This window comes from Erpetoichthys calabaricus, chromosome 16 (assembly GCF_900747795.2).
Source record: "Erpetoichthys calabaricus chromosome 16, fErpCal1.3, whole genome shotgun sequence".
NCBI lineage: Eukaryota > Metazoa > Chordata > Cladistia > Polypteriformes > Polypteridae > Erpetoichthys > Erpetoichthys calabaricus.
In genome coordinates this window covers 81,239,340-81,311,428 of record NC_041409.2, presented here as the reverse complement: position 1 = coordinate 81,311,428, position 72,089 = coordinate 81,239,340, and the positions used below count along the sequence as shown (strand labels likewise).

Here is a 72,089-nt window from a genome sequence, read left to right as displayed (position 1 = left end):
TGCTCTTTTTCAGAACTCCTTTTCGGACATTTCTAACAGTTTGGGAGTTTATTGTTCCATTTTTTGTTTATCTGACACAGTCATATGAGTGCAATCCTCGTATTTACAGACTATGGTGGTGGGTCCTTTGAAAATGACCCTTTGGTTGGATAAACATCAAATCTTTATCTTTAGTGGTTTTTAGCTTTGACTCAAGTAGGCCAAGTGCTAGATTTCATTTTGACTTTAACATCAGTCTTTTCTTTTTCCCCTGCACTTCGTTCACTTGGTTATGTTCTTCATTCTTCTGGGTTTGACCTTTCCATGGTCTGCACTATGAACTCTGTCTTGCATTTTTATCTCCTGGTCTTTTTATTTACTCATATTAACCCTTGAGACACTGTCTCTTAATAGTACTGTCTTCTATCTCCCTCCGACTCAAAGACACGGTAAGATTTTAAGAGTGAGGTCTGCAAGAGCAACACTGCAGGGTTTGTAACCTAAAGTCCATCCTAGATCTTTCATCAAGTCTAAAACACAAATCAAAATTCAAAGTCGACACCAGATACACCCGAATAACACAATCAAAGTAATTCACAATTGCGTGGAGTTTTATCCAACCCTCAGATAATGCATAAACATCCATCCATCCATCCATCCATCCATCCATCCATCCATCCATCCATCCATCCATCCATCCATCCATCCATCCATCCATCCATTATCCAACCCGCTACAGTTAGGTCCATAAATATTTGGAAATGAAACAACTCAGATGCAGTTGAAGTGCAGACTTTCAGCTTTAATTCAGTGGGGTGAACAAAACGATTGCATAAAAATGTGAGGCAACTAAAGCATTTTTTGAACACAATCCCTTCATTTCAGGGGCTCAAAAGTAATTGGACAAATGAAATAACTGGAAATAAAATGTTCATTTCTAATACTTGGTTGAAAACCCTTTGCTGGCAATGACAGCCTGAAGTCTTGAACTCATGGAGATCACCAGATGCTGGGTTTCCTCCTTTTAAATGCTCTGCCAGGCCTTTACTGCAGCGGCTTTCAGTTGCTGTTTGTTTGTGGGCCTTTCTGTCTGAAGTTTAATCTTCAACAAGTGAAATGCCTGCTCAATTGGGTTAAGATCAGGTGACTGACTTGGCCATTCAAGAATTTTCCACTTCTTTGCTTTAATAAACTCCTGCGTTGCTTTGGCTGTATGTTTTAGGTCATTGTCCATCTGTATCATGAAACGCCGCCCAATCAATTTGACGTCATTTAGCAGGATTTGAGCAGACAGTATGTCTCTGAACACCTCAGAATTCATTCGGCTGCTTCTGTCCTGTGTCACATCATCAATAAACACTAGTGTCCCAGTGCCACTGGCAGCCATGCACGCCCAAGCCATCACACTGCCTCTACCGTGTTTTACAGATGATGTGGTATGCTTTGGATAATGAGCTGTTACCACGCCTTCTCCATACTTTTTTCTTGCCATCATTCTGGTAGAGGTTGATCTTGGTTTCATCTGTCCAAAGAATGTTTTTCCAGAACTGTGCTGGCTTTTTCAGATGTTCTTTAGCAAAGTCCAATCTAGCCTTTCTATTCTTCAGGCTTGTGAGTGGCTTGCACCTTGCAGTGCACCCTCTGTATTTACTTTCATGCAGTCTTCTCTTTATGGTAGACTTGGATATCGATACGCCTACCCCCTGGAGAGTGGTGTTCACTTGGTTGGCTGATGTGAAGGGGTTTCTCTTCACCATGGAAATGATTCTGTGATCATCCACCACTGTTGTCTTCTGTGGACGTCCAGGTCTTTTTGCGTTGCTGAGTTCACCAGTGCTTGTTTTCTTTCTCAGGATGTACCAAACTGTGGATTTTGCCACTCGTAATATTGTAGCAATTTCTCGGATGGTTTTTTTCTGTTTTCGCAGCTTAAGGATGGCTTCTTTCACCTGCATGGAGAGCTCCTTTGACCGCATGTTGTCTGTTCACAGCAAAATCTTCCACATGCAAGCACCACACCTCAAATCAACTCCAGGCCTTTTATCTGCTTGATTGATAAGGACATAACGACGGACTTGCCCACACCTGCCCATGAAATAGCCTTTGAGTCAATTGTCCAATTACTTTTGAGCCCCTGAAATGAAGGGATTGTGTTAAAAAAATGCTTTAGTTGCCTCACATTTTTATGCAATCGTTTTGTTCACCCCACTGAATTAAAGCTGAAAGTCTGCACTTCAACTGCATCTGAGTTGTTTCATTTAAAATTAATTGTGGCAATGTACAAACCAAAATTAGAAAAAAGTTGTCTCTGTCCAAATATTTAAGGACCTAACTGTATATCCTAACTACAGGGTCACGGGGGTCTGCTGGAGCCAATCCCAGCCAACACAGGGCACAAGGCAGAAACCAATCCCGGGCAGGGCGCCAACCCACCGCAGGGCACACACACACACCAAGAACACACTAGGGACAATTGAGGATTGCCAATGCAAGTAACCTGCATGTCTTTGGACTGTGGGAGGAAACCGGAGCGCCCGGAGGAAACCCACGCAGACATGGGGAGAACATGCAAACTCCACGCAGGGAGGACCCAGGAAGCGAACCCAGTGCCTCCCATGCGTAAACATACAGTTTAAAATTAAAAAGTGTGATTAAAGTGCATATTGCAGACTTTCATTGAAGGGGATTTACACACATTTTGGGCACACCATGTAGTAATTACAACACTTTTTCTATATGGTCCCCCCATTTCTGGGCACCATAATGTTTGGGACACAGCAATGGCTGGTCTATTAAAGTCATCATATTTAGGACTTTGTCGCATATCCCCTAAGTCTGTGATTCACAGACATCAGCAGGTGCTGAGGATCTTCTCTGGTGATGCTCTGCCAAGCCACTAATGCAGCCATCTTCAGCCATCTTCGGCTCCTTCTTGTTTCGGTGGCTTCTTCCAGTAGGTTTTCTCATCAGCATTAGGAAGGCCTGCTCAACTGGATTTAAATCGGGTGACTGGCATGGCCATTCAAGAACTTTCCATTTTTTAAGCTTTGATAAACTTCTGTGTTGCCTTAGCAGTATGTTTGGCATCATTATCTTGATGTAGGATGAAGGCTGGTAAGCTGCTACCAGCGTTAAATGGGGCAAGAAGCAAATAAGGCATGGACCAGACACATTTACTTCAAAGAGCCCGCAACTATGCCAATAAGGACAGACAGCCACAAGGGGGCTACATGCCTCAATGAGGACCCATAGTTTTTGTAATGTGGGTCAAAAGTTACCAGTGGAAGGGGTTCATGATATTGGAAATGTACCCCAAGAGTTTAAAGTAGTGCCATGGAAGTGATTAATCTGTGGGCAATATAGGACAAAAGAGAGAGGCTATGGAGATTAGCAGCCCAGGAGAGTTCTTCCTCAGGCTGCCAGATGGCATCACAAACGTTGCGCTCTGTTATGTGAAACAGTTGGGGTCTTTGGGCTTTTGAGGAAATTGGGCTGTGTCAGGATCACAGGGAGATCTGGAACCGCCAGAGAGAGTGTTACTGTATAAGGGGACCTTCTGAGAGCGGTGCAGTCACTTTAGAAGTAGCCCCAGAGTGTGGTGTAATGGCACCTAAAGCTGGCAAAGAGGGTGTCAAGCTTGACGACATGAGGTTGTTAGGTTACATGACTAGAACATCACAGGGTATGTCAGATTAGATGAGTGCATAATGACTTTTCAGGAGAGCTGCAGATTTCCAAAGCATCCCAAGCTCACCCATTTTTCTGACAGCCATTATTGTGCCGCCTGATGGAGCCATTGCTACACGTATGCTCTCCAGGTGCGGTGAGTTAGTCCATAATCTCTGTCCTTTGGATTTTTTTTTCCTATTCTGTCAAGAGAGATCTACAAACATAGAGTAATGCAACAACAGTAAAACCATACGTAGACAACATTTACATCCATTAACCCACACATATCAAAATTAAAAAAGGGTGATAAAATAATAATGAAGGGGTCAAGAGCTTGGTGTTTTTTTAAAATAGGGGGCATCTACAGTCTTAAGAATTAATGACACTTTACAGTGTTACACTTTTTACCTCATCATCTTCTACTGTCCCACCATTCTTCAATGTTATATGTCATATTCTGAATTCCACAGCTGTGAAATGCCACCATTTCTTTGACTGAATGTCTTAGTGGCATCGATGTTACTTAGATGAGTAACACTTGGTAACCTAAGGCTTTGTTTTCAAACAAAGAATCATTTGAATATGAACTGCCTACGCAACAGCAGTTAGGTGGCATGAGGGTGCAGTGGAGATTGTTGTCCAAATCCCAGCCTTATCACTATCTGTATGGTGTTTATATCTTCTCACTGTTAGGTTTTGCTTCCACCTCCCTTGAGACATCCTGCTAGATCTCTCCTCTGACTGTCAATTGCCAGGTCCTCCTTGACAACATTGGGAATGAGCGAGTCCTACCCGTTGGGTGGACCCTCCCCATGTGTCCTAGAATGGAGAAATGTCAAGGATTCACCAGGGATAATAGGAGTGTCACAAGGACTGGTGCTGGGCCCTCTCCTCTTCTCTCTATACACCTCATCCTCACCAGGTTCTATCATCCCGTCCCATGATTTCTCATACCAGTGCTATGCTAATAATATGCAGTTGTGCCTGTTGTTTCCTCCAGAAAACCATAAGCACTGAGCTAGAATCTCTGCATGTCTCACTGATATTGAAACCTGGATGAAAGAATACCATCTCCAGTTCAAACTGGCAAAGATGGACCTTCTTGTGATCCCAGCTCTGTTTAGCTCAGCTCATTATCGCTAACACCTGCCAAGGCCATACACAATCTTGGGGTGGTAATCAATGACCTGCTGTCCTTCAAGGACCAGGTTTCTAAGCTCTCTTAAGTTTTTGAGACTCACTCCATAGAATATCCACACTATCACACCACATTTGACAGAGTAGGCAGCACACCTCTTGGATCAGGCTTTGGTCTTGTGACGTCTCGACCACTGCAACTCTTGCAGGAGTTAACAACATGTGTCACCAAGCCACTGCAGTTGATTCAAAATGCAGCAGCACATCTGGTGTTCAACCAACCAAGGTGGGCACATGTCACTCCTCTCTTCAGATAACTACATTGGCTCCCTGTAGCAGCGCGTATTATATTCAAATCCTTGATGTTTGCTTACAGAATAGTCAATGGGTCAGCACCTATATATGTATATGGAGACACTGGTGAGGTTCTACACTCCTTCTTGACCACTCAGGTCTGCTGATGCCAGTTTTGTGTGGCATCAAATCTCAGTCCAGACACTCTTCATGTGTAGCTCTAAGCTGGTACAACAAGCTACTCACTTCATTTGAAAATTCCAATTTCCTCAATGTGCTTTAGAAGTGTTTCAAAACTATTTTGTTTGGTGAATTTCCATCTAACCAATATAATAATAATAATAATACTGGTAATAATAATGTATGTAGTGTGTTTCTTGCTATTTAAAGTACTTACATAGACATAGGGGAGCCACTTCACCCACCAGCAATGTGTAACTCCCACATGGGTGATGTGAAGGCAGCCATTACTGCGCCAGTACGTAGTTAGAGACAGGGGACGATTAAGGGGCCATGGACAAGGCCATTATGGACAATTTAGCCAGGACATCAGGATAAATGATACTCTTTTCAAAAGATTCCCTGGGATCTTTAATGACCACAGAGAGTCAGGATGTTGGTTTTTACATCTCATCTGAAGAACAGTGCCATATTTACAGCACGGCGTCCCCATTACTGCACTGGGGCATTGGGATCCACGCACAGATCACAGGGTAAGCCCCCGATGGTCACACCAACATCTTTCAGCAACAACCCAAGATTTTCCCAGATGGTCCTCCATCCAAGTACCAGCCAGGCCCAAACATGCTTAAGCTTCAGGTGGATGACCTGTTCTGAAGGCCAGTTGGTATGGCTGATGATGCTCTGGATCAGCAGTTAGGTTTGATTATCAAGGAATTGTATTTTCTTTGAGCTCGTCACTTGTGGTGCTCAATTTTGTAACTTTGTTCTGTCACACTTGTCTCAAACAGTCCCCTAGACTGATGTTGTTTATGACTTGATTAAGATGACCTGTTTCGTAAGCCGCTAAGCAAATAAATGTGAATGTAAAATGGATTAGCGTTCTGTGAAGGATTGTTTCTTGCCAAGTGCCCATAACTACTGCGATAGGTTATACCCCCATAGCCCTGTCTGGCATTAAGCTGGTTTGCCAATGGATAAGCAAATGTAAGGGTACCCATTGCACTAACATGAGCCCCTTTCCAAGTGAGCAGTGGTCTTGTAGGCCAGGTGTGAGTCCAGTGTAACAAATGCAGCCGGTGTGCCTACAGTTCACTCTCCACTTGACTCATTCTGCCATAAACAGACACATCACCTGTCACTTTTAGTATACAAATGATGAACTAGTCATGGAGCCACTTCTGCACAGAGATTGATGCACTGCTGCACTGACTGTTTGTGTGAAATCTCTAAACGAAAATGGAGCACAAAGGAAACAGTGTGGCCAAGTGGTTTGGTTACAAGGCTGAACTGGAAGCCACAAGGTCATCAGATCAGATCATATCAATGCTTCAAGTGCTTACTTAAAACACATAAAGAACAACCATTGCAATAATATTTATACAGTACTGTGCAAAAGTTTTAGGCAGGTGTGAAAAAATGCTGTAAACAAAGAATGCTTTCAAAAATGGAAGTGTTAATCATTTATTTTCATCAATCAACAAAATGCAGTGAATGAACAAAAGAGAAATCTAAATCAAACCAATATTTGGTGTGACCATCCTTTGCCTTCAAAACAGTATCAATTCTTCTAGGTACACTTGCACACGGCTGGTAGGTTGTTCCAAACATCTTGGAGAACTAACCACAGATCTTCTGTGGATGTAGGCTTCCTCACATCCTTCTGTCTCTTCATGTAATCCCAGACACACTCGATGATGTTGAGATCAGGGCTCTGTGGGGGCCATACCTTCACTTCCAGGACTTCTTGTTCTTCTTTACGCTGAAGATAGTTCTTAATGACTTTGGCTGTATGTTTGGGGTTGTTGTCCTGCTGCAGAATAAATTTGGGGCCAATCATATGCCTCCCTGATGGTATTGCATGATGGATAAGTATCTGCCTGTATTTCTCAGCATTGAGAACACCATTAATCCTGACCAAATCTCCAACTCCATTTGCAGAAATGCAGCCCCAAACGTTCAAGGAACCTCCACCATGCTTCACTGTTGCCTGCAGGCACTCATTATTGTACCGCTCTCCAGCCCTTTGACAAACAAACTGCCTTCTGCTACAGCCAAATATTTCAAATTTTGACTCATCAGTCCAGAGCACCTGCTGCCATTTTTCTGCACCCCAGTTCCTATGTTTTCGTGCATACTTGAGTCGTTTGGCCTTGTTTCCACGTCGGAGGTATGGCTTTTTGGCTGCAGCTCTTCCACAAAGACCACTTCTGGCCAGACTTCTCCGGACAGTAGATGGGTGTACCTGGGTCCCACTGGTTTCTGCCTGTTCTGAGCTGATGGCACTGCTGGACATCTTCCGATTTCGAAGGGTAATGAGCTTGATGTGTCTTTCATCTGCTGCACTAAGTTTCCTTGGCCGACCACTGCATCTACGATCCTCAACGTTGCCAGTTTCTTTGTGCTTCTTCAAAAGAGCTTGAACAGCACATCTTGAAACCCCAGTCTGCTTTGAAATCTTTGTCTGGGAGAGACCTTGCTGATGCAGTAGAACTACCTTGTGTCTTGTTGCTGTGCTCAATCTTGCCATGACATGAAACTGTCTTCCACAACCTCACCTTGGTAGCAGAGTTTGGCTGTTCCTCACCCAGTTTTAAGCCTCCTACACAGCTGTTTCTGTTTCAGTTAGTGACTGTGTTTCACCCTACGTGTGACATTGATGATCATTAGCACCTGTTTGGTAGAATTGGTTGATCAGACACCTGACTAGAACCCTACGAAATCCCTGACCTTGTAAAAGTGTACCTAGAAGAATTGATGCTGGTTTGAAGGCAAAAGGTAGGAACACCAAATATTGATTTGATTTAGATTTTTCTTTTGTTCGCTCACTTTGCATTTTGTAAATTGATAACAATAAACAATCATTATTTATATTTCTGAAAGCATTCTTTGTTGACAGCATTTTTTTCAGACCTGCCTGAAATTTTTGCACAGTACTGTATATTTGTATTGTTTTGTGTTTTTGAGCACCTCCTCAAATAAAATTTCAGTTTTGCCCAATATCTGAAACAATCTAGCCTTTTTACGTTACGGATTTAGTACGACAATTCCAAACTTACAGATTGGTGGCAAACACATCTACCATTTCTTTTTTTTTTTACAACTATTAATGTACGGCCCCACATGAGCACTAATGTTTACTCAAGTAACAATGCCAATTCTTAGAAATGAAAAACCAACGAATAGAATTGCAACTGAGACTTCCAATAACTAAGGCAGGGAGCACTGGAGTGTAAACCACACCACCCCTTTAATAAATAATGTAGAAAGCCGCATTAAATGTAAGCTGATCTGTAACCTTACCCTGGTCAAGCAGCTCTCCGGTTGCCATGGAACTATAGGCCATGTTAAATACCCCACCTTGTGCTCCATTGTTGTAGGAAACTAAAGAGATGGCAATGCGCTGGAAGTCAGAATCGGGGCATTATAGTAGAAAGTAAATAAACTAAAGATATAATAAGGACCGGTTAGAATTCATTGACAAGGGGGTAAACAAGCCCTGCTAGTTAATAATGCAGCATCTCCACTTCTACAAACTTGCTCAGTTTCAGAAGGACACAGATCAGATGCTATGGGCTTTTTCCATGCAAATACACAACAAAAATGGTATCAATCATGCTTAGTTGTGGAGCCATTAATAAAAAAAAATAAATAATTAGGACTGAACATTCTGTCACCTATCCATCCAGCCATTGCAGTTTCTCCAGGACATGAAGATGTAATGTTTGTAGGCACTAATGGACACCTATGAGGACCTGAGCGTGAAAAAAACGTCCAGTCTGGACAGACAAACAAGGAGCAGGAGATAAACAGCAAAGGGATTTAGGGGAGGACAGAGGCGGCCTTAGGGGTGTGCGAGACCTAGGGCTGACCAACCCCACGCGGGGCTGGTTACGTCAAATGCCGTTACCGGTATGTGTAGACTGTATAAATGTAATAAAAATAATTGTAAGAGCCACTTCCTAGTTATATAAGATTCATAAATATTTTACTAGATGACAATGCATAATCTATGGGAGGTTCCTATAACCCCCATAAGTAGAATAGTATTGGTATATTCTTACCATTTCTAACAGCTTTGACTAAACATTATTCTTCAGTTAGTGACCAGCCTTGCCATGTGTAAGGCGTAGAGGGCACAAGGTTTTAAACCATTCCTGTGCCTACGTGCGTACGTGCCTTCTGAGTGTGTGAAGTAACATGCAAGAAAATAGCACTTATTTAAGTGCAGAACCGTACGCTTATAGTGTACAGAAGAAGAAACTAAGAATCTTTAGGTATACAAGAAGAAGTAAAGAACTTTTAAGTACAGGTAGTCTCCAGGTTATGGACATCCGACCTACGACTTATGAATGAGGACGCAGCTGCGACGCACACACCTCAGTAACTGCCGCTCCGTCATCTTCGGCCTGGGGGGTGCTGCAAGCGGTGGCTAGAGGGGGGCGACTTTGCTGCTCGAGCAGTGTAGTGTCCCTCGGGCGGCTTCCGGAGGCAAGCAGTGACCCGTGGTCCATAGTCACCGGAGCCACAGCTATCGCTCGTGTGGAGGACGATGGTTTGCTGCTCGCCCACTACGCTGCCATACCTACTGCTCCTGACTGGATGCAGGTTGGATGGAGCGGAGGGAGACGTTTCACTGCCCGCCCAGCACACACAGCTGGTAATGCTGCAAGCGGTGACCCGGTTGTGGCTGAACGGGGCGGCGGGGGTAGCATTGTAGTGTGCTTCAGATGACTGCCTGTTGAATTGCGGTTGGGCGAGTCACTACCCGCCTTTGGCTTCACTGTGTTCATTCTCGGTGGACGGACACTGCAGAGAGCATACTGTAGTGGTGGGCTGGTGATGAACCGCCCCTCGCAGCCCCCATTTATTCTCAATAGCAAGCCTGCTTGTACTGTTACATACATAGCAGGAAGTTGTCTCTTGTCAGTACATCAGACGTGTTGATGACAGGTGCCTTCCTGCTGTGATAGCGTGTACAGTGCTGTGCAGAAGAGCTCATCTTAACCTTTTGTCTTCACCCTTCAAGAATGTCTGAAACACAAATCTGATGCAAGTGCTGGTGATACAGTAAAGAAGAGAAAAACCATCACCATGGAAAATAAAGTAGAAATATTAAAAAGGTCAGAGAGAGGTGAAACTCCATCATTCATTGGCAGAGCACTTGGTTACAGTCGGTCAACAATAGCATTTATTAAAATAATCTACCTGTTCCGTCTTACATACAAATTCAACTTAAGTACAAACCTACAGTCCCCATCTCGTACATAACCCGGGGACTGCCTGTACAGAAATAACTAAAGTTTCTCAAGAAAAGTTAAGTTTAGAGAAGATACATTTTTCCTTTTTTTTTTGCCTTTTATTCTACGTGTGTAACTACTTTTTTCTTTATTCTTGTGTGGATTTATTTGCTTTCAACTTTCACTAAATATTTTTAAAACAAACTTTTGGACTGAGAGATTTCTTTCGGCACACGTTTTACCCATGATTGATCTCGCCTTATACTTCGGTGGCTACAATAAAGTTAACATACACCGGATTTTCTCATTACAGTATTCAGCTAAATTTTTGCAAGATAAACCACGGACTTTATCAAACTATAACTGGAGAATATAACTTGGTAAATCCGTTCAAACGGGACACGCAGACCTCAAAAGCAGGGCCCCCTTAGACGCGGGGCCTGGGGCGGTCACCCCACTTGCAAACCCCCTAACGCCACTCTTGGGGAAGGAATAGAGTCAAAAGAGCAAGCAACAGTATGAGCCAAAATGTCAAAACTAAAATATTAGTCAAAAATGCAGAAGACCTGAAGTCCTGAATTAACTAATTACAACTGACTCACACACCATTGTGGATTAATTTCAGATATGCAAAAGCTCGGATCCTGAGTATTGCCGGCCATCACCTTTTTTACAAGGGGAGACCCCAAACTGAACTGCTGCCTCAAGTAGAGGAGTTTGTGTTGTCCGTGAGTGAGTGGAAAAGGGACGGCGAGACTGATGGCCCCACATGACAACTAATGTTCACTCAGATTAACAATGGCAACTATTAGAAATGAAAAACCAACAACAGATCAGGGCGGCGAGTGCAGTTATACGGTGTGGAAACCAGGGGCGCTCCGGTTGCCCCAACTCCAACACACACAGACAGAGAGTTCAGCACAACCCACATTTCTTTTCACGTCCCCCTCACTCCCCACAACAGCACAGTACATAAGCACCAAATACACAGTCCTTCCATGATACATTTATGGAACTAGGATAAGATGAGTCCTGCGGTGGGTTGGCACCCTGCCCGGGATTGTTTCCTGCCTTGTGCCCTGTGTTGGCTGGGATTGGCTCCAGCAGACCCCCGTGACCCTGTGTTCGGATTCAGCGGGTTGGAAATTGGATGGATGGATGGATGGATAAGATGAAAAGTTTAATGCTAATTATTTGCCTATATCACTATGCCGTTCTTTATTATATTCTGTAAGTGCCTTGAGCATGGGAAAGGCGCTATATAAATAAAATGTATTATTATTATTATTATTATTAATAATGCACATTTCATAACCTACTACCAGGGATTAAAAAACATTAAACATTTAAACAGCTGGAAGCAACACGATAAAAAAAAGGACGTCCGCCTTCTATGGAAGAACATGTGTGAAAGCAGGCTTTCAAACAAGGGACAAACTCTAAATGAGTGACCATACAGCAGCAAAACAAAATTAAAAGTACAGAAAAAATAATCCATACGGGGAAACAAACAGGCCAGGGAATCGATAATGGAAAGAGAACTTCTTCTTCTAAAGCTTTTTCCACTTTCATGTGGGGCTGCTATACAACAACAACAACAACATTTATTTATATAGCACATTGTGAATGATTGAGGCACTGTCGTCCCCTTGAACCCTCAGATCAGACGTCAGACACCAGATAAAAATCCAATTATTATTTATTTTGTAATAATAATGTGCACCAAGCACCCTTCTCTCCACAATACTCATAAATAAATCAATAATCAATACAATAAACCAATCCTCCTCTCCCAGACGCGTTGCCACCCTTCCACCCAGCTCAGCTCACTCGTCTGTTGTTTCCCAGAGTCCTTTATACCCCCTGACACGGAGGTGTTCCTGTCCAACAATCCACAAGTCCTTATGACTTCCGGGTCAGGGTAAAAGTCCTTTTCCTCTACCCAGAAGCACGTCGTTTCTTCCTGTCATGTGATCATGACGCACTTCCGGGTTATAGGGCACGTAAGAGTCCTTGAGTCTCCCTGCAGCGTCCTCTGGTGGGCCCCACGGTGTCCAGCAGGGTTGGGAATAAAAACACCATTGTCCATAATTCCCTGCTGGTCTTCGGGGCACTTCCATGCTACAGACAGGACTCCATCTAGAGGCCTGGGGGTATTGGCTGGGACGAATGGCCGGCCATATCTCACAACATTTTCATACAAAAAGTAGCTCAAAGTGCTTTACATAATGAAGAAAAGAAAAATAAAAGACAAAATAAGAAATTAAAATAAGACAACATTAATTAACATAGAAAAGAGTAAGGTCCGATGGCCAGGGGGTACAGAAAAAACAAAAAATAAACTCCAGACGGCTGGAGAAAAAAATAAAATCTGCAGGGGTTCCAGGCCATGAGACCGCCCAGTCCCCTCTGGGCATTCTACCTAACAAAAATGAAATAGTCCTCTTTGTTTTTAGGGTCCTCACGGAAGGACTTGATGATGATGGTCATGCAGACTTTTGGCTTTTAATCCATCAATGCTGGAACATCACGGTGCTTTGAGTAGATGGACACTGGAAAAGGAAGCAGAAGAGAGAGTAGTGGTTAGTACAGATTTTAGAGCCACCATGAATAGTTATTATAATGAATTGGATATACAGAGTATCAGGATTAAATTACAGTGAAGTTATGAGAAGGCCATATTAAAATAATGTGTTTTATACTATACTATACTGGACCAGCTTCCTCCACTTTTGTCTGTTGTATACTTCCTTACCTGCGCTATAGATAATGTCACACACAGGCGCGTGGGGAACACTTTACAGGCTCAAATTGTGTTATTTATCAGCCAGACCAGGGGTTGGTGCTCGCAACTGATCCTCTCTCCTCTTGTTTCCCAGCAGTTCAGTTGAAGGCCCTGCCTCTCAGTGACATCCCTACCGCAACACCGTAACATCACTTCCGGTACCCAGAATTCACCTTCCTGCAATGTCAGTTCCTGTTGTGGCCACCCTAACTCCACCTCTTCCTCCTATCCACCATATTTATAAAACAGACTGACCCTGTTAGATCATTTCAGTTGTGAACGTCTTCTTCTTCTTTCGGCTGCTCCAGTTAGGTGTTGCCACAGTAGATCATCTTTTTCCGTATCCTCCTGTCCTCGTCATCTTGCTCTGTCACACCCATCACCTGAATGTCCTCTCTCACCACATCCATAAACCTTCTCTTAGGTCTTCCTCTTTTCCTCTTCCCTGGCGGCTCTGTCCTTAGCATCCTTCTCCCAATATACCCAGCATCTCTCCTCTGCACATGTCCAAACCAATGCAATCTCGCCTCTCTGACTTTGTCTCCCAACCGTCCAACCTGAGCTGACCCTCTAATGTCCTCGTTTCTAATCCTGTCCAACCTCATCACACCTAGTGCAAGTCTTAGCATCTTTAACTCTGCCCCCGAAAGCTCTGTCTCCTGCTTTCTGGCCAGTGCCACCGTCTCCAACCCATATAACATAGCTGGTCTCACTACTGTCCTGTAGACCTTCCCTGTCACTCTTGCTGGTACTCGTCTGTCAAAAATCACTCCTGACACTCTTCTCCACCCATTCCACCCTGTCTGCACTCTCTTCTTCACCTCTCTTCCACAATCCTCATTACTCTGTACTGTTGATCCCAAGTATTTAAACTCATCCACCTTCACCAACTCTACTCCCTGCATCCTCACCATTCCACTGACGTCCCTCTCATTTACACACATGTATTCTGTCTTGTTCCTACTGACCTTCATTTCTCCATATCTCTACTTCTCCAGGGTCTCCTCAACCTGCTCCCTACTATCGCTACAGATCACAATGCCATCAGCAAACATCATTGCCTGTCGCCCTGACATCACATGTGATGAAGACCATTGAACGGCTGCTGCTTCGCCATCTGAGGCCACAGGTCCGTCACGCCCTCGACCCTCTGCAGTTCTCATACAAGGAGAAGGTGGGAGTGGAGGATGCCATAATCTACATGCTACACCAATCACTCTCCCACTTGGAAAGAGGCAGTGGTGCTATAAGAATTATGTTTCTGGACTTCTCTAGCACCTTCAACACCATCCAACCTCTGCTCCTTAGGGACAAGCTGACAGAGATGGGAGTAGATTCATACCTGGTGGCATGGATCGTGGACTATCTTAAAGACAGACCTCAGTATGTGCGTCTCGGGAACTGCAGGTCTGACATTGTGATCAGCAACACAGGAGTGCTACAGGAGACTGTACTTTCTCCGGTCCTGTTCAGCCTATATACATCAGACTTCCAATACAACTCGGAGTCCTGCCACGTGCAAAGGTTCACTGATGACACTGCTATCATGGGCTGCATCAGGAGTGGGCAGGAGGAGGAGTATAGGAACCTAACCAAGGACTTTGTTAAATGGTGCGACTCAAACCACCTATACCTGAACACCAGCAAAACCAAAGAGCTGGTGGTGGATTTTAGGAGGCCCAGACCCCTCATGGACCCCGTGATCATCAGAAGTGACTGTGTGCAGAGGGTACAGACCTATAAATACCTGGGAGTGCAACTGGATGATAAATTAGACTGGACTGCCAATACTGATGCTCTGTGCAAGAGAGGACAGAGCCGGCTATACTTCCTTAGAAGGCTGGCGTCCTTCAACATCTGCAATAAGATGCTGGAAATGTACTATCAGACGGTTGTGGCGAGCTCCCTCTTCTACACGGTGGTGTGCAGCATAAAGAAGAGGGACACCTTACACCTGGATAAACTGGTGAGGAAGGCAGGCTCTATTGTAGACACGGAGCTGGAAAGTATGACATCCATGGCAGAGCGACGGGCGCTGAGCAGGCTCCTGTCAATCATGGAGAATCCACGGCATCCACTAAACAGTGTCATCTCCAGACAGAGGAGCAAATTCAGCGACAGACTGCTGTCACCGTCCTGCTCCACTGACAGACTGAGAAGATCATTCCTCCTGCACTCTATGCGACTCTTTAATTCCACCCGGGGGGGGTAAACGTTAACATTATTCAAAGTTATTGTCTGTTATACTTGCATTGTTATCACTCTTTAATTTAATATTTTCTTTATCAGTATGCTGCTGCTGGAGTATGTGAATTTCTCCTTGGGATTAATAAAGTTGCGGTGGGTTGGCACCCTGCCCAGGATTGGTTCCTGCCTTGTGCCCTGTGTTGGCTGGGATTGGCTCCAGCAGACCCCCGTGACCCTGTGTTCGGATTCAGTGGGTTGGAAAATGGATGGATGGATGGATTAATAAAGTATCTATCTATCTATCTATCTATCTATCTATCTATCTATCTATCTATCTATCTATCTATCTATCTATCTATCTATCTATCTATCTATCTATCTATCTATCTATCTATCTATCCATCCCTCGGGACTCCTGTCTAATCTCAACTGTCAACCTGTCCATCACCATTGCAAATAAGAAAGGGCTCAGAGCCAATCCCTGATGTAATCCCACCTCCACCTTGAATGCATCCGTCACTCCTACCACAGACCTCACCACTGTCACACTTCCCTCGTACATATCCTGTACAACTCTTACGTACTTCTCTGCCACTCCGGACTTCCTCATACAATACCACAGCTCCTCTCGAGGCACCCTGTCATATGCTTTCTCCAGGTCCACAAAGACACAATGCAACTCATTCTGGCCTTCTCTGTACTTCTCCATCAATAAAAACATGCTTGTTTTATTTTGCTGTTTTTTCAGTATATGGGGTGGCCTTCCCGAAAAACCTTTTCTTGTCTAATTCCTTATTTGTAGATAGATGAACAGACAGACATATAGATGTGAATGGCACTATAGATAGATAGATAGATAGATAGATAGATAGATAGATAGATAGATAGATAGATAGATAGATAGATAGATAGATAGATGAAGAAAGTCACCATATAATAGATAGATAGATAGATAGATAGATAGATAGATAGATAGATAGATAGATAGATAGATAGATAGATAGATAGATAGATAGATAGATAGATAGATAGATAGATAGATAGAAACAAGTGGTTTTTTATTTAAATTTTGACCTCATCGTATTCCTGGGTTAAATTAAGATGTTGCTTGACAAATCTACTAATATACTACTACTATAATAATAATAATAATAATAATAATAATAATAATAATAATAATAATAATAATACATTTTATTTATATGGAACTTTTTCTATTCTCAAATATTTTTATATTTTCATTTTACAGTATTCAACAATTTTCTTAGAATACTGGCTCATAGTACTTACACAGACTTACTAATATAAAAACATGCAACATTCATATTAACATATGTACACACACACACCTGCATCCATTTGTGAACTAATAAGTGTAAACATTTATGAACTTTGTACCAATAAACTCTGAAATATTCAAGGTGAGCCTCATCTGTCTTCAATATGAAAATCACTTCACCAACAAATAGAAGACAAAGATCCAGAAAACAAAACAAAACAAAAAAACATGTTATTGCCATCTAGTGGAAAAATCTATGAACTAAAGGATGTGACATTTTATTGGGAAAGTGTGGGAAAAATACAAATATTGTTCAATTTCCATAAATTGCTTGAATTATGAAAATTTGTGAAAATCTGATCACATGCACATGCTCAGTGTTTGTCGATACAACAAGAACAACTCCCTTATGAAAAACAGTTGCAAGGAAATTACATGGTAACTTTAAAGAATTTGTATGTACAGCATTTCATTCATCCATTTTCTGAAGATGATTCAGATAGATAGATAGATAGATAGATAGATAGATAGATAGATAGATAGATAGATAGATAGATAGATAGATAGATAGATAGATAGACTGACTATTGTTGTATACATAGATGGTGCTGATTACAATGGGCTTGGGTGAAGACTAGCACAATGTGAGTGAGCATTTTATGGTCTAATAGCTATAGGCAAAAATGTGCCCCAGAACAACACACCCTGAAAGGAATGGGCAACATTAATCATGAAACCCCCTAATTTTACCATTGCCCACTTTCTGCCAGCTCCTCCAAGGAGAATAAGGTTAGTCCCCTAAGAAGCTGCCCTTCCTCATCATTTTGGTGTCCCTATAGCTCATGCCAGGCCTTCATGCCACAGCATATAATGTTACATTGGCCACTATGGGCAGGCAGAAGATGCTCAGCAGCTTGTCACACACATTATATGACCTGAGTAGCCTTACAAAGATGGGTTTGCCCCAGGCCTTTTCTAAAGCAGGACTTTGTTGCCCACTCTCCTGTTCCGATGGACTCTCTGGTATTTATAGAACTTCACCAACCCCATCATGTCTCCAAATATGGTGTCTTACCCCATTGGCTCCACCACAATCTTCATTGCTTAGTTCCAGGCAGAAGATGCTCGGCAGCTTGTCACACACATTATGTGACCTGAGTAGCCTTACAAAGATGGGTTTGCCCCAGGCCTTTTCTAAAGCAGGACTTTGTTGCCCACTCTCCTGTTCCGATGGACTCTCTGGTATTTATAGAACTTCACCAACCCCATCATGTCTCCAAATATGGTGTCTTACCCCATTGGCTCCACCACAATTTTCATTGTTCAGTTCCAGGCGGTTCTTCCTGCACTAGATGATGATAAAGTTCTCCACCCCTTCCTACAGAGCTCTACATTTTCATTATTTATGCTGTCCACAATCCAAGAGTCATCCGAGACCTTCTGTGGATAGCCTAAATTGAAGTTGCACCCTAAAGAAGTGATTAAGAGGGTGAAGAGAGCTCACAATGCTGACCACCATCTGTTCGGGACACACAAAATTCTAATTTAGGATTTAGGACATCACATACAAGTCTGTAAGTCTTCCTTTGAAAAAATAAGCAATAAAATTTTAAAAAATGGGAGTTTCGGTGGAATATATGTTAATGCTGTTGCCTCAAAATTAACAACCTAGCGGCTGTCTGTGTTGAGTTTGGATGTTCTCCCCACATCATCTTACCACAATGTGACCGTTTAGTTCTTTAGCTTTTATTTGGCCTAAATCACGCACAGGTGCAGGTGCAGGAGTACCCTATGATGGCATGGCCAGAGTCTTTTCAAGCCTGCCCAAAATGTCTCATCTCAGAGAGCCAGGTCCCAGACTCTACAGGCAGGTATTGGCCTAGACAGGCCCAAACACAAATTCAAAATTCTTGATTAAATGGCCCACATATCTTTAAAACATACATAAATGTTTTACAAGGTAGCAAAACCATAAAAGGCCTCTGGCTTGTCAGACAAGTTCAAATTCCAAGTCTTCATAAATAAAGTCATTTTTATTTCATTTACAAAAAAGGAGGCAAGAATAGGGTTTGTGTAATAAGGCAAGGCAAACCAGAACAAACACATCTTAAATGTAAGCCAGTAATCAGAGAGCCAAAAACAGAAGCAGGAAAACAATACTCACAGTAAATATTGAAGGATCCACTTCTCAGCTAACAATATATAGGTGGAAGGTGGTCCATCAGCTGGGACGTTAAGGCAGCTCCATCTTTTTTGGATTCCAAAAACAAGATACAAAGGACACGGGAGAACATCTGCTCTGATCTCATGTCATCTCATTTTCTGAAACTGCTTTTCCTGGTGAGGTTTGCAATAGACAAGCAGGTTAGTCCGGATGTCCTTCTCCCCAGCTCCAGATTCCTAGCTCTTCTGTTGGGAATTCCTCGGCAATTCCAAGATAGCGGAGATATAATCCCTCCAATGGGTCCAGGGTCTCTGCTGAGGTGCAGCTTGGGGAAGGTCCACCCATCGAGGAGGGCATCCTTAAGAGGAGCTCAAGCGACCTCAGCTGACTCTTCTCAATCCAGAGGAGCAGCAACTCTGCCTAGAGACTCTCCCAAATTGCTGAGCTTCTCAATCTATTATGGAGTGTTAGCCCAGCCACCTTACAAAGATGAAATCTCATTTCTGCCACTTGTGCTTACAATCTCATTTTTTAGGTCATTACCCACATGACCATAAGTGAGAACCAGGATGAAGATCCATCAATAAAGCAAGATTTTTGCCTTTTGATTCAGCTTCTACCATGGGTCGGTCCGGAGCATGCAGAACTACTGCAGCCGCTCCATCTTCCTCACCTGGAGAGAGCATCCCCACTCTTTTCTATGACAGAACCACAACCTCGGACATGGAGGTGCTGATCCTCATTCTAGCCACTTCACACTCGGCAGCGAAATGGAAAAACATGTAATACATCAATCGTAAACAGCAAACTAAACAACAGTAACCAAAAATATACAAACACAGCAAACCTTGGAAAAATAATTCTTTAAGATAGACAAAGAAGACACAGAAAATGAAAATTAACATAAGCCAGGGAACACACCCTGGAGGAAAACATGACAAAATGAGCCCTCCTTCCGTCGGGCGTCCTAATATATGACAGAAAGAGAGGAAATCAAAACAACATCTTCCAAGTTCAGATTCCAGGTGAGATGTCCTGAGGGTGGCACAGTGGGTAGCGCTGCTGCCTCGCAGTTAGTAGACCTGGGTCCGCTTCCCGGGTCCTCCCTGCGTGGAGTTTGCATGTTCTCCCCGTGTCTGCATGGGTTTCCTTCGGGTGCTCTGGTTTCCTCCCACTGTCCAAAGACATGCAGGTTAGGTGCATTGGCAATCCCAAATTGTCCCTACTGTGTGTGCTTGGTGTGTGGGTGTGTGCACCCTGCGGTGGGCTGGCGCCCTGCCTAGGGTTTGTTCCTGCCTTGCACCCTGTGTTGGCTGGGATTGGCTCCAGCAGACCCCCATGACCCTGTAGTTAGGAAATAGCGGGTTGGATAATGGATGGATGGATGGATGTCCTCAGGTCAGATCAGGATGGGGAGCATGCACTGGTACAGCGTGTTGCTGCACCCACCAGATGACAAAACAGCTCTGGATCCTGGTTGACAACAAACTCTTCAAAAATGACCCTCTATCTGCCACAGCCAGGTGTTACGTGGGTATCCTCTTCACCTGGTCCAGCCACTCAGGTCTTCAACAATGGGGATCCTGCAAGCTGGATCACTCTAAGGGAATCGCACCACATGGTTGTAGTGCCATAACTAATGCTCCCTCACAATGCAGGTAATGTGCCTTATTCAGGACTCCATGAACAACTGCATGTTCAACACAAAGTCAAACCAGTGGTACCAAAGACACAGGACCAAAGGAGTCCAGTCTTTGTCTCAGGTCACTGGATTGAGTCCATGTCTCGCAACCATATAATAAGACAGAAAGCACCAGGACTCGAAAGATTGGGACCTTCATCCTTTTGCAGAGATATCGGGAGCACCACACACCCCTTTCTAACGACCTCATGACCCACCCCCATGCTCTCCCAATCCATCTACTGATTTCATAGGAAGCATCACCAGAGATGTGAATGTCGGTGACTTTCAATGAGGTCGACACTCTCTCTGCAGACAGACACACTACTGATCGCTGAGCCCAAGAGGTCATTAAAGGCCTGGCTGTTGGTTTTTATCAGGACACTCGCAAGCCCAGACACTCAGACTCCTCACTCGGTCTCTCGAGAGCCCCCATCAGAGCCTCCATTGACTCCATGAAGATCACACCACCTAGACTAGTAATTATGTCCATTTTGGTGGGATGCATCATTACTCTAGATCTTATTTCCAAAAATGTACTTACCTAAAATCTGGAATAGCTTACCGATAGAAATTCGCCAGGCTAATACGATGAAGCACTTTATAAAACTGCTAAAAACTCATTACTTTAACATGGCTTTCTCATAGCTTCATTTTAATGAAACCCTGATATTCTGTATATGCATTTAATTACCATTTTTATCATGGCTCCACAATCCGTACTAACCCCGATTTTCTCTGCTGTTCTCTTTCCGGTTTTCTGTGGTGGCGGTCTGCACCACCACCACCTGATCAAAGCACCGTGATGTCCCTACAATGATGGATTGTAGCCCAGAGGTCCACATGACCATCATCATCTAATTCTTCCACATGAAGCGTGAAAACCATGAGGACTGATTGAGATCATTGATGTTAGGTAGAATGCCCTTGGGGGGCTGGGTGGTCTCGTGGCCTTGGAACCCCTGCAGATTTTGTTTTTTTCTCCAGTCCTCTCAGCTCCTTGGCCATTGGACCTTACTTTAATCTTTGTTCATTTGTATTGCCTAATTTTATTTTTATATTTTTCTTTCTTAAACTTGTAAAGCACGTGCTATAGAAATAAATGTTGTTGTTGCTGTTAATAATCAAAAACAAAAAGGTATTTCTTAGTAAATCAACAATTAAATAAAACTGCGACCCAGTGTTGCAAATCACTAATTCATCCCTACATCCATGTTTTTAATCAGGTTTATACATTACAGGGTTATGAGGAACAGTAGGAGCAAGGCAGGAATAAACCCTCGACGCAATGCCAGTCTGTCACACACTTGATTACAGGCAGTCCATTTAGAGCTGGCAGCCACGTAGTCCACTTTCTACAATGCGCTTGTGTGGCTTCACCAAGTACAAGGCCGGGGGTCAGCGATTGAGGGAGACCAGACATATGCTGCGAGAGCTCACCAGGACACCCATTATCGTGAAACTGGGAGATGCATATTACAAACCCACTCACTCACTCACTCTCGTTAGGAGACGCAACAAGTAGGGGAAGGAAAATGTGGGTTGTGTGAGACGTCTCTCAAGAACTCAAGCTCTCAATAACGGAGTTATAGGGAATTCAGGCTTTCAACACTAAAGAAAAGTGATGGCCGCCTTTGACGTCAGAGGCCAACGACACTGCAGAAGGTATGAGGGGTCTTCGAGTAATGGAAAGGTGAGCTTCCCACAGACTTGCTATCGTGTGACCACTGCTCAGTTCCTTCCGTACCAAGCCTAGGCCTCTGAGAAACAGGAAGCCGAGCGCGTCGTCTGTTATTGTGGCTGGCAGGAAATGCAGAATCCTGAAAAGAGCCACTTAGCATCTGTCAACAAGCTAAAAAAGATTGCAAGCAGCACAGCCCAGCTTGTGCCATGGCGCTAGGATTTGTTAAGACATTATGTTTTAGCCAGGTTTGCTTTGTTCTTTTGTTTTAAAATATGAGGATACTGCAAAGGGGCGGCACGGTGGCGCAGTGGTAGCGCTGCTGCCTCGCAGTTAGGAGATCTGGGTTCGCTTCCCAGGTCCTCCCTGCGTGGAGTTTGCATGTTCTCCCCGTGTCTGCGTGGGTTTCCTCCGGGCGCTCCGGTTTCCTCCCACAGTCCAAAGACATGCAGGTTAGGTGGATTGGCAATTCTAAATTGGCCCTAGTGTGTGCTTGGTGTATGGGTGTGTTTGTGTGTGTCCTGCGGTGGGTTGGCACCCTGCCAGGGGTTGGTTCCTGCCTTGTGCCCTGTGTTGGCTGGGATTGGCTCCAGCAGACCCCTGTGACCCTGTGTTTGGATTCAGCGGGTTGGAAAATGGATGGATGGATGGATACTGCAGAGAGGTATAATGGCAGGGGTCTGCACAGATGGTCCTGAAAGACTATAGCGGCTGTAGGTTTTTTCCCCCCCCCATCTGATTTCTTAATGGGGGGTCATTTATTGCCGCTGAAGCACTTATAAGCAACATTCCAATGCTTCATTGTTGCAGACTTGCTTATTAAGATTCCCGAGCCTTATTTTATTCGTAAACTGCTCCTTATTAGATGCAAATGACAAAAGGAACCGTCAAATGTCCACCTATTCGTTGTGAACTATCCAGCATCAAACGGTCTGTTCCTTTTTCGGACACAGCTGGCTGGACCTGCTGACTTCAAATGAACATCTGCACAGGCCTGACCATCTTATGTCCATCTCTAGCCCGGTCATTGACTACAGCAGTTCTCCAGTTATCTAAGCTAGAAGTTCTTACAGTTGGGGAAATGAGTATTTGAGCCCCTGTTGGATTTGTAAGTTTGCTCACTTACAAACAAATGAACAGTCTCTTAATTTTTTAAGGTAGTTTCATTTTAATGGGGAGAGACAGAAAATCAACCAAAAATCCAGAAAAAACACATTACATGAAAGTTATAAATTGGTTTGTGTGTCATTGAGAGAACAAAGTGCTCTCCTACAACCCAGCCAGAATTCTGGCACCTACAGATTGTATTCTGTGTGCCGTATGGGTGCACAGCCAATCAATTACAAATACCCCTGATGTCAACTCTTTACGTCTCCACAGAGTCAATTTCTTCCATTCTAACCTCTCCACCACCGCGGGCAAGACCAAAGAGCTGTCACAGGACGTCAGGGACAAGACCTGCACAAGGCTGGAGTGGGTTACAAGACCTTCAGCAAGAAGCTTGCAGGTGGCGCAATGGTAGTGCTGCTGCTTTGCAGTCAGGAGATTGTGGGTTCACTTCCCGGGTCCTCCCTGTGTGGAGAGCGCTTTGAGTAGTGAGAAAAGCTCTATATAAATGTAAAGAATTATTATTAAGGTGACAACTGTTGATGTGATTACTCAGAAATGGAAGAAATATAAAATGACCATCAATATGTCACCAAGGGGGAACACACACTTCCAGTTAAACTCACTTCACCAAGGGGGTAAAAACTAGGTTCTGCTGCCATAATGGTTAAGAAACACTGCTATAATAAATAGTTAAATAAATAACAGGTAATGAATAGAGGAGAGCGAGCGAGTTTGGGAGCATGCACTGACCCACCACACACCAAGCCACCTGGATTGGGACCCAAGTACAGTGGGTGACACCTCAGCACCACACTGGAACAGGAATGAATAGATAAGTAATAAATAAACACAAATAAAAAAAAAATCACAAATAATAAAAAGTAACAAATGTACTGCATATAAATAAAACTGCTAGGAAGAGATCGGAGATCTTCATAGTACCACGATCAACTGGGGACCAATAGTCTGATGTTTTCGATATCCATCTCCAGATCACTTGCATCAAATTCAGTCTGCAAAGTCAGATTAATTCAGCGATAATACAGAAAATGTCCATGGAGTATTTTGCTTTGCACATTTGCTTTTGTCTCATCAGATGCTGATGCCATTTTTGAGGCGGTTTGCTCTTCACTACTCATGCACGCACAGGGAATCGAGGTCAAATCAAAAAAGCTACATAACTTTCCTTCAAGCAAAAAGAGTTGAATTAAAAAGTAAGGGCGAGTTGTGTCTCATGTTTCAGCAGATTACCATCCTCTACGCCTGAATTTTGACAAAAGTCAAAATCAGCCCTGAAAGAGTTAATGTAAATCATCAAACCTAAAACAGATTTGGAGAACAAAGTCAAAAATCACAGCCAAGTCATAATAAAAAAAATGGGACTAGATATGAAGCATCGGTGAAAAGTTTTAGAAGGTTTATCCATAAATGCTGATAAATCAAAGGTAATGGTAGTCCTCTTTTATGCATAATTCTTCTGGACATCACTTCATGGCAACCACACAGCAATCAGAACACAAGCTCATAGAAAATGGTGATACCACAAATTCAAAACGGTGTTGTGGGAAAACACAAAAATTATTTAACATCTTTACTACAGCTGAATCGCCACGCAGCAACCGGGACTACTCTTTTTATCTTTAGGCAAGTAAAAAGTTTTCTTCCTTTTTAGTAATTCTGGTGTGTTTATGAGGGCACTGCTATTGTTTGTTATTTACTGAACTTTGTTAAAAAGCTAAATTCCCCCGTGTGACAAATAAATGTCTCTACTGTCAGCAGCCACCGGATTTGAACCAAGGGCTGTGACGCAGAAGCCCTGACCATCCTGGTTTTTAGTGTCCGTTTCCACATTATGCTGTAATATGGACCTGTGATCATTTTTACAGAAGTTGTAACTGTTACAGACGTGTTCACTCAAAGTCGCACTAAAACACAACTCTGTGCAAAACGGAGGACACTTACCTGTTTCTTGCTTCCTGTAGATGCAGGTGAGGATACCCATGATGCAAGAGGTGCAGAGCTTAATATTATTTCTGTCAACCACCTATCTTTAGAATCGCAACTGCCAATATTGTCTTCATAGTTGGCAAAGCTGCCGTCATACAATCAGAAATGCCACAACAGGAGTCACACTTCTATACAATACAGGAAAGGAGTACAGTGATAATTTTTTTAGTACAGAACTTTATTTAAACAGAACATGGCTGACAGACACATGCAGAATTAATAGAGAAAAATGCTTCCAAACAGGAACTAAACAAACATTCTTATTCGTGTCTCAGTCGCAAACATTTCACTAGTCAGGAATTTTTTTTTGCAAGACAAAAACGTATAAATTTCACTAAAAATTCAATTTTGTGTGAATTTTTACTTATCATAAAGCATCACATATTGAAGACCTCATGAGGGCATGGCCACCATGTGTGTTGTTAAGGCCTAAGAGCCGTTACTGTGAGCGCTCACACTTGACGTCACTGATGCTAACTAGCTTGTAACGTTTGCATTCAGTATCAGAAGCTTGACCTGTGAGATGGAAACTATTATTATAAGGCCTGTTTGATTATGTTTAGGAAAAACAGGAAAAAGACGATACTTCTCTAGTTAAAGTTTCTGTCATTAGTGACTCAGATCCAGAAAAAAAAAAAATTATAGGGAAGACATGTTAGGAGTGCCGACTTTTGCCCATTTTTCCTACCGGTTACTGCTTATGTGTCGTCTTTTTCAGGGCAACATTTTATTTCTGAACTCCACCCTTCCCTTTATGTTCTAAAATTTTTCTTTTGTTTCATGTACATATTGTACTCATTCCTGCAAGGTAAAGCAAAATACCAAACAATACGAGTGACTCAAGAAATATTAAATTCCCAATACAATTTATTTTTGGAGAATGTCCAATCATGACACTTCCCATATTTCAAGTATACAGTGAACTGTCAAGATCCTCTAGAAGTCTTTATGAACAACACTGAATTCTCTGCATACTCCAGGAACGAAGCCACATTTGAGCGATGCTTAGGATTTAACGTTTTCTGTGCAGTGTTTCACACTTGAATAAGCTACCTAAATGATTCAGACCCAATACCAATTATTAAATACATTAAATGTTTGAGAATCACCAGTATATGCCCATGATGGGTCTAATTGTACACCCCTAGTCCAACTCCCTGTACAGAAAAGAGTGAATGGAGCGCACCTCTGATCAAAAGCCCCAATACACAGACGCACTAAAGTGAATGTATTAGTTACGTTATTCCAGGTGTATTCCACCTAACAACCTTTTAAAGATGGGATGCTCAATGATACTTCAAGAATGGCCACAAAAACCTTCAACCACTTTGTAAATAGCCTTTTTCAAATGCGTCAAATAAAGTCTAGTATGTGAAAAATAATCAACTGTCTTATTATTGGGACGGTTGGTCTCCTAGCAGAGCAAAAAGCAATCAATGCTTAGGCACCATCAGAAGTCATAGCAGAACAAAAAGGTGAAGATTAAAACAAACAAAAGAATTCTAGTGTTATTATTCTCCAAAATGAGAATCACAGGTACTTATGACATACCATTGACCATCAGCTTCCTTCTTTGAAGATGCTGACCAGCAAGTCATCATTTGATACAAAGTAGGAAGCAGCCCTCTAGACAGAATGCTAGTCACTCACTGGGTCAATTCAGAGTATCTACTTAACCCTAACCTGCATGACAACTTTAGTGCCTGAAGAGTAAGACTTACAGACAAAAATGAAAACCAGCAGACCTCACAGGAAAGCAATAACAGTGCTAACCACTGTGCCACCATGCCAACGCATTAAAAATTTACTTTTTTTTTTTTGATTGGCTAATCCTGTTATCCCAAGGATAAACCACCTTTACTTTATTGAGCATCCTTTTGTACTGGACACAATCCCGAGACACTTTGAAAGTGAACATACACAGTATACAGGACGAGTGACTTGATCAGGGACTAACAGGGGCTGAAGGCAAGCAACAAGTAGGCAACCTAGTGGCTCGAAAACTCCACTTCCTTAGCCATTTCACACTGCATATGAATATCTAATTTAGCTGAACTGTTGTACATTTTTTTTTTTCATCAATGTTCTGCAAATGGCTAATATGTGAAAGCCGTTTTTAGGTGGCGTACTGATTAGCACTGCTGCTCAACAGATCGAGGGTCCTAGGTTTAAACTCCGGCCCCTGTCATCTCCTTGTTTGTGTATGGAATTTCCTCCCGCATTCCTAAACACTTACAGGTTTAGCTAAATTGGCTCCGTTTGAGTGTGGATGTGCAACATGGCTGGCTCGGTGATGTGCTGGCATCTGTCCTGACACCTTCTGTGGAATTGATTTTTTTTTTTTTTAACCATTTGTTTCTGTACATTTTACATGTTATACCTATGCTATGGAAAAAAAAAACAAGTTTTACTGCTACAATTGCTTTCATATTTGCATATGTGAAGCACTGGCAGATAATTTGCTCACATAAAGAATTAGTCATGAGAACTGAACAAGGAAATGAACACATGACAGTTCAGCACCTTAGCCATTAGCACACAACACTTGATAAACTTCAGGATATCCTCCTTCTTAGTGAACCCAGCACAATATGGAAACACCTTACATCAGCTCTGCCAAAAAAATAAGATGTGCAACGAGTATAATCAAATGTACAAAAAAAAAAGAAAAGAAAAGAAACGGCACAATGTGAATCGTGTCATTCATTAAAGAAGGCTGGCAAGGCAAATGTGATTATTACTTGTTGACAGCAGAACTGATTGTTCATTCTCTGAAAAGCTGAGCTGGAATTGATAATCTTATCCAATATTATATAGCTCTTGAAGTACATGGTTGGGTAACCAACTTTACGGTTTCCACTGAAGCTTTCAAAGCTGAAATTCTTAAAAGTGACGCCCCCATGCTTACAGACTACAGATCTGCTGAATCCGAGTTCAATTTCACTAAATTATAAAAGCAGTTATACACTTAATTGTATTGTTACTCAAACAATTTGACAGGCTGGTGTGTGTATTCAGCATAAAAATGTTTGATTTTAAGAACTCCAGGTTGCTATGTTCAATCACTATCAGTTATTCAATGTGCGACTCCAGGTCACTTATTCATCTTGTACTTCAGCATCTGTTGTCTCAGAACACGTGGCACCAAATGTAGGCTGAAGGCAAGCTTTACTCCAAGGAATACATTTGGCTTTGCTATTACGTAAAGTTTCAGAACCATTCGTGTATTTTAAATTCTGGTGGTAAGGTCTGCTTTCTGGTCTTTTATTTACAATTTCTTCACCAAGTGGGAGAGAAGGCCGAATTAGAAGGCCAACTTCATTCATTTGATACTCTTTCTGAGCCCATTCCCGACGCTGCTTTGCTTTTACCTCCAGCTGCCTCAGTTCTTTGGGAAGATCCAGAATAGAATCCTGTGCACAGAAAAATAAAAAAAGCATTAAAAAACTAAATAATATGAAGAAGAAAGGCCTTTTTGTTTTTAGTTTTCATCTAACTTTAAACTTGATCAAACCAGTCAGGAGGGAGACTCTCTCTGCTGCGTCGGATGCACTATCCCAAGGGAGATCCATGCATCCACCCATTCACTCTCACTCATCATGGGACTAATTTAGATTTGTCAGTTAACCTAATGTGGGAGGAAAAAATAAATCACAGTGGCTAGAAAAAGAAAAAAAATAAATAAAGATAAACACACACACACACACAAAGACAAATAGGTAATGGCAAGTCCTGGATTCTCAGTCGTACAGATCTGTGAGGCAGCAGCTGTAATAATTGTGCCTTTCATGCTGCAATATTATTTTGCTAAACTCAAAAGAAAATAATACAGTGATTTCCAGAGGTGGGTAGTAAGGAGTTATATTTATTCTGTTACATTTACTTGAGTAACTTTTTAAAAATTGTACTTCTAAGAGTAGTTTTACTGCACCATACTTTTTACTTTACTTGAGTACATTTGTGAAGAAGAAACGCTACTCTTACTCCGCTACATTGGGCAACACTCGAATTGTTACTTATTGTCCCCATTATATACGCAATATTTTTGCCAGAGAGAAGCCACCAGTGGATCTACTGCATGACTGTTTCACCAATCAGACGTAGCAACAATAATTACACGGCTCCATTTCACAAATCAGACGTAGCCATGCGGTCACATTACCACACACAAACTGTGGCGGCATAGCGGCACAAATTCCTCACAGATAGCGGACAGGGAAAGAAAGAATACATGAAAAATGAGAGCCAATACCTGCTGAAGCTTAACCATCACTTCACTGAGTGAAGAACAGGCACGTTTTAACCAAATATGCACAGACACAGACAGTCAAGGTAAAGTGAGACTTCTTGTACGTGCACAAACTGCCTTGTTCTAATGTTATTTTCTATCAGCTGTGCTATTTGGAGGTCCAGTGAATATGCAGTATTATACTGTCAGTGTACAGTGATCCCTCACTATATCGCGCTTCGCCTTTCGCGGCTTCACTCTATCGCGGATTTTATATGTAAGCATATTTAAATATATATCGCGGATTTTTTGCTGGTTCGCAGATTTCTGAGGACAATGGGTCTTTTAATTTCTGGTACATGCTTCCTCAGTTGGTTTGCCCAGTTGATTTCATACAAGGGACGCTATTGGCAGATGGCTGAGAAGCTACCCGGCTTACTTTTCTCTCTCTCTTGCGCTGACTTTCTCTGATCCTGACGTAGGGGGTGTGAGCAGGGGGGCTGTTCGCACACCTAGACAATACGGACGCTCGTCTAAAAATGCTGAAAGATTATCTTCACGTTGCTACCTTCTGTGTGCAGCTGCTTCCTGAAGCGACATGCTGCACAGTGCTTCTCATACTTAAAAGCTCAAAGGGCACGTATTGATTTTTCACTGTTTTGTTTTTCTCTCTCTCTCTCTCTCTCTGCTCCTGACGGAGGGGGTGTGAGCTGCCGCCTTCAACAGCTTTGTGCTGCGGTGCTTCGCATACTTAAAAGCCAAACAGCCCTATTGATTTGTTTGCTTTCCTCTCTATTTCCTTTGAAGAGGAAGATATGTTTGCATTCTTTTAATTGTGAGACGGAACTGTCATCTCTGTCTTGTCATGGACCACAGTTTAAACTTTTGAAAAAGAGACAAATGTTTGTTTGCAATGTTTGAATAACGTTCCTGTCTCTCTACAACCTCCTGTGTTTCTGCGCAAATCTGTGACCCAAGCATGACAATATAAAAATAACCATATAAACATATGGTTTCTACTTCGCGGATTTTCTTATTTCGCGGGTGGCTCTGGAACGCAACCCCCGCGATGGAGGAGGGATTACCGTACAGTATATCTTGCCACTGTAAGTAGTTTGCACTGTTCAAACATACATGTTACCTACTGTAGGTATTGGCTTCAAAAGCTTTGTTGTGAAAAACTAAGATTTGGAACTTTGTGTTATTTGTGCGTCTTTATTTTGTAAAGATTTTATTTTTACTCATTTTTTATTTTATTATTTGGAAATAGCAGAATTTGCACATTATTTTATATTTTTGTCTGTCTTATTACAACATTTCTAAAAAATAAATAATTTATTATGATCAAACAGTAGTCTTTTCACCAAATAATTTTTTACTCTTACTCGAGTCATTTTTTTGGATGACTACTTTTTACTTCTACTTGAGTCATATTATTTTGAAGTAACGCTACTCTTACTTGAGTACAATTTTTGGCTACTCTACCCACCTCTCGTGATTTCCAATATACTATAATGGAAGATAAAGGGGAAACGATTTACTACTAAAATGGAACTAAACCTGCCAGTGGAGATCAAGACAAATGGTGAAAATCCTTAGCAGATAACTCAGAAAATGGTAGCCTTGGCTGCCTAATTGTACACCTCCAATCCTGCTCCCTGTACACAAAAGACTGAAAGCAGCGCGTCTCTGATCAAAAGCCCCAATACACAGACAACTAATACATCCACTTTAGTGCAAGTTATTCCATGTGTATTCTACCTAACAACCTTTTAAAGTTGAGATGCTCAATGATAGTTTAACAATGGCCACAGAAACCTTCAAACCACCTTGTAAGTAGCCTATAAACCAGGGGTTAATTCGAGCATAAATGTCAGATGTAGAAATCACATTTTTGAACTGACAAAAGACTCTGCTCAAATCAAGACTGCACAGAGTACTCAACCAACCTTTTCATCCATCCATTATCCAACCCACTATATCCTAATTACAGGGTCACGGGGGTCTGCTGGAGCCAAACCCAGCCAACACAGGGTGCAAGGCAGGAAACAAACCCTGGGCAGGGTGCCAACATCACCGCAACCTTTTCATTTATAAATTAAATTAACCAATTCTCACCAAAAATTTGTTTTGAAAAGTTTAGATTAAAGACAAAAATGTGAAACTTACCACCAAAAGATGTAGGAAGCATATACTATACTAATGCAGACTATGAATCAGTTTTAAGATTTCACTATCCACTTTATTTACAAAGTGTCATTTCAATAAGGAAAAATAAATACAGTAGGTTAAAGATGGGCCCCATGTTTTAATTAGTAATACTTGCTGATCACGGCGCTGGAGAGTGATGATGTACTGCATTTTGATTAGACATGCAAGTGATAATTTAAATGTACTCCATACATGTAACTTGAATGATTTTCCTTACCGGAGACAATGCTTGAAAGTGAACAGGTTCCTCAAGGTTTATGCTCAGATAAGTGTCCACTAAACTTGTAAAGTCTGACATAAGAGCATCCAGCAGGGCTAGTCTTAACTCTTGCAGATGAACAACAGACAATGCCATTGCACTGAGTAAATGAGCAGGACACGGTCGATCATAAAATATTTCAGGGCTCTGCAAATATATGGGAAATTCATACAATTAGTAAAAAAAAAATAAAGATGTTCAAACAGATTGTTTTAATCCAAATCAACATCCTGTGAAACATGCATAGGAAACATGTAAACATTAAAATATTAGCAAAGTCACAGAAAACATTGTCAAAGAACTTATCTAAAACATAGCTACAAATGATTATGAAAGCCTCTGTTTTTTAGCCATCTGATTGTGGTTTTTGCACCATTTCTGCTTGATCACTGGTAATCACCAGTCATTTTCAGGGATCCAAGAAACACCATCATGCCTTATCACTAGGGTATAGCCACATGGCTGATGTGGCCAGTTTGAAGTCAGTACATAAAATGACCTGAAATCATTCTGTTGAACGTTTCTGCAGAAATGTGTTTTTTGTCAAAACACTTCAAAAACTTTGGAACATTTTCCTTCCTGTTTGTGTGTATAGTAATCCCTCGCTACTTCGCGGTTCACTTTTCGCAGATTTTATATGTAAGCATATCTAAATATATAACGTGGATTTTTCACTGCTTCGCGGGTTTCTGCAGACAATGGGTCTTTTTACTTCTGGTATTTGCTTCCTCAGTTGGTTTGCCCAGTTGATTTCATACAAGAGATGCTATTGGCGGATGGCTGAGAAGCTACCCAATCAGAGCACGCAGTTAAGTTCCTACGTGCTGCTGATTGGCTCAGCGACGGAGTGCTGCATTAACCAGGAAGTCTCATCTCACTCATTCAGCATTAACGTGCTCTTGCTACTGCATTCAGGGGATTATCACCTTCATCGTCATCATTTTTACTGCGCAGCATATTCATCACCATCATCACGTCATATATAGCTATGTGTACTTCGTTATGCAGTAAGTGTAAACTTATCTACCGATTTCATATTGCTTAGCAGTTGTCCCTGTTATTAATAGAGTAAAGGGTGGGTTGTAAACAATACAGGGAGGGTTTAAAAACGTCCAAATACACGTTAAATAATTAAATAAATATGGTGTCCCTACTTCGTGGAAATTCAGTTATCGCGGTCGGCCTTGGAACCTATCTCCAGCGATAAGTGAGGGAATACTGTATTTACCTTTTTTTTTTTTTTTTTTTTTTTTTTTAAGCATCTTGTAGTTCTCCTGTTTAATGCAGTTATCCATATTTTTCTTTTTCTAAGCGGTGGTGTTTTTACCTATTTGAATTTTATTCCAAACAGACAAGTCGACTGCATTGTCATGCACATGGGAGGTAGCTAAAGGGCTCAAAAAAAAGGGTAATTCCATGCCGGACCAGTGGGTGGCAGAGTTCACTGATCCTTTCTTTTTCCTTTGCACACGGACCACTGGAAAGTCCACGTGGGCTTGATGACATCACTTCCGGTTTGGAGGCCCAATAACATCACTTCCGGTTCCTGTCTAGATGACATCATTTCGCCTGCCCAGGTTTTAAAACCGCCATGTTTTGTCTGCCTCACCAGTACTGTTTTGGACTAATGTCTGTTAAGACCTATTGAACTACTCTTTGCTTTTTGACAGCCTATTTTAAGTACACGGGTGGCTGCCCCTAAACCAGTTTGCCGTGTTGTCTGAATCCTTTCAAAGCGTATAGTCAGCAGGGTGAAGCCAAGCTCAGAAGAGCTTAAAATTAGTTCTGTCATTTAGCTTTATTCTTCAGGCTTATGATTGCTCCCAGTAGTGCTCAGGAGAAATTTATAACAAAGGCTTGTTATTTGAGAAAAGAAAATAAATAAATAAATAAATAAATAAATAAATAAAACACAACATACCACACTGGTCAGTTCATTAATGAGTAAGCAAACCCGACTATAGATTTGAAATACTACTTTATAAAAAAGTTTGTGTTTTAATCTATCTATCTATATACAGTAATGGCAGCAAAGTAAGCAAATAAAAAAAGAAATAAATAAATTTACCAGTACTTAAGAAGCAACATCCAGAACGGTTGCTACTTAATGTTTTATTATATTTTGTGTATTTTGTAACATATATAAAGTCAAAGTGAGAACAGATACAATTTGACTTGTCAGAGAAATAAACATTTTAATAAGACACAGAAATAATGCAGGATTTGTATAGCAATATCATACCTTTGATATAAACTGTAAGGAGGATGCAGATATTTTTAAATGGCGCACCAAGCATTCCTCAAGTGGACTGACTCGGTCTGGTAGATACCCTCCAGTTTCATTATAGTAATACATCACATCAGCAACCTGAATAAAAACAGAAACATAACCAATAAAAAGTTTATTGTGAAGCAATATTAAAAAAGGAACTATACAATCTCTTAATTATTATCTTATAAAAGAAAAATAAAGAATGACCAATGACAACCCTATCGCAAAAACTGAGCCCAGTAAACCTGCACTCGTGACACTTTCATTGTACGTTTGTACTAATGATCAGATTCTTTTGGTTACTACAAGGAAACCATAATACCATAACACTAAACTATATACCAGAACCTATTCAAAAGTGTACTCAGTCATCCCAATCTGGTAGTTCTCTACACACGGTTTCCAACCTTCTACACAGAACTGAAGAGACAGGTTAGCCAAGACATTCTTACAAAATCAGCATTTCAGGGTAGATTTCATCCACTCCTCCTGCTTTCTTAACAACTACAGCAACCTTTGCCTCAGAAATCAACCCAAACCCCAACTAATGCTACTGGCACTGCCTCCTCCAAGGGTAGCTTATTCACCAGGTTTAAAACCTCTGGTAACTGTTCATGAACTACAAGAAAATGTGCAAAGTTAATGTTTCTCCACCCTTGCCAAGTCACTAAACTATATACCAGAACCTATTCAAAAGTTGCTCAAAAGTAATTTTTTCATTTCATTAAAAATCCTCACATGCATTGGCCAATAATTCGGCCAACTACTGGGTTCTGGGAATATTTTGTTAAAAAATGGAGTCTTTCCTGCTGGCACTGCATGGAAGTCCACATTGCCTGATTCGCAAGTTTGATGGGAGCTGGTTGGCCACCACAAAAAGAATAAACCATCCTTCTGCCATAGCTTTGTGCTGCCAACTCAACAACGGAGGTCTTCAGCTGAGTCCATTAAGACTCTTTACCCAGGTCTTAGAATCTCCTAATCACTTTTAACAAGCCTCTCTTTCTTTTTGGGTTTTCCAGATCTGTCCTGTAGACGCCTTTCATGAGCCAGCTTCCAATTAACTGATAACTCAAACTGCACATTATTTGCAAGTAATGTCAAGTTTAATTAGATTTAAAATTGTGAAGTTAAACCTTCAAAGTTCAATTAACAAGGGATCAAAACAGAATTATTTTATATTGCAGCTCCCTGAAACCCTTAAACTGATTGAGGCAAATTTCAGAAATATATACATTTGATGTGTGAAGCAATACTGAGTTAACAAAATACTAAAATGTACTACTAGGTGCAACGTTTTTGTATCATTTGTATAGAGATGAAAAAGGAAATTATTTTCATTACCATCAATAGTTCCAATATATTAATAAGCATGGCAAAGACATTTATGCAGAGAACATACAAAAATGTTTTTTTCATTTATACTTTGGGGGGATTGGTGGATAAGTGTGGTGCTCCCAGGGATCATATGCTCATATTGTGTAATTTGTTAAAGTAAAACTACTAACTGTTTTTATTTTTTATTTTTTTTTACCAAACAATGCAATTGCTGGATTGTTTTACTTCTTTGAGATAAGCAGGCAGGTAGTGGATTCCTGAAAGATAACATCTAGGTTATAAAGCATGAAGCATAAAGGTTTCATATTCACCAGTTAAGAGATAATGCACTGTACAGAGAACAAAGTAAAAGAAAATCGGTCAGGGATCATAAAGCAGCAATTTGATATTATCAGACTGGTCCTTGATATGAAACACATCAGCTACCATCAACTTCTATGAAACATGTTTTCTATTCTTTGGATCAGTACATATTTCTTAGGTTTTGAAAGTATTAAAAAAAAAAAATCGAATCTGTATACTGTTTAACTTGTAATGTTTATGCTATCAATAAGACATATATACATCTATTTTATTATTCTGGTAAGGTGAAATGTTACTTTGCAAAATTGCCCTAAAAAACATGGCACACTATGAGACAAAACCTTACATGAAATACCCTGTGAATTTGCCTCTTATTTTCAAATAGTGTGTGGCATTTGTGCTCCATTAGTCTGCTGGAAATAGTTCTGTGTCTGTTAGTTATGTTCGGTGACTGATACAATAACCTTATACATGTTTTCGCATTCTTTGCTGTTCAGATACATTACTGAGCATATATACTGGAACTAGCCATCCCCCGCAGCTTCGCCCACGTATTAGTGAAACAGGACAGTGACGAGGGCCTCGCCCAGCTCTCTACTCCTGACGTCACTCTTCCCCCTCCCCTCGGCCCACACCCTCTGTCTAGGATTAGCACAAATATATATCGCTCCTGCAAGCGAACTATGATTCTTAGCGCAATGGCAGAAGTCGCAAAATTGACCGGAATATTCAAGCAAATTATAGAAAAAAAGATCTAAATCCATTAAGTAGTTCTCTTGTTCGCTAACTAAGTAGAGTTAAGGTTACGCCCCGAGGCAGACACGTGAGTGAGGAGGGCCCACCCCCCGATGAGCCTCTCTCGGATTCGCACTAATAAATCAGTACCGCAAGCGAACTATGATACTTAGTGCGATGAGAAAGTCGCAAAAATCAACAGAATGTTCAAGCAAATTATAGAAAAAAACCCAATCTAAATCCGTTAAGTAGTTCTCTCATGAAAAGTGAACAGACATACAAACGGGTCTAAAAAACTATATAAGAAATTTCATACTGGACCACAAAAATTTTAAAACCGTTTCTTAGCGAGCACCTATGGGCCAAGGGTAACCTACATTCCAAATTTCAAGTCCCAAGTCCTCATGGCTCAGGAGATTTTATGATGAGTGAGTTAGTGACTTTTGGCTTTTTAATATTATATATATATATATATATATATATCCTCTTTAATAAAATCCCTGTGTGTGTCCAGGTGTCCGTGTGTGTGTGTGTGTGTGTGTGTGTGTCTTCTGGTGAAGTGCGCATGCGCGGGGCATGGCGCGATGCGCGATATTACTGTCAGAGAAAGTTACAGGCGTTTTACGGAGATACAAACCAGTATTACTGCGAGAGGAAATTAAAGGTACACAATACAGTGACGCATATTACAGCCACATACAAGCCAGTATTACTGTCAGAGGAGATTAAAGGCATATTACCAACGCGCAAGCCTGTATTACCGCTAGAGAAAATTAAAGGTATATTACAGACGTTCAAGCCAGCGGACGTACAAGACAGTATTACTGTCACAGAAAATTAAAGACACATAATATACGGCGGCAGCCCACGAAGAACGGTCAGCTCAGCAAGTAAACATCAGCAAAAGAAAGGCTGAAAGAAAGAAAAATACGACAAACAAGAATGAGGTCAAGGTCCCTTGCCATTTAATATAGACTGTTCCTACTAACGTTTATGCACTACTGTTCTAGCACCCGTTATAGTAACGGGCTAAATGACTAGTATATATATAAAAAAATAAATAAAACATTCTCCTTGTAAATGTTATATCTGGGACAAAATGAAAACACCATAACTTTATTCATTCATCACAGGCAGCCTTATGTGGTTTTGTAGTCAGTCTGACAATTTTCCAACTTTTTTTGTTTGGGTGATTAAAATATTTATTATCAAGTCCTTCATTCTTCTCCTTTATTAAATTGTTTACAAAACATCATCATATTGGTTTCTTGGATTTACTAGTATATAATACATACCTGTGTATCAAATACGCTTGTCAAATCAGTCCTAAAAAGTGTGTGCAAGCAAGAAGACATACTGCGACAATCATGTATCACCTTTAAAAGAGGAGGAGAGAGGGGGTTACATCATTTGTTTGTCAAGGAAACACATTAGATAACACTATGGAATCTTAAAACCCTAATTTACAAGATATAAATATACTGATAAAAAAATACCACTGATTTTTTTTTTTAACCCCACTCTTCCAGTGAAGCTGGACAGAGTGACCCACAGAGCTTTTGCTTCTGATGTCAATCATCCAAACAGGTGAGACCAATCCACAAACAGTGGAAAGTGCCTAGTTTGAGGAGAGCAGGACATACAGTAATGGCAGGCATCCTAAAGTGAGCCTGGAGAAGCCAGAAAATACCTGTGGTGCAGAAGGGACGTGTATAAGGGACGTCCCCTCTAAAACTATTAACATATGGTAAAGAATATATATCCAGCCATTATGCATACCCATTTTACCCAATTTTCAATCGTGGGGGCTGGAGCCCATTGCAGAAGACGAAATAGTATATTTGGTTTTACTTTATTACTTTGAAGGGGAAATGACACAGAAGTTCATACCGGACACAACCATAATATTATGCTATTTTGTTTCAAATAAACACCACAAAAAAGCTTTTAAAATTATATAAAAACCATTACCAACCTTTAGGATGTTACTGTCTTCCAAAATTATTGTAAGCCCATTTTTAAAAGCTCTTGATCCAAGGAGCATAATGTCAAATAAATAAACTCTCGTCTTTGTTGCAATCTACAGAGAAGCAAGTGTGAGAATATCAAGTCACCACATGGTGGCAGGATATCACTGTTTTTTCCCAACATTTTTGTTAAGCACCAGAAATGTATTACTGAATTTCACATCTACGTATATGTCTTGTGTGTGTATATTTTCTGCTTAGTAAAAAATGCTGAAATTTGTCAGGCTGGTACATCTAAGTCAGTAGGCATCCACTAAGAAGGGGCATTTTGATATATCTCAATATTTAGGGGTCACGCCCACCACAATAGAAAAATCAAATACTCCAAAATCTCAAAAATGCGTTGACAGATTTGATTTAAAATGTGGTGATGTTGCAGAAATGGTTTGTCGTTAGATTTTTATTTATCGATATCATGTTAATTTTTATGCTTTGCATGGCACGAATAGTGGGCTTTACACAAACAAAGGATGCAGCAGAAGCAATTGACAGCGGCACTGGCCAATAGGGTGGATGGAGAACTTAAAAGAAAAGGAAGTGATCTGGTCAGGAGGATAAAAACACATAATTGCATTGTCTTATATATAGTGTGATGAGAAAGAAAAAGAGAAAGTTCGGTGAAGCTCAATGAAAATACGAAGCAAGCGCTATAAACTTCCAGTACCAGTGCTAGACACTGTAGCTGTGAATGTTGAGTATGGCTTCAACAGAGAGAAATGGAGGCAGATGTGGCATCCTTGGACCCAAGACAAGGGGAACAGATAGGGAAAGTTTAAACTTTATGGGCCTTCCACAAGCTATTCGATTGTAATTTACACTGCTCAAAAACTGAATGGAACCCTTAATCATCACAGTCTAGCAGCATGTCAATTAAGCTTCACGGATATCAATCTGTCCAGTTAGGAAGCTTAAGTGATTATGAATCAACTTCACCTGCTTCAGTGCAAATGAAAGCGACAACAGGTGCACTGGAGAGGCAACAGCAAGACACCCCCAAAAAGGGAATGGTTTTGGCAACAGACAATTGCTCTCTCCTTACCCTTCCTGACCGATTCTTCTCTAGTTTTGTTTTGCTAGTGTCTTTGTCAATACTGATAGCATGAGGCAGCACCTGCAGCCCATTCAGGTTGCACAGGTAGTCTAGCTCCACCAAGATGGCACATCTGTATGTGTGGTCGCAAGGTTTGATGTATATTTCCCAGCAAGACTCAAGGCATGGAGGACACCAGGATACATGCCGTTACACGAGGAGAGTTGGACAAGGCCGTAGAAGGGCATCAGCCCAGCAGAAGGACTGGTATCTGCTACTTTATGTGAGGAGGAACAAAAGGAGCACTGCTACAGCCCTACAAAATGACCTCCAGCTGGCTACTGGTTGTCATGTTTCTGACCAAACAGTCATAAACAGACTCCAGGAGGGTAGCAGGAGGGCCCGACATCCTCTAGTGGGACCTATGCTCACAGTCCATCCCTGTGCAGCTCTGCAATGGGCACCCCATTCTCCTCAGAGACAAGAGCAGGTTCACACCAAGCACATGTGACAGATGTGAAAGAGTCTGGAGACAACATGGTGAACGTTATGTAGCTTGCAACATCATCCAGCATGACCGGTTTGGAGGTGGATCAGCAATGGTCTGAGGAGGCATATCGTAGAAGGGTTGCACAGACCTATGCGTGCTAGGCAACTGTGCCCTGACTGCTAATAGGTACCGGGATGAAATCCTCAGAGCCAGTGTCAGACTCTACACTGGTGCAGTGGGCCCTGGATACTGATCCAGGGCTGGGAGGATATACCTCAGGACATCACCTGCCGTCTCATCAGGAGCATGCCCAGATGTTGTCGAGAGTGCATTACAGGCACATGGAGGTCATACACACTACTGAGTCAAGTTATTAGTTGCTCTGATGAAATTCACACAAGTTGGATCAGCCTGTGATTTCAATTTTTGACTCTGATTTTCAGTGTGATGTTGAATCCAGCCCTCAATGAGTTGATGATTTTGATTTTCATCGACTGTTGCTACATCATTTTCTTCTCAATGAATTACACTGTATTACTCTGTAAAGATTTTCCACTTGAATATTTCGTTCATCAAGATCCAATGTGTGATTTAAGTGTTCCCTTAATTTTTTTGAGCAGTGTACATTCATATCTATAGACTGTGAACGGGGACTCCAACCCGACCTTAAAAATCATTTACATGTACATCTACTTATTTTGAAAGAGGATGCACTAACCCCATTCCTTCCACGGCTCTCAAAAATTCTATGCATATACATTCACATCTACAGACTTTAAATGGGAACCTACTATCTTTTAAGAAGCCACAAAAACACAGTAGCGTCACTTATTTGCTCTCACTTTAAGCACAAGAGAAAAACACCCTAAAAGCATTCAGTTCATTAAATTAACACACCAAAATGTTTGAATATATAATGAATGAAAAACACAAAAAGAAATGTAAATAAGTGGAAATCAAACATCCAATAATGATATTTACTCAAAATTTCTTATTATTCCTACTGATTACCCATTTCAATTCAAAAGAATACACTTTCCTGTAAAATTGTGTTTTGCAATGACCATTGACAAAAGCCAAGTCACTAGAAAAAGCAGACCGTGATCCAATGGAGGAATGTTTTACTCATGTGCAACTGCATGTAGCATGTTCAAAAGTAAGCAGCTCCAGATACCTAATAATTATCATTATTACTTATTCTTTGACTTTCACCATTATCCAAGGTGACTTAAATTTGAAATACAAATAGTTACATTTAATTCATTTTTATACATGGAGCACAATCAGGTGAAGTGGCGTGGTCACATAGTGCCAGTGTCAAGATCTGAACCCACAACTTCAGGGTTTGAAGTCCAAAGCCTTAACCAGTACACAACACTGCCTGGCAATATTAGCCTTTAATAAAAATCCTATAAATATTGTATACAAAAAGTACTTCGCTACTGTGAATAGCACTTTGAATGCATAGAATTACCTGTTGGCAGCATAACTGAGGTCCATTGTCTTATAAAAGTAACATAGCTAGTTTTTATTTAAAAGCAGATACAGTAATCCCTCCTCCATCGCGGGGGTTGCGTTCCAGACCCCCCCCTCCCCCCCACCCGCGAAAGGTGAAAATCCACGAAGTAGAAACCATATGTTTATATGGTTATTTTTATATTGTCATGCTTGGGTCACAGATTTGCGCAGAAACACAGGAGGTTGTAGAGAGACAGGAACGTTATTCAAACACTGCAAACAAACATTTGTCTCTTTTTCAAAAGTTTAAACTGTGCTCCATGACAAGACAGAGATGACAGTTCCGTCTCACAATTAAAAGAATGCAAACATATCTTCCACTTCAAAGGAGTGCGCGTCAGAGAGAGAGAGAGAGAAAAGCAAACAGTCAAAAATCAATAGGGCTGTTTGGCTTTTAAGTATGTGAAGCACTGCCAGACAAAGTAGCTGCGAGGAAGGGAGCAAGCATTTTTCAGCATTTTTTAGAGAAGCGTCCATATCCTTTAGGCCAGTATGCGAACAGCCCCTCTGCTCACACCCCCTCCGCGAGAGAGAGGAAAGCAAACAATCAAAAATCAATACGTGCTGTTTGATCTTTTAAGTATGCAAAGCACCATGCGGGAAGCATATCGCTTGCAAAGCAGCCACATGTAAGCCCAGCAAAGAAGGGAGCAGTGTGAAGGTAATCTTTCAGCGTTTTTTGAGGAGCGGCCGTGTCCTCTAGGGGTGCGAACACCCCCCCGTGCTCACAATATATTTGAGGAGTTTTATTTAATACATAATTACGCGCTGTGGTTGGGTAGCTTCTCAGCCATCTGCCAATAGCGTCCCTTGTATGAAATCAACTGGACAAACCAACTAAGGAAGCGTGTACCAGAAATTAAAAGACCCAATGTCCGCAGAAATCCGCGAACCAGCAAAAAAATCCGCGATATATATTTAAATATGCTTACATATAAAATCCGCGATATATAGTTAAATATGCTTACATATAAAATCCGCGATAGAGTGAAGCCGCGAAAGTCGAAGCGCGATATAGCGAGGGATTACTGTAAACAGTTTTACAGCCTTAGTCAATACAATACTTGAAAGAACAAGAGAAAAAACAGTAGCATTTGCTTCAGTAGTAAACCAATCAAGGCAAATTTTACACCTAAACATATGGGGAATATGTTTAAGTGATAAAGATCTATTACATTCAGAAGGTTGTTTCCCCTCATTATATTCACTCAGGCATTACCATACCTGCATCCAGCAGAGTCTATTTTGTTGAAATAAGCCCACACCACTGATGCCAACACCAATCACTTTCTGTTTTTTTATATGCATAATCTGTAGATAAAAACAGGAATATTGAAATCAGCATTTAAATTTTACTGTACTACAGCAGACACACCAGAATAAATTTAAAACATATTTTTAACCTATTTATATTAAATGAACATTTGCATAAGTTGAGGTGAATCTTCCTTTAAAGTTTTGTTCAGTGTATACCTTTTTGAAATGAGTAGTTTATTTGTTAACTAATCTTTAATAATAGGATCAAAGTGTAAATAACACATGGCAGCAAGAATTATAACTGCACAAGAAATTAAAACCCCATTAAAATAGATTAAACTGAATTGTGACTAATATGTTCTGTTATGTTAGCTAGCCAAGAAAAAAAAAATATTTAAGAAACTTTTTCCTAACTGACACAGTGCTGCCAGGACAGGCTCTGGCCTACTGAACTGGACTAAGCTGGCTTAAAAGTATTGTTTTAATTTGCTAGCTATATAAGAGAACATCCATCCATCCATTTTCCAACCCGCTGAATCCGAACACAGGGTCACGGGGGTCTGCTGGAGCCAATCCCAGCCAACACAGGGCACAAGGCAGGAAACAATCCTGGGCAGGGTGCCAACCCACCGCAGGACAAATCAAGTCAATGAATGCTTTTAAAATTAATTTTTGTCCATTTCTCTGTTTTCTTATCCAATTTTTCCAATTATTTTACTGAGTCTAAAAGGGCCAGAGGCTGTCAAAATCCTTGGGTGGAGTGCCAACTCACCAGAAGACATTTAAGTTTTATTTTTGTGAACATATAAAAAAAATATTACAAAGAATTCAGATAGTAAATACAATCTTTATTGCAAAGAACACATAAAACCTGCTTATTCATTCATGGTCACAGGAACTAAAGCCAAAGTCTGCAGGACACAATCACACAGATACTAACGAGGGGCCATTTTAAGAGTTGCCAATTAACCTTAGCTGCATGTCTGACATGATGGAGGTAAAGAGAAGCAGCTCAGGCAACAGGGGAAGAGAGAAAAAAAAACACACACTCATTAAACACAGGATGACCACACAAATGTCATACACACAGTGGTCAGGCTGGGATTTGCAACACAGAACTCTGGAGCCACACCTAAGTTTAATAGATCGGCCAAGCAGAAGCAGCACAGGAACAGCACATGACAAGGGATAGGCTTGATACTTCAAAAGAGGAACCTACTGTAGCAAATGGAGAATGCGCCTTCATTTGCCAATGTGAGTGAATTGCTAACAGGTTGAGGTATGGCCTGTTTGTTTAAATGGTATCCTGGATAGAACTGCACCAAAGTGAAAGGGAGATCAAGGATGTCTGGTAGAATGCCACGTGAATACCCAGAGATAAGAAAAGGATTATCCAACATGGGTGAAATGGAAACCTTGTACTTCATTATTGAAGTCATGCAGCCAGGGAGATGCAAAAGATTATTGGTCCTTTATTTACATGCCTCAACCCTGTGATTCTGAGATACCACGGGCTGGCAAATCTGGACTTTCACAATGCATTTCTTACTTGCATAAACCAGAATAAAGTTTACAGGCTGTTTTCTGCCTCTGGATTCAAGAATCAAGCCGATGATAACTCCCCAATTGACATGGTGGGAGTCTCTGGATATATTGTTATCTGCTGCCTTTTATTCACGGCAACTTACAATATTAGGATATGTAATGACTTAAAAAACACTGCACTATAAACTTTTTACAAGCTGTTTAAGTGACCTGCTCAAGATCACACAGAGAAATATAACAAGAACTGAGTCAGAAACCCTATGGTTTAAAGTTCTGGAAAGGAGGAGGAAGCCATCCCAAATCCACCCCCAAAGGTAGTTAGGGGGCATTGTTTTTAAGTCTGCATCAATGACATATCTGGCTCTTTTTCCTTCTGTGTTATGGTTGCACACAGCAGTCCCCTCAACACAACATTGAAGTCAAACAGACTTTCAACATCATCTGCAGAAATGCTACATCTCCTGACTAGAGGCTCAATTTGCATAGGACTTTTCTGAATTAAAATGTATTGGCGATTCTAAATTGGCCCTAATGTGTGCTTGGTGTGTTTGTGTGTGTCCTGCGGTGGCTTGGTACCCTGCCCGGGATTGGTTCCTGCCTTGTGCCCTGTATTGGCTGGGATTGGCTCCAGCAGACCCCCATCACCCTGTGTTCGGATTCAGCGGGTTGGAAAATGGATGGATGAATTAAAATGTATACATAGCATTACAATGAATTAATGCAATTGGAACAAAAATATACAATACTTACAGCAGGAACAAAAAGGTCACAAAAGCTGTCAATAACAATATATTTTATGTTTTCATCTTCCACAGCTACAAAAGAAAAAAAAAAAAATCAACTACTACAGTACATGTTTCAGATATTTTTATACAATCTCACCTTTCCCTAGAATAGCTTTTTGAAACCTTAACTAAAAACCTTAAAAATGTAATGGAAGCATTTCTTAAGTCAGTCTACTCTAATTGAAGATCATTATCTAGATTTTACACTAAATACTATATCAAGAATTTCAAATCAAGTTCTTAACAGTGGATGGCTGGATATGTTTAGGTTGACTGCATAAAATATTATTTTAGTTGTACAGTATGCGTGATTTCACATTTTCGTTTTGTCTTCCTGTATTCATACTATTTATAGTAACTATCTCATGAAAGAAAACCATCACAGTAAAAAGCACAGCATGTGCAAACACAACAAAGATGATAACAATAATCACGTTATCATCATACTACCATTTAAAGATACTGCAGTAGTTTTAGTTTTTTGCTCAATTTGAAAATATGGATTACAAACATTAATCCAGCCCAAGATGAATTTAAAATATCATTATATTACACTATTTGCATTAACACTGTAAAACAAAGTGAAAAAACAATTGTCTGCTTTTGGTACTTTGTAGTGCAGTGATGCCTTACCACCTCCTGGAATCAGTAATCCATGCATTCATTACGTCCCGGCTCGACTATTCTAATTCCTGCCTATATGGTATTAGTAAAGCCACTCTTTCGAGACTCCAATTGGTTCAAAATGCGGCTGCAAGGCTTTTAACTGGAAGCAGCAGAAGCCAACACATTACACCGATTTTAAAAACCCTACACTGGCTGCCGGTTAGCTTCAGAATTGATTTTAAGATACGCCTCTTAACCTATAAGGCACTAAATGGTCTAGCCCCTGCCTACTTGAGTGTCTTGCTCCATCGTCACAATCCCCCTTGTGTTCTTAGATCCGCAGATCAGCTGCTCCTAACCGTTCCCAAGGCACATTTTAAAGTTCGTGGTGAAAGGGCTTTTTCTGTCTGTGCACCCAGGCTCTGGAACTCCTTACCTTTAGTGGTTAGGCAAGCCGCTTCAGTCGCCACATTCAAATCACACCTAAAAACGCACTTCTTCACATTGGCTTTTAATTCTTAACCTGTCTTATTCCCACTTGCTTTTTGCTATTTCTCTGTTTTATTGGGTCCCCTGACCTGTTTTTTAGTGTCTCTGTTTTAAATTCTCTCTTAATGTTTGTTTTTTAATATTTTGCTTTTAGTCTTGCTTGTTTTAACTGTACAGTGCTTCGGTCAGTTATAATGCTGTGTTTTTAAGCGCTTAACAAATAAAAATGGTATGGTAAGGTGTTTCCTGCCTTGAGCCCTGAGCTGCTAAGACAGGTTCTGGCCCCACTGGGGACCTTGAATTGGTTTAAGTGAGTCTGAGAATGTATTGTGCTTGTAACTATTCATTTCAGTGTCACACTGTGCTGGAACTCTCCTTGGCAGAAGAAAACATGACGGGACTTCAGCCCAACAGAGGGACAATTAAGATTACCTGATCAACCTTCCATTCATGTATACCCAGTGTAATATCCTATGTATGTGGGATGAAAGGGAAACCATTCAGGGAGACATCACTGTTATTCGAACCCAAAGTCGAGGAGATGTGCTTAAAAAAAATTTTGACACAGCATTTTTTTCAAAACTCCACAACATCCAAAATGAATTACAAATATAAGGGGGGAAAATAAAGTATGATAAACAGAAAATGAATTTTACAGAAAATTAATTCTCTTGGGAAATGAAAAAAAACACATATTTAGTTGAATTAAACCTGCAGGTTTTTGTGTTATCAACTGCAAAAATCCTTATCAAACACATTTTAGGCTCATTACAATAATGTGTACAGAATACAATGAAATTCCGACTTGAATGTGCGAATCAACATGCAACACACTGCCACTCTCTGGTGTCAATATAAAGGATTCATATGTAAAATTGGTTAAATCTCGAAGCTGTATTACTCCTAGTATATATGCTACAGGTTTATATCTCTGTGTGTTTTAATATCTGAACATACTGTATACGGGGAAACACATTTCCTTCAGAGTACCAGCAGTGCTATGGAGATTTGAAGAGCACAGAAAGAGACTGGTTTTATAGGTAACATCCCAAAATAACGTAATAACTTCACGTGGTCAGTCAAACACAAACAACAAGCTTCAGAAGAACTGTAAGTAAATGTTGCTCACTGCCTTCTATAATCTGAAGGCTTACCATTTTTAATGCCAGGAATGTGAAATTCATTTAATTGTGCTTTCATACCACAATGATCCTCTAGGTCGATATCTTCACTTCCTTCATCTAGAACACTAACCAGAGAAGAAAACAAATGATACATTTTAAAAAATAACTTTCAAACACTACAAAAATACATTACGTCTGGTTGGTAATTCAGGTGGTTCATGTGGCCTTATAGCTCACAAAATCATAGGTAGCTTATTATCAAGACACAGAATAAATACATACACTCACACATATACACAGCACTGAAAAATGTGAATTAAGCCCACTGGAGTGGCTCTAAATAACACAGGAATGCAAAAGCACAGGTTTAATGCCAACATCATTAGCTCACATTTCTCCATCCTCCAGTACTGGCAGGGTCACACATCGAGTTAGTGGGGAGAAATGAAATCAGAAAATGTAGGTTGAACAGGAGAGAAGTGTGGAGAGTTGTTTTTGAAAGGCAATAGAATTTAGTGATTCATAAATGTGAACAGTTAAAGGCGGTAAGATGACTGACGTTGCACCATCAGTGTTGCACAAATACAGTGCATCCGGAAAGTTATCACTTTTTCCACATTTTGTTATGTTACAGCCTTATTCCAAAATGGATTAAATTCATTTTTTTCCACAGAATTCTAGGAAAACAGGCACCGCTCATCACCAGGCCAATACCATCCCGACAGTGAATCATGGTGATGGCAGCATCATGCTGTGGGGATGTTTTTCAGCCGCAGGGACCGGGAAACTAGTCAGGATAAAGGGAAAGAGGACTGCAGCAATGTACAGAGACATCCTGGATGAAAACCTGCTCCAGAGCGCTCTTGATCTCAGACTGGGGCGATGGTTCATCTTTCAGCAGGACAACGACCCTAAGCACACAGCCAAGATATCAAAGGAGTGGCTTCAGGACAACTCTGTGAATGTCCCTGAGTGGCCCAGCCAGAGCCCAGACTTGAATCCGATTTCTGCAGGGCATCCTGGGACTTGGGAGTTTGGCTTCTCAGCCCTGTTGGGTACCGTGGGTGCTGCCAGGAGGAGCTGTGAGGGGACCGGAGGAGCAATGCCTCATCCATAGCCCAGAAGTACTCCCAGGTCACAAGGATGGAAGCTGAGACGTACTTCTGGGCCAAAGAAAAAAACAGTCCTTTATTGCAAGTCACGTAGTCAGAAGGACAGAAGCACTTCCGGGTCAAAGACTATATAAAGGACTGCTGTGAACCAAGCAAGTGAGCCTGAGTCAGGAGAAGGTAGACAACGCTTGCTGGGAGGGGTGGAGGAGAAACAGCATTGTGATCATTATTGATTTAATTGTGTTTATTGTGGCTGTGGTGCTTTGGAGGCACTGTGCAAGAAGAAAATAATTAAAGAATACTTCATGGGGCTTTTACCCTGTGTCCTGTATGTCTGTCTGTTGGGTTTAAAGGAGCATCAGTGACCCCTAGTGTCTTCCAACTGATTCAGATCTAGTATGCGTCCTTCATGTGATATGTATTGAAACAGTCACCAACACACAGCCCAATGTTGTAAACGGGAGAGCAGAAGCAGGTTTTTTTACGTGCTTTTCTTGTATTTTTTCTGTTGTCTGCGCATAAGAGGTTAGAATGAAAGTGTCTGGCCTACAGGATCAATGCCGTTCATTGCATCATTGCAGGCTACCACAACACAAGGCTTAGTGATTTCCACATTTCCCCTGACATGAATAAGAATAGTAGTTGCATTGTGAACAGTGCTTAGGGGGCTGAAGTCTTTCTAACTTCTGCACATTCATTTTACCCTTTTCTGGAAAAGTAATTTTTAACGAATTACATTTATATAGTGCTTTTCTAACTACTCAAAGAGCTTTTAACATAGACAATGGGGAGACACTTCAACCACCATCAATGGGCAGCCACTTGGATAATATGGCAAAAACCATTTTCACAACAGTATGCTCACCATACATTAGCTATCATGTGGTGAAGGGATGAGACAAAAAGAGTCATGAGACGATGAGGAAGTCAGAATGCACAAGACTGTGATGGGCAATTTATACAGAAAATTGCAGGACACTCTACTCTTTTTTGAAAGATCTCCAAGGATATTTTATGCCCACTGGGAGTCAGCACCTCGGCTTCTCATTCGAAAGACGGTACCATTTTTTCCATCACAATTACCCTTCACTGAACTAGGGAGCTGGGATCCATGCACAGAACCCTGGGTAAGTACACCCTGTTCACATCACCATCACCCCTTCCAGCAGCATACCAAGCTTCCCTGGTTGGTTTCTCATCCAAGTAGTGGCTGGGCCCAAACATGCTTAGCTTCAGATGGATTACCTGTTCTGAAGGGCAGGTTTCACTTTAATATGAAGAATTTTTAAGTTTACTGATTCTTCCTTCCACTTATCCTTCACCTCTGCTGCTTGTATTACCTTCTAAACACTACACTTTGTATTACTATGCAGGAGTTTACGACTTTCTTTAAGTATGCTAGTTGATTAAATCGGAAGGTTTTTGAAGTTTCCTTAAAACAAAATGGCATACTGTATACAATATATCCGTGTAATACAACATAAAACTAAATCCAGTGATTGAATCACTACACTTGTAACCACCATGCTATACAGTACATCTAGTCATATATTTGGTTAGAAAAGCTTGAATGTAGACAGGTTTTCATCATACTGATAAACAAGCTTTAAAGACATCTGCCTTTCAGCAATTATTCTGCTCATTTGATAAAGACTCAATCTTCTTTGCAGCATTTTCTTGTACCACAGTATAATTTTTTGTCTTATGTTTTATTAGTAGATTGCAATGTATGAGAAAAGATAAAATTGACATTTACAGATAATGAAGTCTACTTTGACTGTTATGGGGTCATACAGGGCAAAGATCTGCCCAATGCTAATTTTTCACCTTGGTTTCGTCCCGTTTTCAGACAATATCAACAAAATTCTGTCCCGTGTCCATTCGCTACCACCTGCTTTCTCCCATGCCTGCGTGAGGGTCCATTCTGCTCCCGACCACATTCCCCGCTTTCCCCTTTAAGGCACTCGAGTTGAATCCACAGCCTAAGGGGAGTCTTAAAACAGCAGGATCAATAAGTGGTGGGGGACAAGGTACGACATAGACGCAAATAAATCTGGGTATGAACACTTTTTTTTTTTCCTTGTTACAATACAGTCATAGTTAATCTATTGATACATTTTTCAAAAAATGATTAATAGATATAAATAGGTAAAGAGTGACCAGATGTTCTCTCTTATTCTCGACAATGTCCTCTTTCCGAGACTTATAACAGCAGGCTGGCTGGTATTTACAAAATCCCAAAAATTATCTGGGATTTTGTCCTGTTTAATACTTAAACTGTGTAAATAAATGGAAGACCCGCAGAACGTATCCAATCTATGTTCGACACATGTATGGTTTGTAGGCTGTGTAACTCGCTTACAGTGCAGGGTTTGTTTAAAGAAAAGTACACATGCCAGCTTGACTCAGGAGACAGACAGACAGACAGACAGACAGACAGACAGACAGACAGACAGACAGACAGACAGACAGACAGACAGACAGACAGACAGACAGACAGACAGACAGACAGACAGACAGACAGACAGACAGACAGACAGACAGACAGACAGACAGATAGATAGATAGATAGATAGATAGATAGATAGATAGATAGATAGATAGATAGATAGATAGATAGATAGATAGATAGATAGATAGATAGATAGATAGATAGATAGATAGATAGATAGATACTTTATTAATCCTAGGAGGATTGGGCACAGCTCTGTACCTGTAAAGAACTTTGGGACAGTGTTAAAAATAGAAGAAGTAGCACTGAAGCAAAGAGTTTCAGCTGTATAATTCAAACAATGTTGAAACTATGGTTAGAATAAGACAGACAAATTAGTTCAAAACCCTTCTAACAACATGTGGTATACAATATAAATTATTAGAAATATATTTGGCAATTATAAAACACTGACATAGCATGTACTATCACTACATTGAAGTTTATCAATTTAAAAAAGTAACACTACACATACTCATCGTGGTGTGAATATGTGGTAGACGGTTCGCCTTCTGCTCCAATATTTTCTGCACTTCCAACTGCAAGAAAAACAATTGTAACAAAATCACTTGGCCAAAATGTTTATTTCTTTAAGTTAAAATTACAATTGCTGCTTCATTGCAGATATTTATTCCTCCACTAATGCTGTTTTAACACTAGACATTGTACCAATGATCAAAGATTTTGCTGAATGACATCCCTTTACAAAGCAGCAGCATCAAAATAACTAGAAATATTCAATTAATACTTAATGAAAAAAGAAAGCTCAATCATAACACAGCAGTAAATCAGGGATTTCAGGTTAACGTGTGACTTTAAGGGTACTGACAAATTGTTTCATGTTTGTGATTACTAAAATGATAGACCTAAAAGCCAAGCAACAGTGCAGAAAAGTCTGCCTCAAAATGCATTGTAAAGAGTTTTAAGTAGCAGAACTTTGTTCACTTTACTAATAATGATGATATAAGCTAACTACTGAAAAATACGAATAAACTGATCCTGAAAGTGATGTATAAAAACAGGTCTGTAAAATACTTCAACTGTTTACTACATTTGGAGTAATATGATGACCAAATTAGTGTAAAGATAAACAAATGACCTTTCATTTTGATTTGTGTGTATTTTTTTTTTTTTTTTTTAAATATACATTCAAATTATTTCTGAACGGTGACATTCGATCTAGCACTACTAGATTATAGCACTCGAGATTGAAATACAAGTTTGAAATCTGATCAGTTACTCCCGTTATTAGTTATACATCAAAGCACATACATTCAAGATGTTATACCTGTAACCAGAAATGATCACATTTGGTCCAGGCAAGAACAAATAAATTCATCATAAACAAAATCACTAAATCTTGACCCCTTTACAATACTTTATTTTTACTTAATGTATAGCATAAATTATCCAAAATGAACAATCACAACTGTAAATGTATTTTACAAATTTGAAGTTACTAAAGTCACGTAAAGGAGTTAAACATAATTTAAAATTTTATATTGGGTTTACTCTTTTGTCTTCATTTATTTTTCCATCATAAAAGTACTCTTAAATTGTTCAAATCCTTCATTCTATAATCAAGATATGACATATTAGACATAAACATTTATGTTAAATATATTCCAATAAAAACTTCTTTATAAATACTGCACAATAAAAAAAAACACCTTACCATTTTTGATTTCATGACCCAAAAACAGTTTCAGTCCTTGAAATTCCCTTCCTGTTTGTACATCGACAACTAAAGAACAAAAGCAATGGGTATCAAGTAATTTACCCTTCCTAATATACTAAAAATGTACACATTAGAAACTTGTATAAAACAAACACAACCATTGCAACAATAGCATGACAAATGGAAGACAAACTTTGAAACACATTATATAATTTAAACATTACTGTAGGTCAGACCACTCCGCATGTGTTTCCAAAAATAAAGCAACATTTTATCAAACCTATTTTACATGGCAAATTATTAACAATGTAAATAACTATTATATTTACCCGTTGCATCTAAAATGCATGAGGAAATACTGTACAATATGACATTGTTACTTTTTATAAATTTGAAAATGTATAAATCTAAAAGGGGCGCTCTACTTTCCATCAATCTGTTATCTTAACAAATATCTACCAAGTAGAAACCACCGTTTTTCCATTTCACTTAAGTAGTTTTCAACAGTTTGTTCTTTTTGTCATGACTGATTTAGAAATGGCATGGCACAGCTGTGCAACGGTAGAGTTGCTGCTCTGGAATACGGAAAACGGTCTACTGTATGTCATGGGTCCACCCTGCATGAAGCTTACGTGTTCTTTCCATATCTACGTGGCCTTCCTCCCGTTTCCTCCCACAGTCCCACGACATGCAGATTAGGTAGACTGGTGATTCACACGTTTGTGTGCGTCTGTGTGTTTATCCTGTGATAGACTGGCGACCTGTCTGGATATTGTTCATTTGCTTGCTGGGATAGGACTCCTACCTCCCAGCGACCCTGCTCAGGATAAAGTGGATTTGGAAGATGGATGGATGGCTTTGAAAAGGATATACGCTTTCCAGTTAGTGCTCTGCATACAGAATTGCATAATCTTGAATATCAAGGAAAAGGTGAACAGCTTTAGAAGATAACCTTACACTAGTATGTTTAGAATTTAAAAATAAAAAATACATTTATAATGCGATTAGTAAGGCTGTCATCATTCACCAAGTAACAGTGGATTAACCAAATAAAGTAATAAAATTTAGACTGTGGCAACTCTCTCTTATTACAGGTATTTCAAGTGCCATTATCCCAGGGGAGATAAAGAGTATATGTTATAAATTTATAAATAAAGGCACTATAAAGTAAAAAAGGATAAAAAGTATAAACTATTTAGCCCCTTCATTGTCAATATTCATAGTTTTAAGTGCACCACTTTGGAATACGAAACATTTGGAAATTCTTAAAAAAAAAAAAAAAAAAAAAATCTGGACCCATCTGGGATGTTAAAATTACAACTTTGCTCATTTCAACTTGTTACCTGGTATTGGATGAAACATGTCAGTATTCTGTTATCTATCTGTTTGTCAAAAGAAAAACACTGCACAGAGGACATCTACCGCTCGTTGGTCTGGTCAACTGTGTCTCTAAATCTTGTTTCAGTAATACCGTCTTAACAATGGATACTTCAAAAGAATTACATACAAAGTGATAAAATATTTTTTTAATTAAATAAAATACAATTAATTAATTTCATACTTTAATACTATAAAAATGAAAACACAAGTGCATTTTTCAATGTATTAGAAAGAATTGGGCCTACAGGACAGGTGGCATGTTTAATTTAGGAAATCAAATGTAAAATTTCCTAATCTGTCTTCAATGTACAGTGGAACCTCGGTTCACGAATGCCTCGGTACACATACAACTCGGTTTACGACCAAAAAGTTCGCCAAACTTTTGCCTCGGTTCACGACCACACGCTCAGTACACGAACAAGCCAGTTTCCCTTTCGGTTTGTGCGCGCTGATGATTTCCGCACGTGTTGCATTGTTCTCGGTCAGATGTGAACTGCTGCAATGTAAGAGAGAGAGAGAGAGAGAGAGAGAGAGCAGGCAGGCTCGTGTGCTGATGAAAGAGAAAGAGAGAGAGAGAGAGAGCGAGCAGGCAGGCTCGTGTGCTGATGAGAGAGAGAGAGAGAGCAGGCATGCTCGTGTGCTGATGAGAGAGAGAGAGAGAGAGAGAGCGAGCAGGCAGGCTCGTGTGCTGATGAGAGAGAGAGCGAGCAGGCAGGCTCGTGTGCTGATGAGAGAGAGAGAGAGCAGGCATGCTCGTGTGCTGATGAGAGAGAGAGAGAGAGAGAGAAAGAGAGAGAGAGAGCGCGAGCAGGCAGGCTCGTGTGCTGATGAGAGAGAGAGCGAGCAGGCAGGCTCGTGTGCTGATGAGAGAGAGAGAGAGCAGGCAGGCTCGTGTGCTGATGAGAGAGAGAGAGAGCAGGCAGGCTCGTGTGCTGATGAGAGAGAGAGAGAGAGAGAGAGAGAGAGAGAGAGAGAGAGAGAGAGAGAGAGAGAGAGAGAGAGAGAGAGAGAGAGAGAGAGAGAGAGAGAGAGAGAGAGAGAGAGAGAGCGCAGGCAGGCTCGTGTGCTGATGAGAGAGAGAGAGAGAGAGAGAGCAGGCAGGCTCGTGTGCTGATGAGAGAGAGAGCGAGCAGGCAGGCTCGTGTGCTGATGAGAGAGAGAGAGAGCAGGCATGCTCGTGTGCTGATGAGAGAGAGAGAGAGAGAGAGAGAGAGAGAGAGAGAGAGAGAGAGAGAGAGAGCGCAGGCAGGCTCGTGTGCTGATGAGAGAGAGAGAGAGAGAGAGAGCAGGCAGGCTCGTGTGCTGATGAGAGAGAGAGAGAGAGCAGGCATGCTCGTGTGCTGATGAGAGAGAGAGAGAGAGAGAGAGCAGGCAGGCTCGTGTGCTGATGAGAGAGCGAGCAGGCAGGCTCGTGTGCTGATGAGAGAGAGAGCGAGCAGGCAGGCTCGTGTGCTGATGAGAGAGAGAGCGAGCAGGCAGGCTCGTGTGCTGATGAGAGAGAGAGAGAGCAGGCATGCTCGTGTGCTGATGAGAGAGAGAGAGAGAGAGAGAGAGAGAGAGAGAGAGAGAGAGAGAGAGAGAGAGAGAGCGCGAGCAGGCAGGCTCGTGTGCTGATGAGAGAGAGAGCGAGCAGGCAGGCTCGTGTGCTGATGAGAGAGAGAGAGAGAGCAGGCATGCTCGTGTGCTGATGAGAGAGAGAGAGAGAGAGAGAGAGCGCAGGCAGGCTCGTGTGCTGATGAGAGAGAGAGAGAGAGAGAGAGCAGGCATGCTCGTGTGCTGATGAGAGAGAGAGAAAGAGAGAGAGAGCAGGCAGGCTCGTGTGCTGATGAGAGAGAGAGAGAGAGAGAGAGAGCAGGCAGGCTCGTGTGCTGATGAGAGAGAGAGAGAGAGAGAGAGAGAGAGAGCAGGCAGGCTCGTGTGCTGATGAGAGAGAGAGAGAGAGAGAGAGAGAGCAGGCAGGCTCGTGTGCTGATGAGAGAGAGAGAGAGAGAGAGAGAGAGAGAGAGAGCAGGCAGGCTCGTGTGCTGATGAGAGAGAGAGAGAGAGAGAGAGAGAGAGAGAGAGAGAGAGAGAGAGAGAGAGAGAGAGAGAGAGCGCAGGCAGGCTCGTGTGCTGATGAGAGAGAGAGAGAGAGAGAGAGAGAGAGAGCAGGCAGGCTCGTGTGCTGATGAGAGAGAGAGAGAGAGAGAGAGAGAGAGCAGGCAGGCTCGTGTGCTGATGAGAGAGAGAGAGAGCAGGCATGCTCGTGTGCTGATGAGAGAGAGAGAGAGAGAGCGCAGGCAGGCTCGTGTGCTGATGAGAGAGAGAGAGAGAGAGAGAGAGAGAGAGAGAGCAGGCAGGCTCGTGTGCTGATGAGAGAGAGAGAGAGCAGGCATGCTCGTGTGCTGATGAAAGAGAGAGAGCAGGCAGGCTCGTGTGCTGATGAGAGAGAGAGAGAGAGAGAGAGAGCGAGAGCAGGCAGGCTCGTGTGCTGATGAAAGAGAAAGAGAGAGAGAGAGAGCGAGCAGGCAGGCTCATGTGCTAGAGAGAGCGCGTGCAGCTGAGAGCGAGCGCGTGCAGCTGAGCAGGGAGCCTGGGTGTTTGTCAGTGTTATTCAATGTTTTTACATTAGTTTACTATTACACTGTGCCTTCTATGGTGTAATTAACTATAATTGTGCTTAAAAATATTTTTAAAATATATTTACATACAGTTTGTACGGTCTGGAACGGATTAATTATATTTACATACAATCCTATGGGGGAAATTGCTTCGGTTCACGACCAATTCGGTTTATGACCAGAGGTTTGGAACGAATTATGGTCGTGAACCGAGGTTATATGTATAACATAGTAGAGGCGAGGGGTGGCATAATGAGACATAGTGCTACTAGACCTGGAAGCCAAAAGCTCAACTTTTAATCATTAGTGATTTACAGTAGTTAATAGTAAACTATTATTAAAGTCCTGTTATAAGAATGTGTGGTTAATTTCACAATTTCAAGATACCACAGAAAATCAATCAGGGAGAGGAAAGCTTTGCAGTGTCATTTTCCTCTTTTTACCATTATATGACATTTACAGCCATGCGATAACTCTTGTTTATAACAAAAAGCTAATGTAAATAAAAGACTGCTAAAAATATGAAATTAAGAAGGGTCTGTAAAGTAGTAATACAGCGAAGTATGATTCAGTTTTGAGGTCCTAATATTAGACATTAAAGGGTATGTCCTTAACATTCAGGCGAGATCTGAAGAACATCAGTTAAAACAGAAACATTTCAAATTTACCTTCTCAACCTCCAATGTGAGATTTAGGGAGATGAGAAAAAACAATCAAGAGAAGCTTCAACTAAAAGACTCGTTTCTGTGTGCTTAAGCAAAGTTTAAGGAAATTGATTATCAGGCTCAACATAATTTTGTTGACAAGAAACTACTTAACTTCCTAACAAACAAATTTTATAAAATTTTAGAATGTTTTGATGTTAACAAATAAGAAGCATTAATAGGTATGACATATTACATAAACACAAAGGAGAAAAATCGGATTTTAATTCAAGGTTGAATTATGGTCATAAGTTGGCAGAAATTTTTATTTGCAGCCGATTTTCAATTTGAAGCAAAGCAATGCAAAATTTGTTGCATGTTCTTGTCAGCTGAGAAATAATTCGCCTAATTTTGGAGATATTAGTAATTACTCCCTGATAAACAAGGCCACAGGATCACACGAGATATACTTTCTTTTTTCTACTATGTTCTTGCAAATGAAGTGTCCCAACAAAATTCAACCCTTCAATTGTGCCATAGTCCATTCTGCTGTGGGGAAATTATTCTGGCAATACTTTAGATACTAAGCCAACTCACACCTATTATCCTGCATAGATAATACTAAGGCAATTTATACCAGCATGTCCACGAGTTTTCTATTTCAAACTGTTGAAGGGGTTTAAACGACACAAATGAAACCTTTTTTAAAACATCTCCCACAAGATGAAGCTCTAAGAGTTAGACAATAGTATGAATAAATAGCTAAATCCTCTACATCTTGTCACAAACAGGCACTTTCCAATTACACCTTTAGTTCACTCATACCTTTCAATTTTGTCTGCATTAAGACACCTTTTAATTTGAATGCTCACTCTACATGCTATTTTGTTTTTCATATTTTATTTGTATGCACCTAACACACACATACCTAGGTGTTTTGTTTTTATCTTCTATTTAACTGTACTTTGACTTGGATTCATTAGGTTGTTATGAATGTATTTATAAATGGTGCTTTGTGCAAAAACATAGAACCGAAGTATATACCTATTAAAGCCTCAATGTATTTACTCTTGAGAGGGCAGACATGATTCTGATACAAGAACAAATGTCTGGGGACAACGCATTAAGATACCCATCCAGTATTTCTCCAGTCTGTGCATTTTAAGTCACTGCTGGGGTTCGGGGAGACAGCAAAAGATAATGGGGAAAAAAAAGACTGGTCACGAGAGAAAATAAAAAGCTAAAATTGCTATTATCCATTCAGGAGCTCAGTACCGCAAGGTAACTTAAGTTTAATAATTAATCTGCAGACAGACAAACACACACAAAGACAACTGCAGCTACGTGGTGCCACACATTTCAAGAGTGTGTCTGTCTGCTATATGTGTGTCATTTTAACCATTGCATCACTACAGGACATAACAGCAAATAGTGTTTAGATAACCATTGAGATACACAAACTATATAAGCCTGGGAAAGTTAACAAGTTACATTTTTCAATTAATGTGGCCTGCTTAAGACCCTAAACAGATATTGTTGCATGCCAGGCCTGCAATGAGGAAAACGCCTGTGGCAGTGCTATAGTCAGTGGGCATTTTCAATGTTTTTTTTTTTTTTTAAATTATGAAATAATAATACTGTAATGATCAGACGGCCATGTGGCTGGACAGCTACTGAGCACTGTTGTTTCAGAAGGTGCAGTGCATTGTGCAAATGAAGCATCTGAACAAGAGTAGGTAGTCTGGCTCCGAGCCCTACGCCATACGCCAGTTTTGTCTTAACATTACAGAATGAACCATACTCGCTGAATATAAATATCTACAAATCTGATTTAACGGTTTCAACTGGCAAACTTTTACAACTATTTTTCAGCATTATTTGTTACACTATTGCCAAGGAACAAAAAGTTGACTTTACGTGGACAGATGTTAACTATTAAAAAAAAAAAAAAAAAAAGTTATACATCTAGAACAGGGCTGTATATTTTATAAAAGGAGGCAACTTCTGAATAAAGAAGACTCCCTTGACTAAATAAAAATCAGATGTGTCAAGATTTACGCTAGCCGACACGTTTACCTTTTTCTAACAGGAGGGTTTTATCCATGTGTATTTGCCGCACGGTCCCGACATACTTGGAGCCTGTTTTCAAAGCGACATAAATTCTCTCGTTTTGAAAACTTGTTAGGAATGTTTCAAGTTCTTCCATTCTGTAGGTAAGGTGTAGTATACTCGGAGTCTGGAAATACCGCAGCTACTCAGTTGAAATCACCGTTCTACAGCCAAGCAGTCAACACGCCCTCTCCAGCTCAATGGCAAGAGGAAGAATCACCTGAGAGAAACTAATGTGACGTCATAGACCTGCTCGCTGTGAGCCCCGCCCACATAATGACCACCAGAATGCTCAGCTGTGCGCCTCAATTCCGAGTCCGCTTCTGGTGTTCGCCGTTTCAGAGTAAACGTAATTCACTGTTGATTTGGTACTCAATCATCACAAGACGCTGTTAAAATTAAACTCAAATGCATTTCGTTAAATTAAATGTCGCAGTGTGTATTTCATTTTTCCTAATAGAATTTGACCATAAAAACGCTTTCTGTGGCCGATGTTTTTTTTTTGTTATTATTTTTTATTGAGTGATGTAAGACGTCAACGTTACGTTGCAAGTCGGCTAATTTGAGTAGAAATTATCTCCAAATTAAAAACAGTAATAATGTTCTAAAAAATATCTATATTGTTCATTCGGGAGCTCCCAATTCAAATGGCGTTCACGTGAATTTTCCCTTAAAGAATCTCCTATTTGCCACGTCCGATTGCATGAGAACGCAGCCATCAGGTAATGAGCAAATTTTCATTACCTGTGTACTTATATGAGTTTAAATTTATAAAGAAAAAGTGTAGCACCGAGAGTTATTGACCTGCCCGGTTCCACAAAATGGTTTGCTCAGCGAAAATTTCATTTCAGTTAAGGGACTGGACTCAAGGATCTCATCAGGATGTCATTTTCCAGCAAGATAATGCCCCTTGCCACACATCCAAAAAGGTTAAGAAGTACCTGGCAGAAAAACAACTCCAATTGCTCGACTGGCCTGGAAACAGTGCGGACATGAATCCCATAGAGAATGTGTGGAAGATGCTGAGAGATAAGATGCATGAATGCAGGTTCACAACCAAGCAACATCTTATTGAACGCCTTCTACACGTATGGTTTCACGACAAGGACATTAAAAAGTGTGCAGAGGACATTAGTGATGTGTCGTTCGCGAACGAGCCGGCTCTAAGAGCCGATGCTTTGAAGCGAACGAGAGGAGCCGATGCCCGTCGAGCAGAGCCGAACCTTCAGTGGCTCCTGCTCAGCTCTGCTGAAAATCCATTCGGCAGGGGTGGGACTTTACTTATATGGGCACACAGAACATTGGCTCATAATGCCGGCTCGTTCACGAACAACACATCGGACTAGGATCGTACCATTATGTGAAAGAAGGAATGGGGGCAGACGCTCCGAAGATAGCGAGTGTTGGTACAGGCCAGGTACACAGCTGAAGCTATGCTGGAGTTGAGGTCCTATCTTGAGCTAGTGGGAGGCCAAGGCTGCAGTCTACCCACGCCTGGTTAAGGTAATGGTAGGAAGACTTTGCATTGTCGCTACATCGGTCCCCTCAGAAAGAGTCTTCTCAAAAACAGGACAAATGATCACGGAGAGGAGAAATTGCATCAGCCCATCTAAGCTGAAGCATCTGGCATTTCTGAATGCCAACCTGGCCTAAAAACTTTTATTCAAAGAGTCATAGTGTTGTGTTGTTGTTGTTGAGTTTGGCCTTTATTTAATTTGTTTGCTGTGGAAAAAATGCATAAAAATACGTAATGTCTGAAAACAATGAATAAGAAATTGCTTATACACAAACCATTCATAATTGCTTAATTAGGCTAAAATATAAGCATCCAAGTGATACTAAACAAAGAGCCATTCGGGAGCCGTAAGAGCCGGCTCTTTAAAGGGAGCCGATCCAAAAGAGCCGAAGCTTTGAAAAGAGTCGGAGTTCCCATCACTAGAGGACATGATTGTATAGGCATGCCTAACAGAATACAGCAGTGATTAAAGCACGTGGAGGCTGAACAAAATACTGACATTTTGGATGACATTTAGGGTGTCAAGGAAACAAAACCTTAATTTCCTATAAAACTTTCTAAATATATGTTGAAAACCTATTTGGTTTGTGTTTTACATAAGTAACTACAAATACGAAGAATTGCATGTCATTGATAATGCACCATATTGGTAATTTTTAGCTTTGAATCAACAAAAACTGCAGAAAACCAAAATATTATAATAATTTGGCCAACACTGTAAGTGTTATTACCAGCAAGAATTAGAAATTAGAAGGAACGAAAATGTGAGACTGAAACCTCAGACTTAGCAGGTCATCTGCTACTTTCGTTTGCATCTCATTTGTGTTTAGCTGATGATTTTAATAACCATTTCAGTTAAATCTGCAGTGGACTGATGCTCAGTTGTTTGAAAATAGATACAGTCATATGAAAAAGTTTGGGAACCCTTCTTAATTCTTTGGATTTTTGTTTATCATTGGCTGAACTTCCTTTTAATATATGACATGCCTTATGGAAACAGTAGTATTTCAGCAGTGACATGAAGTTTATTGGATTAACAGAAAATACGCAATATGCATCGTAAAAAAATTAGACAGGTGCATAAATTTGGACATCCCATCAGAGATATGACATCAATACTTAGTTGAGCTCCTTTTGCAAATCTAACAGCCTCTAGACGCTGTCCTCCTATAGCCTTTGATGAGTGTCTGGATTCTGGGTGGAGGTATTTTTGACCATTCTTCCATACCAAATCTCTCCAGTTCAGTTAAATTTGATGGACAGCCTGCTTCAAATCATCCCATAGATTTTCGATGATATTCGAGTCAGGGGACTGTGACGACCATTCCAGAACATTGTACTTCTCCCTCTGCATGAATGCCTTTGTAGATTTCGAACTGTGTTTTGGGTCATTGTCTTGTTGGAATATCCAAGCCCTGCATAAGTTCAACTTTGTGACTGATGCTTGAACATTATCCTGAAGAATTTGTTGATACTTTGTTGAATTCATCTGACCCTCGACTTTAACAAGGGCTCCAGTCCCTGAACTAGCCACACAGCCCCACAGCATGATGGGACCTCCACCAAATTTGACAGTAGGTAGCAGGTGTTTTTCTTGGAATCCGGTGTTCTTCTTCCACCATGCAAAGCGCTTTTGGTTATGACCAAATAACTCAATTTTTGTCTCATCAGTCCAAAGCACTTTGTTCCAAAATGAATCTGGTTTGTCTAAATGAGCATTTGCTACAACAAGCGACTCTGTTTGTGGCATGAGTGCAGAAAGGGCTTCTTTCTCATCACCCTGCCATACAGATGTTCTTTGTGCAAATTCTGCTGAACTGTAGAACGATGTACAGATACACCATCTGCAGCAAGATGTTCTTGCAGGTCTTTGGAGGTGATCTGTGGGTTGTCTGTAACCACAATCTCACAATCCTGTGCATATACCGCTACTGTATTTTTCTTGGCCTGCCAGACCTGCTGGGTTTAACAGCAACTGTGCCTGTGGCCTTCCATTTCCTGATTCCATTCCTTACAGTTGAAACTGACAGTTTAACCCTCTGAGATAGTTTTTTGTAGCCTTCCTCTAAACCATGATACTCAACAATCTTTGTTTTCAGATCTTTTGAGAGTTGCTTTGAGGATCCCATGCTGTCAGCTCTTCAGAGGAGAGTCAAAGGGAAGCACAACTTGCAATTGACCAACTTAAATATCTTTATATCTCATGATTGGACACACCTGTCTATGAAGTTCAAGGCTTAACGAGCTCATCAACCAATTTGGTGTTGCAAGTAATCAGCATTGAGCAGTGACAGGCATTCAAATCAGCAAAATTATAAGGGGACCCAAATTTTTGCACAGCCAGTTTTTCACATTTGATTTAATTTCATAAAACTAAATACTGCTTCACTAAAAATCTTTGTTCGGAAAACACCCCAGTGCTCAGATGTTCCTAGGAAATGAAAGACATACCACTGTTATCTTTTTTGTTGAAAGTAAATTATTATGCAGGCTGAGAGGGGTTCCCAAACTTTTTCATATGACTGTATGTGGATGATTTCATTTTCATGAAACACATTCACATATTGCAGTTTGCAAATTCAATTTTTGAATGCGTAGTAATGGCCAAGAAATGCATACAAAGGTAGGCAACTTAATTTCTATACTCGGCCCATGCTCACTGTTACATTTTTATGCATTTGTATAGTCAGACTGTGGTGGGCTGGCCTCCTGCCCAGGGTTTGTTTCCTGCCATGCGCCCTGTGTTGGCTGGGATTGGCTCCAGCAGACCCCCGTGACCCTGTAGTTAGGATATAGCAGGTTGGATAATAGATGGATGGCTGTATAGTCAGAGATTCTGCTCAGTAACCACCTTTGTATATCAGAAACAGCATTTTTACAAAGAGTAACTGTTTTGGTGCAAAATGGATTTATCTTATATGGAAATCGTTTTTCCGTTCCCCATTCTTTAAGATGGGTACAATCACCCTAGTTTGCCAATCCAGAGGCACTGTCTCCAACCTCCACGCAGTGCTACCATTAAGAACTCAGGATGAATATCATCCACCACCAGAACCCTGCCACCAAGGAGTCTTTTAACCACCTCAGTGACTTCAGCTCTGCCGAGTGAGTCCTCCTCTGAGTCCCCCGTCTCCAGTTCTTCAAAGGAATGCTTGTTGGTGGGAGTTAGGAGGTCCTTGAAATGCTCTTTCCACTGCCCATCTACATCACCGAGTGAGGTTAGAAACACTCCATCCCTGCTATAAATTGCACTGGTGAAGAACTGCTTCTCCCTCCTGAGTCACTTAACAGTTTGCCAGAATTGTTTCATGGTTGACCGAAAGTCATTTTCTATGACCTTACCAAAGTCTTCCCATACCCATATTTTTGCTTCTGCAGCTGCCACTGCAGTATTCTGCTTGGCATGTCATACCTGTCAAAGGCCTCTGGACTCCCACAACCTAACCAAGCTCAAAAGACCTCCTTCTTCAGTCTGAATGATCCCTTTCCTGCTGGTGCCCACCAAATGGTATGGGAATTACCATCAAAAAAGGTACCAATGACCTAACATCTGCAGTTCTGTGCAGCCCCTTTAAGCAATGCAGCCATAATTAAGAAAGGGGACCAAAAGGTGTGTTTCATCTTTAAGAGGATCACACTCCTCAGCCTCCCTGACAAGGCCTATGCAAGGATTCTGTAAACGAGGATGTGGCTGTTGGTCAAGCCCCAGATTTAGTCCTGGGCATGGAACACAGGACCAGCTTTTTACATTTACAAGGATTCTTGAGTGTTTTTGGGAGTATGCCTGACCAGTCTACATGTGTTATGTGGACTTGAAAAAGGCATGTGACAAAATCCCTTGGGGTGTCCTGTTGGGAGTATGGGGTACCAGGTCAGCAGTTCCCAGTGGGTGGTGGACCTGCCAGGGCTGACCTTTGACACTGATTCTGTTCATATACAGGAACTAAAGGTGTTCAGATGGCACTTTGAAAAAATACCTTTCCATAGATACATTTTTCGACAATTAAGTCAAATTTTATATTCATTTCATTGGACGCTTGCCACATCACATCAGTTTCTTGTGAATGATACCAACGTCTAGATGGAGGTCATTCATTGCTAGTATGATGCGCAATGTTACATCACAAAGGTGACAGTATAAAAGGCAAGACTGTGGATAAACTAAAGAGTATTGTGCGTGTTATTTTCATGAATTCTGGTGTTGATTTTTTATGCAATCCATTTTGATTTTGATTTGTGGTTTGCATTTGGACTTTGGTGACAGATACTTTGATTTCCTGGTTATGACTCTATTTTGACATGTAGACATACAATCCATCTACTGGTCCACTTACAATATTCAATCAGCTCAATTTTCACTAACAGAACAAAATGTGGCTGAAAGGCAATACATACTGTAGACGGAGAGTCTTGCAAAGTTACCATGGCATATCTGTGATTAAAATCAACTCTAATATAAGGGTTGAAATGCTCAATCCATCTTTTAAACATGTTTTTTTCCAGGACTGGGTAACAACTACTTCTTGTTTACCCCTATAACGGACATAAAGCAGGAATTATCCAACATGTCTCTAGACTCTAGTTCTAAAACTGGACTCCAAGGATAAAACTCTTGTGTGCATGAGACAGAACAGAAAACTCCTCAGCTGGCAACGGAACTGAAATCCTAAAGTTGCGAGACAGCATTTTGCTGCGCCCTAAACTAGTGCTACACCAACTAATTATTTATGTACCTAGCACCATTCACATTCAAAGTGAAATAAATAAATAAAGAATTGTCCTTAACACCCCGCAATGGACTGGCACCCTGTCCAGTTATTGTTCCTGCATTGTGCCCTATCCTTGTTAAGATAGGCTCCAGGTTCCCCACAACACTGCCCTGGATAAACAGATAACAAAAATGAATGGATGGATCTAAATCCCCCTAATTTCACTCAGGACTGCAGAGGGTGTATGTAATATATATAGGTATCACATCCTAGTGAGCTGAATGACTTCAGGCCTGTCGCCCTGATGTCACATGTGATGAAGACCATGGAGCGGCTGCTGCTTCACCACCTGAGGCCACAGGTCTGTCACGCCCTCGACCCTCTGCAGTTCGCATACCAGGAGAAGGTGGGAGCTGAAGATGCCATCATCTACATGCTACACTGATCCCTCTCCCACTTGGACAGAGGCAGTGGTGCTGTAAGAATTATGTTTCTGGACTTCTCTAGTGCCCTCAGCACCATCCAACCTCTGCTCCTTAGGGACAAGCTGACAGAGATGGGAGTAGATTCATACCTGGTGGCATGGATCGTGGACTATCTTAAATACTGACCTCAGTATGTGTGTCTCAGGAACTGCACGTCTGACATTGTGGTCAGCAACACAGGAGCGCCACAGGGGACTGTACTTTCTCCGATATTGTTCAGATAGATAGATAGATAGATAGATAGATAGATAGATAGATAGATAGATAGATAGATAGATAGATAGATAGATAGATAGATAGATAGATAGATAGATAGATAGATACTTTATTAATCCCAAGGGGAAATTCACATTCAAATTCAGCCTATATACATCAGACTTCCAATACAACTCGGAGTCCTGCCACGTGCAAAAGTTCGCTGACGACACTGCTATCGTGGGCTGCATCAGGAGTGGGCAGGAGGAGGAGTATAGGGACCTAATCAAGAACTTTGTTAAATGGTGCGACTCAAACCACCTACACCTGAACACGAGCAAAACCAAGGAGCTGGTGGTGGATTTTAGGAGGCCCAGGCCCCTCATGGACCCCGTGATCATCAGAGGTGACTGTGTGCAGAGGGTGCAGACCTATAAATACCTGGGAGTGCAGCTGGATGATAAATTGCACTGAACTGCCAATACTGATGCTCTGTGTAAGAAAGGACAGAGCCGACTATACTTCCTTAGAAGGCTGGCGTCCTTCAACATCTGCAATAAGATGCTGCAGATGTTCTATCAGACAGTTGTGGTGAGCGCCCTCTTCTACGCAGTGGTGTGCTGGGGAGGCAGCATAAAGAAGAAGAATGCCTCATGCCTGGACAAACTGGTGAGGAAGGCAGGCTCTATTGTAGTCATGGAGCTGGACAGTCTGACATCTGTAGCAGAGCGACGGGCGCTGAGCAGGCTCCTGTCAATCATGGAGAATCCAGTGCATCCACTAAACAGTATCATCTCCAGACAGAGGAGCAGCTTCAGCGACAGACTGCTGTCACTTTCCTGCTCCACTGACAGACTGAAGAGATCGTTCCTCCCCCACACTATCCGACTCCTCAGTTCCACCCGGGGGGGTAAACATTAACATTATTCAAAGTTATGGACTGTCTGTATACCTGCATTGTTATTACTCTTTAATTTAATATTTTCTTTATCAGTATGCTGCTGCTGGAGTATGTGAATTTCCCCTAGGGATTAATAAAGTATCTATCTATCTATCTATCTATCTATCTATCTATCTATCTATCTATCTATCTATCTATCTATCTATCTATCTATCTATCTATCTATCTATCTATCTATCTATCTATCTAATAAGCATAAGTTTAATATGTCACTGTACTCTGTGCAAATATATCTTATAAATCTACCTTTTTCTACTCACATGCACAGTTGACACAGAGCCAGATTTAGCATAGGGGCTCACCATATACTGCTAGGCAAGCAGTATAATATAAGAAAAGACAGATAGACACACCTGGGAAACGGGCAGTCAGACTGAGGACTGTTGTATACTATTTTTTTCTATCAAAGTCAGCATGAAACTGTATCCTCTTTTGCCTTGTTTGGAATGGCATGATTCACCTAAGTGGGGGCCTGCACGTGAAGAAAGAGTATAAAGCCTTGGAACATTGCCCGGCACACCTTTGAAGCCGACGGATGGATGGGAGATAACTTCATCTGATCCTGAAAATCCTTCCACTCCAACGGCAAAAATGGCAGACTCTACACATTGGGCGCCCACTCCCGAACTGGGTTCTGTCATTGGCTTCCTTCATCTGTTATGCAGCATAATCTCACAATAAACAATGCTAAGTTATTTCTCCAATGTGATTTCTTACCGCCGTATCACTAACGGAGGGGTTTCGCCTTTTTATATCATATCTACATACAGTAGTTTCTGGTAGTTTCTGGTTATGTAACAAGCTGCAATTACAAAAGAACTCATTCCCAGGGAGCTAACGCCTCCAGCTGGACACAGTGTAGACTATCCTGGAAGCATCAGTTCAATGCAGAGCTCACTCACAGGCTAGTTTAGAACTTTCTGGTCACTTAACCCGTGTGTTAAGGCATGTTGTAGGAAAACTGTGGGACCCTGAGTAACCTCCTAAATAAATTACAAACAGTTTTTAAGACTTTGGATAAAAACAACAATTGTCCCTGTATCAAATCAAAATACTTACGTCAGTTGACTTGCAGTGTAAATGTAATGCAGGAAAAAGACATACTGAATAGAAAGATACCTTGAATTTAGTGAAAGTCTATGAATCCATTTACAGATCAGTCCAGTTGTTGTTTTAGCCAAGATTATATTTTCTATGAACATGCAGCGTTGATTTTCCTTCTTAGATGAATTACTTCCAAGGTGATTGTTAACAATGTATTTATTTTCTTTTATGATGCTGGATACGTTTCATTAACTGTTTTGACATTCTGCAACTTTCAGAGTATTCCATTACAAGGACACTACTGAATGAATCTGCTCTATTTTCACCATCTGTTATCTGTGAATCTCACAAAGCACAAGAGGCTACATCATATGGTAAAGAAAACATGGAGAGGACTTTATGGTCATGAGCAAATCACTTAAAGTGTATAAAGAGTCCATTGTCTCCTTATCTTGTTAGTCCTCCTGCTAGATCCTTGTAGAATTATCAGACTGGCATGACAGATTCCTTATGCTTAAGATGTATTCAAAGATAAAGACAGATGCTTTAGCAGTGAACAGTCATTTGTCCTGAGCTGCATCTGCTACAAGAAGAATGCTAATGGTCTAATGTGTGCGATATGCTCATTGCTGTCATGTCACCCCCAGAAATTAATTTCCTTGTTTAAGAACCATTTTCAAACCCTTGTCAGAATGGGGGAAGGATTTGTGTCTCCAGTCCTGAGTACAATATCCAAAAAGAAAGTGGCATTTGTCCCATGTTTCTCATAAATTGAAAGTTTACGTAAACAGGTTTTGGTGTTTCCATTAAAGTTTTTTTTCTTTTCATGTTGATTGGCAGTCTCTCCAGTTGACCACATGATGGTGTGCATGCTAACTTTGAATAAAAGACTTATGATCTGATCCTGGGAACCAGAAACTTGCTCTTTGACCTTGGCTTCTGGACTCTTTCCATCTACTAGTGAGTAAGAGTAAATGAAACCGCCATGCTTTTCAATTTGTACCAAATTGGACAACACAATCTGTTCCTGATAGATACCCATATTGCTGTAAATAATCCTGTACTACCTATACACAATGGAACCTTTAGAGCACTTCTAATCCACATCAAAGATAAAGAGAAAGGAGAAAGAGGTTTGGGTTACAATCTGCTTCCATTCTGGGTACTTGGCTCATTCAAACACAGTATATAAATGGACTATGATGGTGCTTAGTAAAACACACTTGCTACACTGTATATAGTCAACACAGTAAAAGGTACACACAAAATAATGATTATTCTATTAAGAGGAACTTGCAACAATGCTTGCTATAAATTGGCCTAGACAAAATAAAGCTTTAAAGTGGTCACTTTGTAATATGTGTTAATACTCAGTTTAAAAGGTTACTATGTAAAAGTATTATAGAATATAGTAAGTGAAAATGATTGATTTATTAACATCATTTTAATAATACTAATAATATTTAAAACAAAGCTGAGTGCCTTTATGAACAATGCTGCACATTCTCTCTCTGAAACACTAATACTGAGGACTCATCAGCAAATGAATTATTCAGGAGAAGTGTGTCATGAAACAGCAAGGGGGCTCCCTTATACCAACAGCAACATGCCTGTATAGTGCCTCGCTGGGACTGCAACTGCCAAGTCAGTTCTCTTTCTTTCAAGATTTTCTTCCTTTATATATATATATAGGGCAGCACGGTGGCGCAGTGGGTAGCGCTGCTGCCTCGCAGTTGGGAGATCTGGGGACCTGGGTTCGATTCCCGGGTCCTCCCTGCTTGGAGTTTGCATGTTCTCCCCGTGTCTGCGTGGGTTTCCTCCGGGCGCTCCGGTTTCCTCCCACAGTCCAAAGACATGCAGGTTAGGTGGATTGGCGATTCTACATTGGCCCTAGTGTGTGCTTGGTGTGTGGGTGTGTTTGTGTGTGTCCTGCGGTGGGTTGGCACCCTGCCCGGGATTGTTTCCTGCCTTGTGCCCTGTGTTGGCTGGGATTGGCTCCAGCAGACCCCCGTGACCCTGTGTTCGGATTCAGCGGGTTGGAAAATGGGTGGATATATATATATATATATATATATATATATATATATATATATATATATATATATATATATATATATATATATATATATATATAAGGAAGAGAAGGTCTGTCATACGGTTTCCATATTTGCAGCTGGAGATCCACAAAGGGAGAAAAAATGAATCACGTATCATAAAGTAGTTTTTATTCCTGAGCTTTCAACCCCTGCCAGGGGTCTTCATCAGAGGATAATGCTTAGACTTACAAGAATCAAAGGCAATATATAGCAAAACATTACGTGGGGGGGGGGGGTTTATAAGTCAGTGTGATGGGGGGGGGTATTGGGTGTACAGTTTATTTATTATGAACATGTTCTTCTTAAGTTTGCATATGCTGGATTTATGTCCAAGTATCTGATGATGGCGTTCTCATTTTATAGCCAAGATTCGGCCAGCTCTCTGGCACTTTTAGTACTGGCCTTAAATTTTACTTGTACATTGTCCCAGTTAAATGTATGTCCTGTTGATTTAGTATGCGTGTAGATCAATGAAAGTGAGTCCTTTCTTCTGACGGCGTTGTGATGTTCCTGTATACGTGTTGCGATTCTTTTTGAAGCTTGTCCTATTTTTACAGCTGAGCAAAAACTGCATGGAATGCTATAAACTGCGTTTCGTGTTTCTGCTGTCGATTTCTTGTTTTTAGCATTAAAAAGGACAGTGCGCAGATTGTTCGTGGGTTTGTGTGCTATTCTGACATTCTGACTATTCAGAAACCTTGGGGTGATAAGGGAGTGAGTGCCAGGTGGGGTGGGAGTTCTGATTGAATTCAATTGTTTGCTGAGTTTTTTGGCGTCTTCTGTGTAAGCTCCGATTAATGAATGTTTCCATGCAGTTCTTGCTCAGCGGTATACATAGGACAAACTTCAAAAAGAATCGCAACACGTATACAGGAACATCGCAACGCCGTCAGAAGAAATGACTCACTTTCATTGATCTACACGCATACTAAATCAACAGGACATACATTTAACTGGACAATGTACAAGTAAAATTTAAGGCCAGTACTTAAAGTGCCAGAGAGCTGGCCGAATCTTGGCTATAAAATGAGAACGCCATCAACAGACACTTGGACATAAATCCAGCATATGCAAACTTAAGAAGAACATGTACATAATAAATAAAGTGTACACCCAATCCCCCCCCCCCCCCCCCCCCCATGTAATGTTTTGCTATATATTGCCTTTGATTCTTGTAAGTCTAAGCATTATCCTTTGATGAAGACCCCTGGCAGGGGTTGAAAGCTCAGGAATAAAAACTACTTTATGATACGTGATTCATTTTTTCTCCCTTTGTGGGATCTCCAGCTGCAAATATATATATATAATTAGTTTGTGTATTTATTTAGTTAAAGGGCTTCTTCAAAAATCAAAATTACCCTGGGGACAGATAAAGCTTTATCTATGTATGTGTACACTATACTGTCATGTATTGTATATCGGTCTTGAAAATGAGTGCGTTGTAATCTGTTACAGCTTA

The 72,089-nt window shown here is 40.9% G+C and overlaps 1 protein-coding gene across 1 annotated transcript; it reads right to left on the bottom strand.

Moving 5' to 3' along the window:
• Nucleotides 1–25,594: 25,594 nt before the first annotated feature.
• On the bottom strand, nt 25,595–59,832 carry exd1 (exonuclease 3'-5' domain containing 1). The gene is made up of 11 exons (XM_028822034.2): nt 59,592–59,832; nt 52,889–52,957; nt 51,689–51,752; nt 47,641–47,735; nt 45,357–45,421; nt 43,029–43,115; nt 38,715–38,819; nt 38,035–38,115; nt 34,334–34,459; nt 32,050–32,238; nt 25,595–28,806 (listed from the first exon to the last, which is right to left on the bottom strand). The coding sequence occupies exons 1-11, from the start codon at nt 59,719–59,721 to the stop codon at nt 28,492–28,494; spliced, it is 1,326 nt and encodes a 441-aa protein (XP_028677867.1). The 5' UTR covers nt 59,722–59,832; the 3' UTR covers nt 25,595–28,491.
• Between the last annotated feature and the right edge of the window lie 12,257 nt (nt 59,833–72,089).

What these genes read in the sequence shown, in the direction of transcription:
- exd1 (XM_028822034.2), bottom strand. Translation starts at nt 59,721, where the DNA reads ATGGAAGAACTTGAAACATTCCTAACAAGTTTTCAAAACGAGAGAATT. An exon ending in ACATATTCACACCACGATGA is followed by an intron (nt 47,736 to 51,688) that starts GTATGTGTAGTG and finishes TTCTCTGGTTAG; the next exon opens with TGTTCTAGATGAAGGAAGTG. An exon ending in ACTTTCAAGCATTGTCTCCG is followed by an intron (nt 28,807 to 32,049) that starts GTAAGGAAAATC and finishes TTCTGTGCACAG; the next exon opens with GATTCTATTCTGGATCTTCC.